Raw genomic sequence first — 72,089 nt, forward strand, 5'->3', positions numbered from 1 at the left:
TATCATCAGATAGCCGGTATATATAGTATAGTTTAAACATTCTACATCTCCGTAGATATTTGAGGAGGCACACACAGACACTCTCAGGCTCAGTATTGGATTACAACACAATCTAAAAAGCTGTAAAACGGTAATGGATCTCAAGAGTACAGCTGTACACAGTGTGGGTGTCATTGTTGTCAATCTCAGTCTTTATTTCCACAATTAGAAAATAACTCTCACTTGGTCAGTTTGGATTAGACCAGAATATAACAAGCAGTAAATGGGTAATGTATCACAAGCGTAGAGCTGTATACAGTGTTGGGGTAATTTTTAAATGTACATCTAAGTTGCAGGAGTAACCCATAGACACTCACACACTCAGGATGGATCACACCACAACATAACAAGAAGATCCACAAGAAATAATCACACATGTGGGATAATGTTACAGGTGTCAATGATACATTTAGAGTGTTGGTTGGAGGAGGACTTCCTGGCAAAAAGGGTACAGTATCACCAGATACCAGGTATATATAGCATACTTTAAACATTAACAATGTACGTCAATATATCAGGAGTAGTGTTGAGCCACCCCGCTAGTGTTTTGGTTCGTCGCACAGGAGGCAAGTTTGTCGAATGTTCGTCGAACGTTCGAAGAACACCGTGAACCCCATTGAAAACAATGGCAGGCAAACACAAACACATAGAAAACAATTACAAAACACCTTTAAAGGTGTCCCAAAGCAGATAAAATGCTCAGAATACAAAAATAACATATGGAAAAGGGCAACTACATTTAGAAAAGAGGTAAAGGAATAAAAGGAGGAGGTGGAAGAGACACAGATATAGGCTTGTCATGCCCTTATGAAGTCGAGAAAGGCTGGAATAAAAATGTAAAATACAAACCAAAAAAAAAAAAAATTCTGAAATCGAACACGATCATATACCGTCGGACTTCCCACCAATAAATTATGCTAAGTGCCGATGGGGCGGCGTTATTCCAACGAACCTCCAAATAGCGTCCATGAAGGCAAAGTGTTTGGTTTCTGGGGGCTGTATGATTGCAAAGCTGAACCTTAAAGGAATGTCCAAATTGAAAATGTGCAGAAGACCCAATTTAATAGACTGTGACACGAATATTAAAAATGGCTGCGGAGAAGAAGGGCGTGAAGAGATGGGAGGTCCTAGGAAAAGACCGCAAAGAGTCTTGGGCCTCCCCTGCCTGAATTACTATGTGACAGCAACATGGCCCACCCCCCGAGGGGTTTGTATGCTGGCTTGGTATGGAGGCACTGGAAAAAGACGCCGCCCTCGGAAGGAGGGGCAGAAGAAGCCAGTGGCGGGAAGGGGCCGAGGCGGGGAGAAGAACGCCATCTTGGAGAGAGGGAAGGAGGCCTGCAGAGCGCGGGGAAGTGGATCTCCCCAGCACCATGGCTGAAGGCTCCATCCCTGTGGCAGAGATGAGCCATCAGCAGCTGGAGGACAAAATCGCCCGGCTGACGCAATGTTTGCGGCTGAGGCAGGAGGCCTTGTGGAGGCTGAACTGGCAGTGTATCCATGAGGGGCCTACATCTGCAGTGACCGCCGCCGCTGCACCGGAGCTTCCCCAGGCAGATTCAGTGGAGCCTGCCTCAGTCGCATCGCCGGCAGCATCTGAAGCCCCTTTGCTGACGCCGCAAGAAGAATTGTATGAAGCCCCGGGAGCTGAAGCGGAGGAGAAGGAGCTCCCGCCTTGACCTGAGGTGGCTGCGCAGGTCCCACCAGAGGCCCCCACGGATACGGAGCCACCATCCACTGCCACCGGCCCACTTCCACCGGCAGCGGAGCAGAGACCCCACTGCCAGGAGACTCCAGGTACGTCTGATGCCCTGACACCTGGGAATGCCCTGGGGTGCACCACAGTCGCAGCGGCTGGCCAGGTCATACTATATTTGGTCTGGGATGGGATACCAGTCCCCTGGGGGGAACACCGGAACCCCTGGAGGTGGCGCCGCAGTACCAAACCAGCCTGGATCGGTCCCGGGAGGAACGGAAGGATGAAGAGAACTGGGCTAGGTGTCAAGCCACCATTCGGCAACTGGCAGCCTTCCTATTGAACTAGCGATCATGAACTTGGAGTGATCCAAAAACTTTTACTTGTAAATAGTTACACCTCTTTAGGTTCCCTCTCTTGGTTTTACATAAGGACACTTTTCGAAGAAAGAGTCTACCTCAACGGACACTGCAAGAGATCGCGGCTGGAAGCAGTGTCCAGCACTTACAAGAATTTTTGAAAAGTTTTACTGTGAAATATTTGATAATGTGTCTTATGATAGTCAATGGCTTTTATATTGAAGTAAGAATGTTTTGATACGTAAAGATGAGAAATTTGAATAAAGAATTAAAAATTTTAGGTGACGAACCAAGTATTTACGGTTGTCGTCCAGAGTTTAGAAGAGACAGTGAAAAGAAAGAATTATATTGATGAAGAATACTGAAGTGATAGTGAGTAACAGATGACAGCACTTTGAAATTAAGTAAAGATTTGCACTTTTGACTTAGAATTTTAGATAGGTAATTAGGAATTGTTTGCAACGTTTAAGAAACAGTGCCTCTCATATCGGGAAGTTATAGTATAGAAGATGTTGTTCAGCATTGCAAAATTTTGTGTGTTCCTGTACTGTCAACTTTGTTTATCTTGCAGCCCGCGGACGTGCTGTGTTTAACGGGGAGGTATGTGGCGCCCCTTGAGGTGCAATCGCCACAGAGGTACTGCACCTTCTCCTAAGGTGTAGTGCCCCACCATCCAGGTAAGGTGGGAACTCCTTTCCACACTCCAACGCTCACACCCCACACAACAGGGTAGTTCTGCACAACCACATTGCGACTCCTTGCTCAGAGGGAAGCAGAGCACCTTTGGTGGTTCCCTGCTTGGAACACTGGACGTGCTGGGTGGTGGGTGGAGTTAAGATACATAAAAGAGTGGGAAAGTGAAGAAGGACAGGTCAGTCTGACAGAAGGTCAGTCGGGTAGGAAGTCACTCAGACAGGAGTGAGGATCCCTGGAAGAAGGGATGGAGGAAGGAGTGTTGCAGCTGCCTCAGTGATCTGAGCCAGCTGGCACGGGAAAGGAAAAGAAGGAGAAAGACGTAGAACGGAAATCTAAGCTTCCATAAGAAAGAAAGACAAGTACGGAACGAAGGAGTAGAAAGAACAGAGAGGATGTGGGTTAGAGGAGGAACCCTGCCTATATGTTCTCAATGCAAGGCCAGGGCCCGGTCCCCGAGGTTGTATGGACACTTATGTTTCTGCAGCAGACACCGGTGGAGTAGTTGGCTGTAAATGCACTACTCCCATCGAAGACTTGGGGCACAAAAGCAATTGGATAGAGAGCTGGGACTCAGAAGAAGGGAGTCCCCGAAGCAGGCTACAGCTGTCTGCCGTACAAGTAGAGTTCTTGGGAACATCTGACAGGAGGAACTCCAGTGTAACTCAGTACTAGGAGATCTTCACACTTTAAGGCGCTATAGATGAGTCGTTCAGAAAGGTACATGTTGGTGGAGTGTTGGAGGGGAGAATGCTAACTTGCCCGGAGGTTGATTGAGTCTCTGACCCGGAGAACATGGCCCGGAGGCAGGCACCTGTGTGTGTGTACAACGGACTGTGAGTAAAACTTTCGAACTACAAGCCCCGGTGTCCTCCCTTCATTTGTGCGCTAACACATTCAGCTGTTATGAATGAGTCACCGAGGAGGAAAAAACAAAAAGCAAGCTAAGCCCAGAAAACCGGAGAGGTTGGTAACTAGCGGATTGCAGACCCCTGATCCTATCCACACAACTAGCAGTAGCCGTGGAGCGTGCCTACGGTGGTCCTAGATGCCTCGTCATGGCCGGAGAACTAAATAAGCCTAAAGAAAGAAAGGGAAAATCTAAACTGCCCCAGAGCAGACCCCAAAGCAATAGACAGCCCCCAACATGTATTGTCGGTGAAATAAGATGAAAACACAAACACAGATAGAAAGATAGGCTGAGCAAACGATGGGGCCCTCACTAACTAGAAAGGACAGGAAAGAAAAGCTGCTGTCTGCAATCACGCAAAAAACCCTGCCAAAAAATGTCCAACACATCTGATAGAAAAAAAGCCCTGAAGTCGCTAGACTTCAATTCCCTATATCAGCACTCAGGTATATTCTGAAGACAGAGCAAAAGAGATCAACTGATCAGAGACAAAATGGGGATTCAGCCCAGTCCCAGCCAGGGCTGGCTGAACACAAAAACTAAGTAAACCAGACAAAAACTCATATGAACAATAGCAGAGAAAACTTAGCTTTAAGAAGGCAAGAACCAAACTGGAAACCAGAAGCCATAGTCAGGAAAAATCACCAGCAAGAAACTAGGGAGTTGGCTGCCTTAAATCCAATCAGACACTCCTGATGTCCAATCGCAGTCCTCTTCCTCAGGTGGCCGGTCATTGCCATTTAGATCAGCTTCATTACCTCCCTTCACCAACAGAGGGAGTCCAGATAGAGAACTCACTACTCCTCTGTCCGCACAGCCAGCTCCATAACCCTCACCAGAAGCCAGAGGCAAACCCGAAAATGAGCTCACAACAGTACCCCCCCTTTAGGAGCGGTCACCGAACCCTCATCCACGCCACTGGGCCGATCAGGATGGGCGCGATGAAAAGCACGAACCAATCTATCGGCATGAATATCAGAGGCACAGACCCAAGAATTGTCCTCCTGGCCATAACCCTTCCACTTGACCAAATACTGGAGTCTCCGTCTAGCCAGACTAGAATCCAGTATTTTCTCTACCTCATATTCCACATTACATTCAACCAATACAGGGTCAGGAGGTGCCGCCATAGGAACTACTGGCTCAACATATCTCTTCAACAGCGACATATGAAACACGTTATGGATCTTAAACATAACAGGAAGAGCCAATCGAAAAGAAACCGGATTAAGAATCTCCAAAATCTTGTAAGGTCCAATAAATCTTGGCTTGAACTTTGGAGAAGCCACCTTCATAGAGATATTCTTTGATGACTACCAAAGCATATCACCCACTTTAAACTGGGGACCAATGGTCCTATGCCAGTTAGAAAACCGCTGGGCCTTTTCCTGGGAGAGAGACAACTTATCCACTACTTGGTCCCAAATCTGCTGCATTCTCTCTACCACAGTGTCAACACCTGGGTAGGCTGAAGATTCCACTTGCCCTGAAGAAAATTGAGGATGAAACCCAAAGTTACAGAAAAAGGGCGACATCAAGGTGGCAGAACTAGCTCTATTATTTAAAGCGAATTCCGCCAAGGGCAAAAATGAAACCCAATCATCCTGATCAGCAGATATAAAACATCTCAAATAGGACTCCAAAGTCTGGTTTGTTCTCTCAGTCTGCCCATTGGTTAGAGGGTGAAACGCAGAGCAGAAGGACAACTGAATTACCAGCTTGGATCAAAAGGCTTTCCAGAATCTGGAAACAAACTGAACTCCTCTGTCCGATACAATGTTCTCAGGAATCCCATGCAACCGAACAACCTGTTGTAAAAACAAGGGTACCAACTCTGAGGAAGATGGCAACTTTGGGAGTGGTACAAGATGGACCATCTTAGAGAATCTATCACAAATCACCCAGATAACAGTCATTCTCTGAGAGACAGGAAGATCAGAAATAAAGTCCATTGAAATATGGGTCCATGGCCTCTTAGGCACTGGCAAGGGCATCAACAACCCACTAGAGCGAGAACAGGGTTTAGACCGGGAACAAGTCCCACAGGACTGCACAAAATTCCTGACATCACAAGATAAGGCAGGCCACCAAAAAGACTGACTCACCAAATCTCTGGTACCTAAAATACCTGGATTACCAGCCAATGCGGAGCAATGAACTTCAGACATCACTCTCTTCCTCCACTGGTCAAGAACATACAATTTTCCCATAGGACAATGCTCAGGTTTGTCCTCCTGGAATTCTTCCAGAGCACGTCTCAAATCGGGCGAAATGGCAGAAAGAACTACCCCCTCACCTAGGATGGTAGTAGGCTTGGTCACAATAGGAGAATCAGCAAAGAAACTCCTAGAAAGGGCGTCTGCCTTAACATTCTTAATGCCTGGAAGAAAGGAGACCACAAAATCAAAACACGTAAAAAACAAGGCCCACCTAGCCTGTCTAGGATTCAAGCGTTTGGCCGACTCAAGGTAAATGAAATTCTTGTGGTCAGTGAGGACCACAACTTGATGTCTAGCTCCCTCCAACCAATATCTCTACTTCTCAAATGCCCATTTCATGGCTAACAAATTCTCGATTCCCCACATCATAGTTGCGTTCAGATGGGGAGAACTTTCGGGAAAAGAAGGCACAGGGATTCATTTTAGATGTCACTGGATCTTTTTGGGACAAAACAGCTCCTGCACCAATCACTGAAGCGTCTACCTCCACCTGAAAAGGAAGTGAGACATCAGGTTGCCGCAAAACCAGAGCAGAAGTGAACCTCCGTTTCAGCTCCTGAAAGGCCGAAACAGCCTCTGAAGACCAATTCAGCACATCAGCACCCTTCTTAGTTAAATCAGTCAGTGGTTTAGCAATACCAGAAAAATTAGCTATAAATTTACGATAAAATTAGCAAAACCCAAAAACTTCTGGAGAGCCTTCAAAGAAGTGGGCTGAACCCAATCATAAATGGCCTGTACCTTGGCCGGGTCCATTTCAATAGTTGACGGAGACAAAATAAATCCCAAAAATGAAATCCTCTGTACACCAAAAAGGCACTTCGATCCCTTAACATACAAGGAATTCTCCCTCAAAATCCGGAACACAGTCCGAACATGTTCCACATGAGAATCCCAATCCATGGAAAAGATCAAAATATCATCCAGATAGATGATGAAAAACTTATCCACAATTCCCGGAAAATATCATTCATGAAGGATTGGAAGACAGAAGGGGCATTAGTGAGCCCAAAAGGCATCACCAGTTACTCAAAATGTCCCTCCGGAGTATTAAATGCTGTCTTCCATTCATCCCCATGCTTGATGCGAATAAGATTATACGCCCCCCTGATGTCAAGCTTAGTAAACCAGCAAGCACCTTTAACTCTGGAGAATAAATCAGAAATCGGGGGTAACGGATACTGATATTTAACTGTAATTTTGTTGAGGGACCGATAGTCAATACAAGGCCTTAATGAACCATCTTTCTTGGCCACGAAAAAAAACCCAGCACCTAAGGACGAAGAGGATGGTCTAATACAACCCTTCTCCAACGACTCCTTAATATAAGATCGCATAGCCTCGTGTTCGGGTACAGATAAATTGAAAAGTCGACCCTTGGGAAATTTACACCCAGGTCTCAACTCAATTGCCCAGTTATAACTCCTATGAGGAGGCAAAGACGCAGACTTGCTCTCACTAAATACATCATAAAAATCAGCCAAATAGTCAGGAACATCATGCGACTGGGGAGAGGTGGAGAAAACAGGAGTGTCGCCAAGAACACACCGACAACCCCAACTCACCACAGACACAGATTTCCAATCCAAAACTGGATTATGGATTTGCAACCAGGGAAAACCCAGAACAATGGTATCATGTAAATTATGCAACACCAAAAATCTGCAATTTTTTTGGTGGTCTAGGGCGACCCGCATTATCACCTGTGTCCAAAACTGAGGTTTATTCTTCGCCAAAGGAGTAGCATCAATAGCCCTCAAAGGAATAGGCATCTGCAGAGGTGTCATAGGAAAATCACAACGTTTAGCAAAATCCAAGTCCATCAGATTCAAGGCCGCTCCTGAATCCACAAAAGCCTTCGCGGAAAATGTGGATAAGGAGCAGATCAGAGTAATTGCCAAAAGAAATTTAGGTTGTACACCAGCCACAGCAAATGTGTGTGCAAAACGTTTCTCTCGTTTAGGGCAGACAGAAATAACATGAGAGGCATCTCTGCAGAAAAAAACACAGCTTATTACGCCTTCTAAACTCCTGACGTTGCGCCCTAGACAAAACTCTATCACATTGCATAGGTTCAGACATTTGTTCAAAAGGTGGCAGCACCTCCCGTGTAGTCTTGCGTTCACGTAAACGCCGATCAACTTGAATGGCTAATGACATAGAATCGTCAAGACCAGAGGGAACAGGAAATCCCACCATAGTATCTTTTAAAGCTTCAGACAAACCCTTCCGAAAGAGAGCTGCCAATGCACTATCATTCCATGTAGTAAGGACCGCCCACTTTCGGAATTTCTGACAGTGTAACTCTGCAGGATCCTGACCTGGTTCAATGCCAATAGGGCTCTCTCAGCTTGATCAATAGCATTAGGTTCATCATATAACAACCCCAATGCTTGAAAAAATGCATCCACATTAGTCAAAACAGGATCTTCAGGTGTCAAAGAAAATGCTCAATCCTGGGGATCGCCGCGCAGCAAGGAGATGACAATTTTAACCTGCTGCGCAGAGCTCCCCGATGAGTTATGCTTCAAGGCAGGAAATAATTTACAATTATTCTTAAAATTCAAAAATTTAGACTGATCCCCAAAAAACATATCAGGAGCAGGGATCCTTGGTTCAACAGCATGTGAATGAGTGAGATAGGCGGAAATTCCCCGCAATTCAGCAGCGAACTGCTCCACACGATCAGACAAATGCTTAATCTCTATCAAGGAGAAAAAGAAAAAAAAATCCTCCTGCGGCCCCAGAGAAAAAGAGGAGAAAATATACATATAAAAAAAAAAAATTCTGACACTTTTTTTTTTTTACAATTCTCTCCTGCTTTTGAGTACCCTAGAATCTGCGGTATGGCTGGTGATTCTGTTATGAATGAGTCACCGAAGAGGAAAAAACAAAAAGCAAGCTATGCCCAGAAAACCGGAGAGGTTGGTAACTAGCGGATTGCAGACCCCTGATCCTATCCACACAACTAGTAGTAGCCGTGGAGCATGCCTACGGTGGTCCTAGACACCTTGTCACGGCCGGAGAGCTAAATAAGCCTAAAGAAAGAAAGGGAAAATCTAAACTGCCCCAGAGCAGACCCCAAAGCAATAGACAGCCCCCAACATGTATTGTCGGTGAAACAAGATGAAAACAAACACAGATAGAAAGATAGGCTGAGCAAACGATGGGGCCCTCACTAACTAGAAAGGACAGGAAAGAAAAGCTGCTGTCTGCAATCATGCAAAAAGCCCTGCCAAAAAATGTCCAACATGTCTGATAGAAAAAAGCCCTGAAGTCGCTAGACTTCAATTCCCTATATCAGCACTCAGGTATATTCTGAAGACAGAGCAAAAGAGATCAACTGATGAGAGACAAAATGGGGATTCAGCCCAGTCTCAGCCAGGGCTGGCTGAACACAAAACTAAGTAAACCAGACAAAAACTCATATGAACAATAGCAGAGAAAACTTAGCTTTAAGAAGGCAGGAACCAGAAGCCACATTCAGGAAAAATCACCAGCAAGAAACTAGGGAGTCGGCTGCCTTAAATCCAATCAGAAACTCCTGATGTCCAATCGCAGTCCTCTTCCTCAGGTGGCCGGTCTCTGCCATTTAGATCAGCTTCATTACCTCCCTTCACCAACAGAGGGAGTCCAGATAGAGAACTCACTACTCCTCTGTCAGCACAGCCAGCTCCATAACCCTCACCAGAAGCCAGAGGCAAACCCAAAAATAAGCCCACAACATTCAGCACCGCTATAGCTGGGTACCATTCTCCACACCACCTGCACCTCTCCTCTTCCATTGCTTCCATGCTGCCCTGGGGCTACAGCTTCACCTGTGTAGAGCTACACCATCTATGCTGCAACACACCACCAGCCCCAGAGGATCTGCATGCAGCGTCGGCCTAACATCCTACTTGCCGAACACCACAGGTGGCGTCACAAACTATTCATCTAACTACATTCCCCCATTGATTTGGGCACCCAGGGCCACAGACCGGGTCACCGCTGCTGTGACACATCCCGCTGACGACGGCCCGGTACCGAGTACCCCACAGACCTGGGAGGGCGACCCACTAGCATAGAGGTGGCCGTGCCCAGTGTCCAGGCATAGCCATAATCTCTCCAAAAATTAGCCCAAGGGGCATGATACCATGGTTGATGAAGGAAAAAGTGTCTCACTCTCATCACACGTGCCTCCGATGGGAAATATTAATTAACGTAACATTGTTTTAAGCTTATTGACCATGAGGTACATGTGTCAGAAGCAGGATGTGTAAGAAGAAGAAAAGGGGCTTGTATGGGAAGGGATGGATGTGATCACCAATTTAAAAAAAAAAGTGTTGGGTGACTTTAGGTTGGGATACTGTCATCTGGAGGGCTTAAATACTGTTGCGAAATCCAGTCCTTGTTAAATTTTATCAGAGTCAGCCTATCTGCATTCTCTGTTGTCAACCATGTGCGTGTATCTGTGATGATTGCCCCAGCGGCACTGAAAACACGATCTGACATCACACTAGCAGCAGGGCAAGCCAGCACCTCCAAGGCATAGAAGGAGAGGTCGGGCCAACTATGCAGCTTGGATACCCAGAAATTAAACATTGCTACTGTTCCGGCTAGTCCTTGGTGATGAGCCGGTTTATTGAAGATAGCCCAGTTTGTGGACATTTTACCACCACCTCTTTGGGACCTGCTTGGTGTATCTCCCCCCATTAATGCATGCTGTTGCACAGTGCTGGTATCTCTGCTAGCAGAGGTGTCTGAGGGTGCTGATGCTATCAAATGATCGACAACCGCCTTCTTGAAGGATTTCATTGTGAAGCCCCTTGGTGACTGCAACAGTAGCGAAGGAAATTTGTCCTTGTACTGTGGGTGTAGAAAGGTGGCCAACCAGTATAGGTTGCTATTGAAAATGTGGATTACGCAAGGGTCTTGGCCCAGACAGTCAGATATAAAGTGTGCCATGTGTGCCAAGCTGCAAAGAGGCAAATGTTCTGTGACCCCTGAAGGAGGAACAATACCCATCCTCTCCTAACACTGACTCTCCTCCTCCACCTCCTCCTCTTCAGCCCACCCATACTGGACAGACATGAAGCTGCGGTTGGGATTCCCCTCTGTAGCATGAGGTGTCCCCTCGGTAGCACTGAAAAAGAAGTCCTCTCCCTCCTCATTTTCATCATCATCTTCATCCCCCAATGATACCTGATGATATTGGCTGGGCAGGGTAGGATCACCCATTATGAAATCTTGCTCCATACCCAGCTGCTGGGCATGCAAAGATTCCATTTTTTGATTATGTAGCGATTTTTTCAGCAGACATAGCATAGGGATAGTTACGCTGAAAATAGCCTGATCACCGCTCACAAGCTTGGTGCAGTACTCAAAGTTATCAAGCACCTCACAAATATCAGAGATCCTCACACCTCCGACAGTTGTTATGTGTCTTGGCTGAGTCTCAGTGTGATGGGCATGTTTAAGCTGGTATTCAGAAAGTGCCCTCTGCAGCTCACTTACCCTTGCCAACATATGATATGTTGAGTTCCACCATGTTGGCATGTCGCAAATGAGTCTGTGGTTTTGCAAATTAAATTGCTTTTGAAGTGCTGCAAGACCGGCAACAGCGGTTGAGGAGTGGCAGAAATGGGCGCAAATACGGCGCACCTTCTCAAGTATGTATGGCAAGTCAGGGTATGTTTTTATAAATTTCTGCACCACTAGGTTCAGCATGTGAGCCATGCATGGCATGTGTACCAGCTTCCCGAGCTTTAAAGCTGCCACGAGGTTACACCCATTGTCGCAGACAACCAGACCAGGTTGGAGTTGCAGTGGGGAGAGCCACTGATCGGTCTGTTGTTTTATTCCTTGCCACTGCTCTGCTGCAGTGTGTGGTGTGTCACCTAAGCAGATCAGCTTCAGCAGAGCGTTTTGCCACTTTGCCGATGCGCTGCTGCACAGCTCCCAACTTGGGATTGATGTGGAGGGTAATTCAGCATAGGATGATGAGGAGGAGGAAGAGGGGAGACTGGACGTATATGATGAGGCGGTAACCCTGATTGAGGTTGGGCCCGCTTATTCGTTGTGTGGGTAGGATATGTGTTGATGGTCCAGTTTGAGACTTTGTTCCACCCTCCACCAGGTTGAGCCAGTGTGCCGTGATAGAGATGTGTCATCATTGGCCACAAGTGTTAGGGGAAGAACTTTGTTTTTGGTCGATTGGAGGGGTTTTGCTCCTGAGGAGAGATCTTGGGAACCCCGAGAGAATATTGATGCTCCTCGTATTATGAAAAGATTTCTCTCCAGCGTTAGAAAGAGGGGGAGTAAAGGGGGGGTATTGTCATGCCCCCTGCCTGCCATACTTACCAGCGCGGTCCCGCTGCTCTTCTGCGCGCCTCCCGGCACACTCCTGCTCCACGTCGAGTCCCCGCTCCAGACATCCGGGCTCTCCATCGTCGTTCCTGCACGCTGGCGCCTGTCTACCCCCTTGGCGCTCGGACCTCAGGGAGCAGTGATGCAGTGGCTCCGCCCCCAACATGGCCGCGCCCACCGGCTATTTCAGCAAGGCGTCTTGTCAGGTAAGACGCCTGATTATCTTCTGCGGTGATGCTGTTCCTGCTCTAGCGTTTCCTCCACCCTCAGGTCCCTGTATCCTCTGTGCTATCCTTCCGTCCTGTCTGCGCTGCCTCCGGTAGCTTCTCTGCTCTGTGTCCTCCTGCCTTGCCCGGTGTCTCTGCCTTGTCCTTTGTGCCTCTCTGGTCCGTTACCCTCTGCTATCTGTCCGGTCGCTCTGTGTGTTGTCCGTGCCATGCTCACCTTCCTCTCTCGCCCGCAGTCATCAGCCTCCGTCTGCCTCTAGTGCCCCCCGGTCCTGCTTTCCTCTATTTTCCTTAGTCCCTACTGTCCCTCTGTACATCTGGGCTCTGTATCTCCTTGCCACTGACTCTCTTATTCCTACCCCTGGTCGTCCCTTTGGCTCCGGCTGTTACGGTTCCATCCCTCGTGGGCCTGCTCCTAACGCTCCCTGTATAGGGGGTGGTTCCACCTGGTCAGCTCACCCCCGGGGGCTCTGGAGCCATGACCCAGAGGGTCCACTTCCAGGTTCCTCAATTTTTTTCCCACAACGTAACACTGGTTCTCGGCAGTGCCTTTGGCTGAGGTGCCTCCTTCTCGGTATCCGAGTTCCAGCAATGTCTGCTGGTCCTTGGTAGTGCTTTCTAGCACAGGTACCTCCTACTTAGTAACCAGGTTCCAGCACCGTCAGCTGGTCCATGGTTGTGCCATTGGCTCTTGTTCCTTCTGCTGCCCCTCCGGGTTCCAGCACCATCAGCTGGTTCTCGGCAGTGTCTTTGGCACGGGTACTCCCTCCTGCCCAGCCTGGTTCCAGCACGCCAGCTGTTTCCGGGAAGTGTCAATGTCACTTTGCCACCAATACGTTGTCCTGTCATGTTGCGGTCGGGTTAGCCGAGTCTATGGTGCCTGCAGTTTAGGTGCTTCCTATGTGAGCTGCGGGTTCTGGTAATAAAGGCTGGTTCCGTAGTGCCAATAGGACAAGCACCCCCTGTAAGGACTGTGGGTTTCGGTAACTGCGGCCGGCTCGCGGCCTTGCAACTTTGTTTTTCATGGGTACCTTCTGCTACCCATCTGGGTTCCAGCACCGTCAGCTGGTTCTTGGCAGTGCCTTTGGCTGAGGTGCCTCCTTCTCGGTATCCGAGTTCCAGCAACGTCTGCTGGACCTTGGTAGTGCTTCCTAGCACAGGTACCTCCTGCTTAGTAACCAGGTTCCAGCACCGTCAGCTGGTCCATGGTTGTGCCATTGGCTCTTGTTCCTTCTGCTGCCCCTCTGGGTTCCGGCACCGTCATTATTTTTAGTTGTTTTCTTCATGTAGAATTAACCTACAAGGAAAGAAAGGGGCTTTTTTAATTCTGATATTTCTGTCCCATTGACTTGAATGGGGCTTCCGGTATCGGAATAGGCGATATCCGATACTTTTTAGGTATCGGTCCGATCCAATCCGATCCGATATTTCACGATATCAGATGGTATCGCTCAACACTACTCGCTGGTGCTGATCGCTGGTGAAACTGCCTGTTTGGCAGCTCACCAGCGATCATGTAGCAATGCACCAGGTCGTATCGTTGTCGGGATCGCTGGTGCATGTGTGACGAGGCCCTTACTGCGATCTTTGGGAGGCAGAGAGAACAAATCCACAAAAGATGAAGAATTTTTGGTTTTATTTTTTACACCGTTCCTCATCCGGTATAAGTGATTAGGCGACTTTATTCTTCGGGTCAGTGCAATTACAGCGATACCAGATTTCCGTCCTTTTTTCGTGCTTAGCTTCTGTCACACACTAAAAGATGCTTTTTTTAAATAATTTTTTTGTAAGAAATTTTAGCATCGCCATATTTTGGGAGGTATAATTTTTCCATATTTCAGCCAACAGAGTTATGTGTAGGCTTGTTTTATGCAGGACGAGCTGACGTTTTTATTGGTACCATTTTCGGGCACATAACGTTTTTTGATTGCTTTCTATTCAAATTTTTGTGGAGGCAGAATGAACAAAAAACAGAAATTCAGGAATTGTTTTTTTTTTTTCTCTGTTCTCCGTGTGGTAAAATTGGTAAGGCAGCTTTGTTCTTCGGGTCACTACGATTACAGCGATACCTCATTTATATTTTTTATGTTTTGGTGGTTTTTACACGATAAAAACTTTTATAGAAAAAATAATTATTTTTGCATTACTTTATTCTGAGAGCTATAACTTTTTTATTTTTCCACTGATGGAGCTGTATGGTGGCTTGTTTTTTGCGGGACAAGATGGAGCTTTCAGTGATACTATATTTATTACCATTCCTTTTTTTATCGCGTTTTATTACACTTTTTCCAAGCGGTATGATGATACCGCTTGGAAAAAATATAATTTGCTACTTTTTTTTTTTTTTCATTTTCACTGCGTTCACTGAAGGGGTTAACTAGGGTGATACTTTTATAGATGGTATTTTTACAGATGCGGCGATACCAAACATGTATTTTTTTGTTTATTTTATTTTTTTACATAAAAATGTGGATTTTTTAGTGGATTTTTAAAATTATTTTTTAATATTTTTTTACATATTTTTTTTTTAATTTTTTTTTACCTTGTCCCTTTATAGGACTTTCAATTTTTTACTTTGATTGCAGGTATAATACATTGCAATGCTCCCCAGCATTGCAATGCATTATATCTATGGAGAAAGCTGCTGAGACCATGCTGTGAGCATGGTCTCAGAGGCTTTCCATAGCTGGATGACCAGGGGGTTGTCATGACAACCCCGGGTCATCATGGCTGAGATCGGGCCCGCGATTTAATCGCAGGGACGCCGATCTGAGGCAGAGGGGGCCACCGACCCTCTGCCTCCCCCTGAACGCTGCGATCGCACTCGATCACAGCAATCAGGGGGTTAACAGCCAAGGGCGGCATGGACAGAGTTCTGGGTGTGGGGACCGACTGCAAGGGTCCCGGCACCCCTTGCTGTGCCTCTCAGGTGTCTATGACAGCTGGCGGCACTGAACTACCACTGCGCGTCCCGTCATGATGCTGGAACTGACATCCTGCCATGACGGGCTATGCCCATCAATGGACATTAAGGGGTTAAGAAAAGTTGACCCTGATTGCTTTTATTTATCATATGCAACATAACAAATAGATCTGATACATACCCTCTCTAGGTCTAGTGCCAAGCTCAGTGATTAGCTGCAGTTGTGATTTGCACCGTTAACATGACATTACCACAACAGTCAAACCACTGAGCCCAAAACATCGAGAGTGAGCCCGAGGTGAACCTGGAGAGGATAAGTAAATGCACTGTTTGTTAAATTATGTACTTTTACTACTTTTAGGGTCTACATTACTTAATAACGTTACTGATATGGGAAAAAAAAATTGCCAAAAATTTAAAAAATGCATGTAGTACATGTTCAGTGTTACACACAGCATGATACCAAACAGCACAGTGACTACTTTTCACAAATTAACTAGAATAACTGACTGATTACAAGCTTGTATACACCTGGGATGCAAATTACAGGAAAAAAAAAAACATTAGTTTCACAAATCACAATGGCCATATTATTTTCAGCCTTTTCTAGGGGTGCCATAATTTTTGTCCAAGCCATTTTCATTAGTTTTTTTTCTGTTGAACTACAAGTCAAAAACATTGCCTTATTTTCATTAGTTGATAGTCAGTAAATTTAAATTGAAAATTACTTTGATCATTTTCAAGTTATTTGAATAACAATCGTGAATTTTTCTTTCTTTACCAAATGGGTACCACCAGTTTTGTCCATGTGTGTAAACAATAGGTCATGTTCCGATGATACCTTCTCTCTAATTGTATGAGGAACTAATATAACTGTCACTCTATAATCTTCTTGACATTTTTCAACTTAATTTGTGAAACTGTGCATGTTCAACACTGGGATTCTAAATTTGAACCGATTATAGGCATGAACCGAAGGACTGGTTTGCTATCTTCAGTGCTTACAGAATGTGAAATGATCGGAAAGGAGATGTCTCTCCTGCACTGCTGATGATGAATCCACTATGGTTTCCAATGGATAGCAGTTATTCATAAAACAGTTTTACAGGGTCAATGCCTCTTCATGAGGACAGAAACCTTACAGAATGTGGACATCCTCTGGAAAATGACCCTCAATGACTATAGTAAAAATATTAAAACTGCTGTTATTATAGTAAATGTAAGCCAATCATTACATTTACATTTTTCCTTAATTGATCTCTATAATTTTGTGTTTAATAATTTTCCTACCATTTAAAATGTGTTGACAAAGTACTGAAAAATGACAATGTATTCAGAAACAAATTTAGCTGGTCTGATATGACAATATCCAAAGAAAATTATAGGAAACCTTCTTAGAGCTGATATATTACTTTTAGCATTAAAATATTGTAGAAATATGCAAGCATCCATTTTTACCTCCTACCTCGCCGTGAAGATTGTTTAAAATCTCAAAAAAAAAAAATGAAATTGTCTATTTTCAATCTCCTATTAAACTGGGAAAAGTTGACTGCTGCACAAATAACAACAAATAATGAGTAATAAAAACATATGGAAACGAACAGCCACTATCTGACATTTTTTATGGCGCATTTGTTTTTATTCCCCTTGGTCGAAGAGCCATAACTGTTTTTGTTTTTCTGTCAATATTGCCGTGACACCATTAATCTTACTGCATGAAATGGTAAAAGAAAACCACAATTCTTCCGTTCTGTTTTAGGCTTTGTTTACAAGGTGTTTATTGTGCAGTATAAAATGATATGGCAAAAGAATTTTTCAGGTCACTACCATTATGATGATAGCAGACTTACATATGTGGTCAAAATTTTTGGTACCCCTTGTTTAATGACAGAAAAACCAACAATGGTGACAGAAATAACTTGAATCTGACAAAAGTAACAATAAATAAGAAATCTATGAAAATGAACAAATGAAAGACAGACATTGCTTTTCAACCATGGTTCCACAGAATTAAAAAAATAAATATCATATTTTTCGGACTATAAGACGCACCGGACCATAAGACGCACCCCAATTTTCAGTAGGAAAATAGGGGGAAAAAATAATGTGTCAAATGGGGGTCCGTCTTACAGTCCGAACTCAGCTTACCTGGGAAGGGATCCAGCACAGGTGGAGAAGTATTCACAGGGGTCATTCAGTGGTCCAGGCTCATGCGTTGGCGGCTCTGTGCTGGGGCAGCTGCGCTGGGGTAGGGGCAGCTGTGCTGGGGCAGGGGCAGCAGTGCTGAGACTGGGGCAGCTGTGCTGAGGCAGGGGCAGCTGTGCTGGGGCAGGGGCAGCTGTGCTGGGGCAGCTGTGCTGGGGCAGGGGCAGCAGTGCTGGAGCTGGGACAGCTGTGCTGAGGCAGGGGCAGCTGTGCTGGGGCTGGGGCAGGTGGGCTCTGCGGTGGTGGCAGCAGGCGGCACTCTGTGGTGCGGTGGTGGCAACGGGCTGTGCTCCGGTGCAGGGGCGGCGGCTCCGCCGGCATTTCTTCACAGCCCGGAGGCCCCCGCACTTCCCATGCTGGCCGCCGCCATGTTGCGGTGGCCTCCGGGAGCATGGACACCAGAAAGATGGCCGCCGGTCCGGGGATGGAGCATGCGCGGGATCAGATCTCGTCCCGAGATCTCGGGGGACGAGATTCAAATCTCGGCAATGAGATCTCGTCCCCCAAGATCTCGGGACGAGATCTGAAGCTGCGCATGCGCCGTCCCCGGACCGGCGGCCATCTTCCCAGTGTCCATGCTCCTGGAGGCCACCGCAACATGGCAGCGGCAAGCAAGGGAAGAGCGGGGGCCTCCGGGCTGCGAAGAAATGCCGGCGGACCCGCCGCCCCTGCACCGGAGCACAGCCCGCTGCCACCACCGCACCGCAGAGCGCTCCCCGCTGCCACCACCGCACCGCAGAGCCCCGCCCGCTGCCACCAGCCAGAAGGTTAGTACCGTGTATTGCGACCATAAGACGCACCCCCCACTTTCCCCCAAAATTTTTGGGGAAAAAAGTGCGTTGTATGGTCGGAAAAATACGGTAAATAAAACTCATGAAATAGGCCTGGACAGAAATGATGGTACCCCTGAAACCAATGCGACAAAAGGGACATATTAAATCAAGGTTTGTCCACTAATTAGCAGCACAGGTGTCTACAATGGAGATGAGCGACTTTGACTTTTTTCTGGTCGATTCGGGTTTCATGAAACCCAACTTTCGCAAAAGTCGGGTCGAACGAAATCGGCTGATTATCGTGAAAAGTCGAAGGCCGACTGAAACACGAAACCCAATGCAAGTCAATGGGGAAGCAAAGTCGGCAGGGAGTGAAGGACAGGAAACACACCTACAGTGTCCTTTTGAATGCCAAAAGCATCAATTCTGATTAATGAAGCTTTTCAACCTTAATTTATTTCATAATACTAGTAACGCACTGAAAAATGGGGGTTATTTGGCTAAATTTGTGGGGGGGTAGGGCTGGCTCCAGGTTTTCACATACCACAACTCATGATGCTCCGATGCCGCAGAGAAATAGCGGCATAGTACAATGAAAAATACTTCACATCTTACATCTCATGACTGATATCCATTTTTAATAGCTCCAAAAACGGACAGTATATTACTCCATACAGTATTATTGCCACCGCATAGTGAGCTACTCAGAGTAATGAGGCCCATATATTTTTCTATACAGAATCATTGGTCCCATATAATGTTTGAAACAGTATATGATGAGCTCCACATAATGCTACAGTATATGTTGGTCCCCATGGATGAAGCTCCACTGTTTTATGGGCCCAAATAATGCTCCATACATAATGGGCCCCATTTCTAATGCTCTAGTGTATAATGTGCCCTGTAAATGCTGCTCCAGTGTCTGATGTCCACCTTTGGAATGTTCCAGTGTATGGTGGGCCCCATATATCATTCTCCAGAGTATAGTGCTCCCCAAAAATTGCTGTCCCAACATTGAAAACAATTAAATAAGTCTCCTCGCTATGGAATCCCTGTCCTCGTCGTCCTCATCGTCCATCTCACTGCACTTTGCTGTTTAGGCAGAGGGTGTACAAACATGATGTCATTGTGCTCTCTGATCACACTATCACTGTCAGGAAACGCAGAAGACGTCATGGCGGTGGAGCAGGGAGAGGTGTTATGAATGAGTCACCGTAGGAGGCAAAAGCAGAAATACAAGCTAAGTCCAGAAAACCAGAGAAGTTGGCAACTATCAGATTGCAGACCCCTGAACCTATCAACACAACTAGCAGTAGCCGTGGGGGGTTCCTATGATGTCCTAGACCCCTCGATCACAGCCGGAGAATTACATAGGCCTAAAGAAAGAAAGGGGATATCTAAACTGCCCCAGAGCAGAACCCAAAGCAATAGGCAGCCCCCAACATATAATGACGGTGAAGCAAGATGAAAATACTAACACAGACAAAAAGATAGACTGAGCAAAGACGGGGCCCAAAACTACCTAGATAGGAAAGGACAGGAAGCCTGCTGTCTGCAATCTGCCAAAACCCTATCAAAGACATAAGCCAACAAGCTGATATGAAAAAGGCCCTGAAGCAGCTAGGCTTCAAAAACTAATTCAGCACTCAGGTATTTTCAGAAGACAGAGCTAAATGAATTTAGCACACCCCAGCAGGGAATGGCAGAAATCCAGAAAAACAAAGCAAAACAAAGTCAAAGCACCAAAGCAAAAGGCAGAGCAGCAAACTTAGCTTTAGAGGAGCAGGAATTCAGACTGGTCTCCAAGGATCCCACAGAGAAATCACCCGCAGGGCAGAAGGGTGTCGGCAGCCTTATATCCAGTCAGTAACTCCACTCAGCCAGTCATCATCATCAGCCTCAGGTGTTTGATAATCAGGCTCACTACCTTTCTTTACCAGAAGAGGGAGTTCCTCGGGCCTCAGTAATGAAGGGGAAAATGAACTCACAACAGAGAGGTATTTCAACTTTCAACAAGTGCTGTGATCCTGAGCAAGCAGGGGGGCCCACTCGTTGGCGACGGCAGTGGCACAGGGCCCCTCTAATAGTACGGCGGTGTGTGGCGGTGTGTCTGACGGCGGATGGGGGGGTGGGAGGTGGGCCCTCCCACCGGCAGAGACACTTTTGCGTACTATGAGGGGCCCTGCGCCAGTGCCGTCGCCCATGAGTATGCCCCCCCACCAGCTCATGGAACCTGCTCTTTCATCTGCACCTTCCTCTTTGTCACCGTATAAGGTGGTATAGTATGCGGGAAGGGTAACCCGAGTTTCCTCTGGGTCAGATTCTGGCTGTTTAGAGTGTGAGGGGAATGTAGTGGTCTGGGTCAATGTACCAGCAGAATCAAATAGCAGTGACTGGGCATCAGTGCACTTGTGGTGTCCCCAGGAGTACGGTCGCCACAGTGGCATTACCTTCCTCCTAGGGAGTGTGATGTCATGCTTGGGAGCAACGAAGGATCTCTCTAGCAGTTAAACCAACACACAACACATTTGCCACTCCACGCCAGCAGGGAGACCTCTGAACCTGACTGCTGAGGAGCTGCTCTCTGTGGTTGGGAGGAGGTAAGTTAGGCCATTCTGTGCAGGGAAGGGGAAGCGTGTGGACATGAGAAGGGGAGCTGGGGGATGAGCAGAGTTAAGGCTCACTCCTAGCTGGAGCGCATGGTCCGGATTCCGGTCTCCGAGTTTGTAGGGACACTGACGTTCCTGCAGCAGAATCCGGAGGAAGTAGCAGCTGTAAATGCTCTGTACCCAACTGAGGCTCGGAGGCCCCAGCATCGACGTGTGTGAGCCAGAAGGAAAAGGCTACGGCTGCCAGCCATACGAGAAAGTTCCAAAAGAGAGTCAACAGGGGGAACTTCATTGAACTCAGCACTGCGAGTACCTCAGATAAGCGCTAGAATGGAGGCCACACTACCTATCTGCAGAGAGAGAAATCCAAATTGGCTTCCAGGCTGACCAACTCCTCCATCTGTACTCTGGGTCCTGGACAGCACCTACCAAGTACAGGTAAAGGAACTGCACGACTGTGTCTGTCATCTTTCTTCTGCGCCTGGCGCATGGCTCAGCTACATCCTGCACTGCACACCATCTCCCAACTCTTTCATCTACCCTGCGACTATGGCCCTACCTGTGCAGGTCTTCTACATCTTAGCTGCACCACAACATCTGTCCCACAGAAGCAACACTGCAGCGCTGGTCAATCTACTCAGAAACCAGAGGTGGCGTTACGTATAATTCACCTATAAATGTAATTCACCCCTTTGCATGGACGTCCAGGGCCACGGAACGGGTCACCACCACCGTGACACATCCCTGTGAGACACCGGCCTGGTACCAATTAACCTCACTGCCCTGGCTGGCCACCCACACTCCATGTCAGATTCATCTTGGACTGGGGAATTCACAATTTGACTTGATAACCTAGGCATGGTATGATAGAAAGAGCTACATGGACTAATGTGAAGTGTGGCCTGCTGCCTCATTCAGTTTTGGTGGGGGTGCAGGACACAAGGAAAGGGGTTCTTCCTGACCAGGAGCCAGCACTTGACCACTCAGTGCTTGCATTTTTTTGAAACTTTAGAAGAGGCGGGCATATTTGATGGAGTCTGTTTCGGCAATGTAAGCCAAAACCAGTTCCTCATACTCCGCCTTTAAAAGCGGTTAACCTACTTCCAGAAAATGTATCATTCCAGGCGTTCCGGAGCCAGACCATGATGCAGGCTCAACACATCCTGCCTTAGCTGCTATTGTGCTCTTGCCACTACCAGCAGATGCACCACCACCATCATCACCAGCTGGCCCCCCCACGCCCACGTCCGTGGCCTCTTCCACCAAACTTCAAAATTTTGCACAAAATAGACACAAAATAACATCAGATATATGGCACTGTATCAGAAATGTACAGCTCTATTCAGTCAAAGGATAATTGTCAATCTCCATATATATTCCATCAGTCACACAGAGACGCTCACAAAGTGTACAGTATCATCAGATAGCAGGTATGTATAGCATAGTTTAAACATTAACAATGTACGTCTATATATCAGGAGTAGTGTTGAGCCACCACGCTAGTGTTTTGGTTCGTCACACAGGAGGCAAGTTCGTCGAATGTTCGTCGAACCCCATTGAAAACAATGGCAGGCAAACACAAACACATACAAACACATAGAAAACAATTACAAAACACCATAAAAGGTGTCCCAAAGCAGAGAAAATGCTCAGAAGACAAAAATTACATATGGAAAAGTGCAACTGCATTTAGAAAAGAGGTGGAGGAGGTGGAGGAGACACAGATATAGGCTTGTCATTCCCTTATGAAGTCAAGAAAGGCTGCAATAAAAATGTAAAATACCAACCCAAAAAAAAAATTCTGAAATCGAACACGATTATATACCGTCGAACTTCCCACCAATAAATTATGCCAAATGGCTATCGGGCGGCATTATTCCCACAAACCTCCAAACAGCGTCCATGAAGGCAAAGTGTTTGCTTTCCGGGGGCAGTATGATTGCAAAGCTGAACCTTAAAGGAATGTCCAAAAGGGCACCACCAGGAGTGGAGCCTGAGGCTTAATTGGACTCCACCCGGGAAACCACAACCATGCCACCTCAAGAAAAGATGCACATATTGAAAGCTTTGTCGATTGTGTGTGTGGTGTGGTATGTCCATTTGTAGTTGTGCTAGCAATTTGTCAGCTTTATTCCGTTAACGAACGAGACTCCGGCATGCCCCCGCGGTACGCGTCAAGCTTACTAGAGGGATACGCGAGGCTCTGGCACTATCATGGTCTATCATGGCGTTACATGTCAGGGGCTGCATGCGTGCTACACTGAAAGGACCAGCTTTTGTCGCTTACAGGTTCAGATAACCAGCAGAACACCGTTAGTGATGGGGATCTGTGATTCCAATTATTCCCCGCGAACGATGATTTCCCAGTAAGTGCAGGTCAAACGCAATTCCTGAATTAGGCCTAACCGGCATTCCTGAAAAAATGCAAAAAATTACGTGTCCAAACCACAGTTGCTGTAGCTTGCTTAACAGCTCGGCAGTCGTTCTCCGGCCCAGTATGGATTCGACAAGATTCTAGAAAGTTGATAAAGGGTACAGTTTCACCGGGTAACACGTATATATGTAGCATAGTTTACACATTAAAAACCTATGTCTATATATCAGGAGGCAGGCTCAGACGGTCTCAGGCCCAGTATGGATTAGACGTGATTGGACAAAGGTGAGAAAGGGTACCGTATCACTGGATAACAGGTATGTATAGCATAGTTTACACATTTAAAGCATAGGTCTATATAACAGGAGGCAGGCTCAGACGGTCTCAGGCCCAGTATGGATTAGACGAGATTGGACATGCCTGCGGCGTCAGTAAGCACGTCACCGGAAATGACGTTTACACAGTGGTGTCCAACCGCGCATGCGCCGCTTATATCAAGCAGAGATCTTAGTGCGGCCATCCCCTTTTTCACATTGCGCCTTATGATTGGATACCGGCATTATTTAAACTCAGCCCACCCGTCACTGTGACACGCCCCCGGAAGAAGCTTGTTGCGAAACGCGCTTAGGGGTAGTGGAGGCTGCGGCGTCCATCCATTATTTTGCACATAGTGTTCAGGTAATGTTTTACTTTAATGATATCTTTTGGCTCACTTAGTATTGGTTAGTTCTATTGATGTGGGGACTTAGACTTCAGTGTCATGTTACCGCCACATGCAGCGATACACATCTATTTATAATCTTATGCTATTAGTCCGTTGGATTTCTTTGTAGCTGTTGATTCACTTTCATTCATTTGGGGACTTAGGCCTTTGTGTCATGTTGCCGCTATATGCAGCTATTTATATGTGATATCATGTTTTTAGTCTTTCAATTACATGTGGCCTTATGATATATATATGTATTTAATTGTACTTTACCTGCACTTTTGTATGGTCATTAGGACATCTGTGTGCCTCCTACTGGGCAATTTTGGTTTTTTGTTTTCTTGTTTTTTACATGTTATTAATAAACATGGTATTTTTATAATTTTTCTGGATCTCTTCATACTTTTTCAGCCATGTCTTTACATTGGTCTAGAAAAAGGTTTTGATTATATGTGTCTTGGAAGTGCCAGATCATTGATTATTATTGGACAAATTTAGTTTATTCATCATTTTTTCTGTTTCTAACAGATTAGTCCTTCCATTATGGATTTAAAAGCCAAGGAAACGTCTTGGCGATCTAAAGCATCTGATATTTTTAAGCTGAATGCCCAGAGTGTTTCGCCAGATACCAGTAGGGACCATAAAGAATTAATGTATCGATATAGAAAGATTCTGTACCGCAAAACCAAAATATGGTGGAACAGAAGTTCTTTGGAAAACTATCTGTCCACCAAAATTATTCCTAGAGGGTTAAGAATTAATTTGTACCCTACATATGAATTAGAAAGGGAAGATTTTGTTAAAAGATGGATGACAGCGGCTGCCACCTGCTCTTTGCAGTTCATTCAAATTTTGGTAGATAAGAACACTGTCTCCTTACAAGAGATCGATGAGGAATTAGAAACTATCCAGAAAAACTTGCAGAAAGACATCTCTAAGGAGAATTTTGAAAAATGGTCTAAAGAACTGGAGGAGGATTCGCTCAAGTGGGATGAGGACGTGAACCTCAATAAATTAAAAAAATTTCAACATGACTCTACGGATTTTGAAACTGATAAAATTTATAAATGGCAACAGAAAAAATGTATGCCTCAGACACATAGATCACGGGAGCCTTCTGAAACTTCTGCTTCCGGTACCGAGAATTATGTTTCACTAAGTGATGGAGAATATAGAAGAGATTTTTCACTCAGGAGTACTAACCAGAGGAGGAGATTCCCAGATTTATTCAATAAACCCCAACGTGGTTGTAAAGGGAAAGATCATTTCAAGATATTCAATCTATCCCACCATATTTTGTCTCCAATTCAATTGAATGTATTAGAAAAAGGCTTAACGTTCTCACCATCTTCAAATATTGATTCATTTACAGCAGTAAAGGATACACATTTATTTTCAAGAAAGTTAATATTGAAGAAACTACATTTCAAAAGTCAAAGTAATGATGTTTTTGCCACCAAGGAAGAAATTGAAGCTTTGGATATTCTTAAATCTCTTGAAGACGAAAATGTCACCAAACAAGTAAGTATGATACCTAGTCACTTATTTGATAAGTCTAAAAAATTTCCAGCATTGGGTGTATGTCCGGCAATTGATATATTTACACAATTAGTGACTAATGATTTTGAAATGCTGGACAAATCTAAATATGGCAAATCTAATTTGACCAGGAAAGAGAGAATAGCCCTAGAAGAAGTTCAAATGTGGGATGACATCATGATTAAAGCGGCAGATAAAGGTGGCAATTTAGTCATTTGGCCCATTAACTTATATGAGAAACAAGCTAATCTACTTTTAAATGATACTAGGTGTTATCGAAAATTAACCTATAATCCGATGTCTTCCTTTCAGGCCAAATTGGTCAATATTCTTGAGGATGCATTCGCTCAGGGCATTATTTCTAAGAAGTTATTGGATAACATAAGAAATTTTCATCCCAGACTTGCCACTTTTTATCTCATTCCTAAGTTGCACAAAGATCCTTTGGATCCACCTGGACGTCCCATTGTGGCAGGTAATTCTAGCCTGTGTGAAATCATTTCAGATATTGTTGTTTTTTTTCTGAAACCATTGGCGGCTGAATTGCCTTCGTTTGATAGGGACACCACATCTGCCTTGCAAAGGATTGATCAGATTCAGTTGGATAATAATATGATTTTGGTTACGGTTATCTCCAAAAATAATGGAAGCAACAGAGAATATCCTCATAAAGCAAATAGATGAAGCTGCGACTCAAGGAGAAGTCATTATTATGGGGGACTTCAACTACCCTGAAATACATTGGGGAACAGAAACCTGCAGTTCCAGTAAAGGTAATAGGTTTTTGACTACTATGAGAGACAATTACCTTTCACAACTGGTTCAGGACCCAACAAGAGGGGGGGCACTGCTAGACCTAATATTAACCAACAGGCCAGACCGCATATCAAATGTAAGGGTTGGGGGTCACTTGGGTAACAGTGATCACAAATTAATAAGTTTTCATGTATCCTTTAATAAGATGTGTAGTAGAGGGGTTACAAGGACACTAAACTTCAGGAAGGCAAATTTCCAACGGATGAGAGATGATCTTGGTGGAATTAACTGGGACGATATCCTGAGATATAAAAATGCACAAAGAAAATGGGAGACGTTTATTAGCATCCTGAATAGGACCTGTGCACAATATATACCGTATGGGAATAAACATGCGAGAAATAGGAAGAAACCACTATGGCTAAATAGAGCTGTAAGGGGCGCAATAAGGGACAAAAATAAAGCATTTAGCGAATTAAAGCAAATAGGTAGTGATGAGGCATTAACTAAATACAGAAGATTAAATAAATTCTGTAAAAAGCAAATCAAGACAGCAAAGATTGAGACAGAGAGACTCATTGCCAGAGAAAGTAAAAATTATCCCAAAATATTCTTTAACTACATAAATAGTAAGAAACTAAAAAATGATAGTGTTGGCCCCCTTAAAAATAGTCTGGGTGAAATGGTGGATGAGGATGAGGAAAAAGCCAATATGCTAAATGACTTTTTTTCAACAGTGTTTACACAAGAAAATCCCATGACGGATAACATGATCAGGGATAAAAAATTCTCTGTTAACCCCTTAGCGACAGAGCCAGTTTGCAGCTTAATGACCAGGCCAATTTTTACAATTCTGACCACTGTCCCTTTATGAGGTTATAACTCTGGAACGCTTTAATGGATCCTGCTGATTCTGAGATTGTTTTTTCGTGACATATTGTACTTCATGTTAGTGGTAAAATTTCTTCGATAAGTCTTGTGTTTATTTATGAAAAAAACAGAAATATGGCACAAAATTTTAAAATTTTGCAATTTTAAAACTTTAAATTTTTATGTCCTTAAATCAGAGAGATGTGTCACATAAATTTCTTAATAAATAACATTTCCCACATGTCTACTTTACATCAGCACAATTTTGGATGCAAAATTTTTTTTTGTTAGGAAGTTATAAGGGTTAAAAGTTGACCAGCGATTTCTCATTTTTACAACAAAATTTACAAAGCCATTTTTTTTAGGGACCACATCATATTTAAAGTCATTTTGAGGGGTGTACATGACAGAAAATACCCAAAAGTGGCACCATTCTAAAAACTAGACCCCTCAAGGTGCTCAAAACCACATTCAAGAAGTTTATTAACCCTTTAAGTGCTTCACAGGAACGAAAGCAATGTGGATGGAAAAAATTAACATTTAACTTTTTTTTGGAAAAAAAATTAATTCAGAACCAATTTTTTTTATTTTCACAAGTGTTAAAAGAGAAAATCAACCACAAAATTTGTTGTACAATTTCTCCTGAATACGCCGATACCCCATATGTGGGGGTAAACCCCTTTTTCAGCACACGGCAGAGCTCGCAAGGGATGGAGCACCGTTTGACTTTTTCAACGCAGAATTGGCTGGAATTAAGATCGGATGCCATGTTGCGTTCGGAGAGCCCTTAATGTGCCTAAACAGTGGAAAACTCCAACAAGTGACCCCATTTTGGAAACTAGACCCATTAAGGAACTTATCTAGATGTGTGGTGAGCACTTTGAACCTTCAAGTGCTTCACAGAAGTTTATAACGTAGAGCCGTGAAAATAAGAAATCCATTTTTTTTTCCACAAAAATGATCTTTTCACCCCCAAATTTTTATTTTTACAAGGGTAACAGGAGAAATCATACCCCCACAGATATTATGCGATTTGTCCTGAGTACGCTGATACCCCATATGTGGGGAGGAACCACTGTTTGGGTGCATGGGAGAGCTTGGAAGGGAAGGAGTGCCATTTTGGAATGCAGACTTTGATGGAATGGTCTGCGGGCATCATGTTGCGTTTGCAGAGCCCCTGATGGACCTAAACAGTGGAAACTCCCAACAAGTAACTCCATTTTGGAAACTAGACCCATGAAGGAACTTATCTAGATGTGTGGTGAGCACTTTGAACCTTCAAGTGCTTCACAGAAGTTTATAACGTAGAGCCGTGAAAATAAGAAATCCATTTTTTTTCCACAAAAATGATCTTTTCGCGCCCAAATTTTTATTTTTACAAGGGTAACAGGAGAAATCATACCCCCACAGTTATTATGCGATTTGTCCTGAGTACACTGATACCCCATATGTGGGGGGGAACCACTGTTTGGGCGCATGGGAGAGCTCGGAAGGGAAGGAGTGCCATTTTGGAATGCAGACTTTGATGGAATGGTCTGCGGGCATCATGTTGCGTTTGCAGAGCCCCTGATGGGCCTAAACAGTGGAAACCCCCCACAAGTGACCCCATTTTGGAAATTAGACCCCCTAAGGAACTTATCTAGATGCGTGGTGAGCACTTTGAACCCCCAAGCGCGTCACAGAAGTTTATAAACGCAGAGCCGTGAAAATAAAAAGTCTTTTTTATTTCCACAAAAGTGATTTTTTTTAGACCCCAATTTTTAGACCCCCAAAGTTGGTAAATAGTGGAAACCCCTCAATTCTTGCTCCAACCCTAACCCCAACACACCCCTAACCCTAATCCCAACCCTAATCCCTAATCCTAACCCTAATCCTAGTTCGCCCTAACCCTAGCCCAACCCTAGCCCTAACCCTAGCCCAACCCTAACCCTTAACCCTAGCCCAACCCTAACCCTTAACCCTAGCCCAACCCTAACCCTTAACCCTAGCCCAACCCTAACCCTAGCCCTAACCCTAGCCCTAGCCTAACCCTAGCCTAACCCTAACCCTAGCCTAACCCTAACCCTAGCCTAACCCTAACCCTAGCCTAACCCTAACCCTAGCCTAACCCTAACCCTAGCCTAACCCTAGCCTAACCCTAACCCTAGCCTAACCCTAACCCAACCCTAGCCTAACCCTAACCCTAGCCTAACCCTAACCCTAGCCTAACCCTAACCCTAGCCTAACCCTAACCCTAGCCTAGCCCTAGCCTAACCCTAGCCTAACCCTAGCCTAACCCTAACCCTAACCCTAGCCTAACCCTAACCCTAGCCTAACCCTAACCCTAACCCTAGCCTAACCCTAACCCTAACCCTAGCCTAACCCTAACCCTAGCCTAACCCTAACCCTAACCCTAGCCTAACCCTAACCCTAGCCTAACCCTAACCCTAACCCTTATGGAAAACTGAAAAAAAAAATATTTTTTTTATTTCATTATGTGTGCCTATATAAGGGGGTGATAAACAGGGGGGTTATGTACTATTTTTATTATTTTGATCACTATGATCGTTTATCATAGTGATCAAAATAATGAATGGAATCTGCCAGCCGGAGCCAGCAGATTCCCGGCGGGCGCACTGCGCATGCGCCCGCCATTTTCAAGATGGCGGCACCCATCGGATGACGCCGGCGGGCGCGGGACCACCGGGAGGGGACGGAGAACAAGGGAGAGGTACCGGGAGGGGACCGGGGGGATCGGGGACCCTATTTCTCTATCCTCTGATGTGCGATCACATCAGAGGAAAGAGAAATTAAATGTAAAATCGCGGCTTTTTTTTTTTTTGCAGTCGCCGTTATAGGGTTAATAACGGCGATCGCAAAAGCGGGGGTCGGTAAAAACCGACCGATTCATGTTCTCTGGGGTGTCGGCTACCCCTGGCAGCCGAGACCCCGGAGAAAATCCGACACTGGGGGGCGCTATTCACTTAAATCACAGCGCCGTGAATTAACGGCGCTGTGGTATAAGTACCCTTAATTACCGCCGTTAAAAGGCGTATCGGCGGTCGTTAAGGGGTTAAATGTCACCTGCTTAACCCAGCAGGAAGTACGGCGGCGTCTAAAAATCACTAAAATTGACAAATCCCCGGGCCCGGATGGGATACACCCCCGAGTACTGCAGGAATTAAGCACAGTCATAGATAGACCATTATTTTTAATCTTTAAAGATTCCATAATAACAGGGTCTGTACCACAGGACTGGCGTAGAGCAAATGTGGTGCCAATATTCAAAAAGGGGACAAAAACTGAACTTGGAAATTATAGGCCAGTAAGTTTAACCTCAACTGTGGGTAAAATCCTGGAGGGTTTTCTAAAAGATACTATACTGGAGTATCTGGAGAAGAATAACCTCATGACCCAATATCAACATGGGTTTACAAGGGACCGTTCCTGTCAGACTAATCTGATAAGCTTTTATGAAGAGGTAAGTTCCGGACTGGACCAAGGGAATGCAGTGGATGTGGTGTACATGGACTTTTCAAAAGCTTTTGATACAGTGCCACACAAAAGGTTGATACATAAAATGAGAACAATGGGGATAGGGGAAAATATGTGTAGGTGGGTTAAGAGCTGGCTCAGGGATAGGAAACAAAGGGTGGTTATTAATGGAGCACACTCAGACTGGGTCACGGTTAGCAGTGGGGTACCACAGGGGTCAGTTTTGGGCCCGCTTCTTTTTAACATATTTATTAATGACCTTGTAGGGGGCATAGAGAGTAGAATTTCAATATTTGCAGATGACACTAAACTCTGCAGGGTAATCAATACAGAGGAGGACAATTTTATATTACAGGAGGATTTATGTAAACTAGAAGCTTGGGCTGATAAATGGCAAATGAGCTTTAATTGGGATAAATGTAAGGTCATGCACTTGGGTAGAACGAACAAGATGTATAATTATGTGCTTAATTGTAAAACACTGGGCAAAACAGTCACTGAAAAAGACCTGGGTGTATGGGTGGACGACAAACACATTTAGCGGCCAGTGTCAGGCAGCTGCTGCAAAGGCAAATAAAATAATGGGATGCATTAAAAGAGGCATAGATGCTCATGAGGAGAACATAATTTTACCTCTATATAAGTCACTAGTGCGACCACACTTAGAATACTGTGTACAGTTCTGGTCTCCAGCTGAACTGGAGCGGGTGCAGAGAAGAGCGACCAAGGTTATTAGGGAACTAGGGGGTCTGCAATACCAAGACAGGTTATTACATTTGGGGTTATTTAGTTTGGAGAATCGAAGGCTTAGGGGTGATCTTATTACAATGTATAAATATATGCGGGGACAATACCAAGAGCTTTCTAATGATCTTTACTCTTAGACCTGTGACGGGGACAAGGGGGCATCCTCTACGTCTGGAGGAAAAAAGGTTTAAGCATACTCACAGACGCGGATTCTTTACTGTAAGAGCAGTGAGACTATGGAACTCTCTGCCATATGATGTTGTAATGAGTGATTCCCTACTAAAATTTAAGAATGGACTGGATGCCTTTCTTGAAAAGTATAATATTACAGGGTATATACACTAGTTTCCTTAATATTGCGTTGATCCAGGGAGCAAGTCTGATTGCCGTATGTGGAGTCAGGAAGGAATTTTTTTCCCCAATGTGAAGCTTACTTGTTGCCACATGGGTTTTTTTTGCCTTCCTCTGGATCAACATGTTAGGGCAGGTTAGGATAGGATATGGGTTGAACTAGATGGACTTAAAGTCTCCCTTCAACCTTAATAACTATGTTACTATGTTACTATGTTACTATGTATTTCGCAAACCAACAGCGACTAATTCTTTTCTGTTGGCACAGTCGTCACATCCTAGATCCACGATTAAAGGAATACCCATAGGCCAGTACCTTCGAATCAGAAGGATCTGTTCCAACAATCAAACTTTTGAGAAACAAGCAGATGACCTCTCCAAGAGATTCATTGAAAGGGGTTATAGTAAAACATCTATTAAACGAGGATATCATAGAGCTTCCAAGGCGAATAGAGATCAATTATTATATGGACCTTCTAAAAAGCAGGAGGAATCTTCAAACTCCAATACTGTACGTTTTATATCTACATTTAACAACCAATGGAATAATTTGACGGATATTATTCGTAAACATTGGCATACGCTCCTTGTTGATCCTATTTTAAAACAGTTGCTTCCATCAGCCCCTACTTTTGTTGCCTAAAGATCTAGAAATCTGAAAGACATTCTAGTGCATAGTCACTATATATCAAGTGATCATAAGAAGAGAATGACTACAAACTCAGGTAAACCAGGTTTCTTTCCATGCAGCATTTGTAAGGGGTGTTTGAATTTAACTAAAAGTTATTCATTCTCTAGTCAAGATGGATCCAGGACATTCCAGATTAGGAAACATATCAATTGTTCCTCACATGGGGTTATTTATTATGCCCAATGTCCGTGTGGTAAGATATACATAGGTCTTACCACACGTGAGCTTAAAATCAGGGTGCGGGAACATGTGAGGGACATTGAGAAGGCTAAAAATATTACAGATGATTTTAGTTTAAAAACTCTACCGAGACATTTCAAACTTTACCACCAATGCAATGCCAGTGGCTTGATGGTTAGAGGGATTGATTTGATTTCGCTTGATATTAGAGGTGGGGATCTTGGTAGGATCTTGGCCCAGAAAGAGAGCCAATGGATTTACCGGTTAGGTACTATGAGTCCCCATGGCCTTTGATTTGCCTCCTTTTTGTAGTTTCCTTGATATTGCTGGGTTAATATATTATTCATGCAGGTTCTTGGTGGTATCTTTTATTATTTTTTATGGGTGGGTTGGTGTTTTTATGTTTTATTTACAGCTGTGTTTTTGTATTTAGATTTTGTCTATTTTCGATGTCCAGTTTTGAAGTACGTCATCTATGGTCGACTGCTTGGAGATATTCATCTGAAACATCTACTTGTCTGTATGCTTATGGGATACATTCTTCAAATCAAGGCATCTTTATCATAAGAAGCTCCAGCTACAATTTTTGATTCGAGTTTCAAGAATTTTTTGTATAGACTTGCGTATTTTTTGTATCATTTCACATGTTCCCCTTATTTTCATTATTTGGAATGTGAGGGTGAGGTTTCTTATTCTACTCTTATAGGATCTCATTCATGTCATATGGTTTTTGTATGATTAGTGATGCCTCTTTTTCCTTTTTTTTTCTGGTATTAAGATAGATGTGGGACTAATGCATGCCTAGATAATAGTGATTTAATATTTGTGATGATGTGTTTGTACTTTGGTAAAAAGTTTACAGATATATCATGATTGATGACAGTATGCTTGTCCATAAGATGAATCTTTTCATTTGAGGTTTTATTTATACATAAGCGCTTTCTTTGTGATATATGGCCTTATTATTTTTCATTTGCTTCATTGGCACATAGCACTTTACATTGTATACATTGATTATATGTATACTTTTAATTATTTTCAATTATTTTTATAGGCATTTTTTTAAATGCTTTCCTCATTAATAATTCACAATTGTTCACAATGTAAAAGGATGTGTATCCATGTTTTTGTGGATTTTTTGAAATTTATACACTAATTCCCTTACATATCACATCTATATGCCCTGTTTTTATTTATTTATATATAAATTATTCACTTTTGTATATAAGTACAATAATTTTGTTCACTATGTATTCAATATATCAGCGCACTAATTTTTCTTAAATAAATATCACCTTCCATTCCCTAGCACTATTGTTATATTATTGGTATTTATATTTTTTATCAATTCCTTTATTGTTATGATCCCTGAATTGATTGTGCGCCTGCGTAGTTGAGTCACGGCTGTTTGTTTCCGGGAGCGCTCAATACTGTTCACTTCAGGCTTGATGCCTGCGGCGTCAGTGAGCGCGTCACCGGAAATGACGTTTACACAGCGGTGTCCAACCGCGCATGCGCAGCTTATATCAAGCAAAGATCTTATTGCGGCCATTCCCTTTTTCACATTGCGCCTTATGATTGGATATCGGCATTATTTAAACTCAGCCCGCCCGTCACTGTGACACGCCCCCAGAAGAAGCTTGTTGCGAAACGCGCTTAGGTGTAGTGGAGGCTGCGGCGTACATCCATTATTTTGCACATAGTGTTCAGGTAATGTTTAACTTTTATGATATCTTTTGGCTCGCTTAGTATTGGTTAGTTCTATTGATGTGGGGACTTAGACTTTAGTGTCATGTTAACGCCACATGCAGCGATACACATCTATTTATAATCTTATGCTATTAGTCCGTTGGATTTCTTTGTAGCTGTTGATTCACTTTCATTCATTTGGGGACTTAGACCTTTGTGTCATGTTGCCGCTATATGCAGCTATTTATATGTGATATCATGTTTTTAGTCTTTCAATTACATGTGGCCTTATGATATATATGTATTTAATTGTACTTTACCTGCACTTTTGTATGGTCGTTAGGACATCTGTGTGCCTCCTACTGGGCAATTTTGGTTTTTTTGTTTTCTTGTTTTTTATGTGTTATTAATAAACATGGTATTTTTATAATTTTTCTGGATCTCTTCATACTTTTTCAGCCATGTCTTTACATTGGTCTAGAAAAAGGTTTTGATTATATGTGATTGGACAAAGGTGAGAAAGGGTAACGTATCCCCGGATTACAGGTATGTGTAGCATAGTTTACACATTAAAAACCTATGTCTATAGATCAGGAGGCAGGCTCAGACGGTCTCAGACCCAGTATGGATTTGACCAGCTTGTACAAAGTTGAGAAAGGGTACATTATCACTGAATAGCAGGCATATATAGCATAGTTTAAATATTTAAAATCTCCATGTTCTCAGTATGGATTAGACAACAGTCTAAAAAGTAGAAAAAAGGAAATGTATTTGAAGCGTACACCAGTATACACTTTTGGTGGTATTTTTAAATCTTCATATATATTTCTGTCTCAGTAAGACAGTCCAGACTCTCCGCAATAGGAAATGAGATGCATACAATTACTGACATAAATTCTAGTGATTGCAGAAATCTAGGAATTCCTATTCATGGGATAAACTTCCGTCACAATTCTCAGAGGCGATGCAGACCCTCAATTAATTAGTGTGTGGAGACAGCGAAAACCTTTCTTTGTGAAGAAAGTGTTGCTGTATCGCAGTACCGTTGATCCCATCGTCATTACTCATATCCATATAATTTTGATCACAGGGAGAGATGTAAACATGGTGCTCACTGCCTATCATGCTCTGTCACATAACTTTGGAGTGCAAAAGACAGAAGCCACAGGCCGTAGGCGATTCATTTGGATTTAAAAATGTGCGCTGGAATGTCACACGTCTGTGGGTAGGAAAACTGTGAAAGCTGATGAGAAACCACCACTGGATCTCATTGTGAGTCGACGTCCATAAGAACTGGAAGCCATTAATCATCTGAAGCTAGATCCTGGCCAGCGGGACAGGGCATAGCTATGTCTTAACCATGATCTTCTATCAGTTCACCAAATTTGTAGTGGCAGTCCCAGTGAAGGATTTGACAGCCCAGACTACACAGCAGAGGAGCAGGGAGAGGTAAACTTTGCAAATTCTGGGGCCCTGCCCAAGCAAGGGGGGCCCACTCGTGGACGTCGGTACTGTCACTGGGTCCCTCATAGTACAGCGGTGTGTCTGACAGCGGGTGTGCACCCCCACCGTGAAACACTTGACTACACTATTAGGGACCCTGTGCCAGTGCCCGCGCCCAAGAGTCGGCCCACCCAACGTCACTCGCATGGTTGTGTGCGCTAGGTGGTGACCCCGGCCATGGGGGGAGGAGGCAGTCCAGTTAGGGAGGTTTACAAAATGATATATGTTGATGTGGGACATTCACATGCTGCTAAAGGTGAAATTGGTCAAGTCCCAGGAAGAGGCGGACCAAAGAAAGCCATTTTTCTGTCAACCTATGTGTCATCAGGGTAAGGTGTGACAAAATCCTTGGAAACCCATGCATGGTTCATTTTAATGAAGGTTAGATCATCCATATTTTGGGTCGACAGACGGGTCCTTTTTTCAGTCAGGATTGATCCAGCAGCACTGAAGACTCTTTCCGATAGCACACTTGCAGCTGGGCAAGCGAGCTCCTGTAAGGCATATTGTGCCAATTCAGGCCAGGTGTCCAGTTTAGCTGCCCAATAGTCAAATGGGAATGACCTGTGAGGGAGAACATCGATATGGGAGGAAAAGTAGTTTGTAACCATAGTTGACAAGTGCTGTCTCCTGTCACTTTCAATTGATGGAGTATTACCAGTCGTGTGAGTGGGACTTGAAAAATCAGTCAACAACATGGTCATGAAACTCCTGTCTCCAACGCCACCTCTGATGTGTGCACCACCAACACCTCTTCCAAGTTGCCCCTGGCCCCTACGGCTCGTGTGAGAAGCATCAACTCTGCTGTGTGCTGGGAATGCCTCAACCAACCGGCTTACCACAGTTGCTTGCTTGTTAGCCAATATTAGGTCAAGGTTCTCCTGTGGCATGATGTTTTGGAATTTGCCTTTATAGCGTGGATCCAGGATGCTGGCCAACCAGTAGTCATCATTGTTCATCATTTTGGCAATGCGGGGGTCCCTTTTTAGGATCTGCAAGGCATAATCTGACATGTGGGCCAATGTTCCCGGTGTCAATGATGCACTGCGAGTGCTAGGTGAAGGAGCACTTTCAGGCAAATCCACATCCCTCCAGTCAAATCCACATCCCTCCAGTCACGCACAAACCCAGTACCAGACCTTGCCACGCCAACATTTTCTCTTGCCCCACGAGAAGCATCCTCCTCCCCTAAATAATCATCTCCATCATCATCCTCCTCCTCTTCTTACTCCACCTCGTCCACGACAGTTCCCTAAAGAGACAATGGCTGATTGTCATCAAGGCTTCCCTCCTCCTCTTCCTCATCATCCTCGGCTGCAGACGCCTGCTCCTTGATGTGCATCAAAGTTTGCATGAGCAGACGCATAAGTGGGATGCTCATGCTTATGATGGCGTCGTCTGCGCTTACCAGCCGTGTGCATTCCTCAAAACATTGAAGGACTCTACAGAGGTCTTTCAGCTTTGACCACTGCACACTTGTCAACTCCATGTCTGCCCTCAAAGTGCCTGCCATTGTATCCTCCCACAAATGCATTATGGCCTGCCTCTGTTTGCACAGCTGCTCAACCATGTGTAGGGTGGAGTTCCACCTTGTTGCAACGTCGATAATTAGGCGGTGCTTGGGAAGGTGGAGCAATCGCTGCAGCTTCTGCATACGACTGGAGTGTACCGGCGACCAGCGGATATGCGAGCACAGTCTTCAAACCTTATGGAGCAGGCCTGTTAACTCTGGATAATTAGTGAGGAAGAACTGCACCACCAGGTTCAAGGTGTGAGCCAAGCAAGGTATGTGTCTGAGTTATGAAAGGGCTATGGCTGCCACAAAATTCCGGCCGTTATCACTAACTACCTTGCCTGCCTCAAGATGTACACTGCCCAGCCATGACTCAGTTTGTCGCTGAAAGTAGTCGGCAAGTACCTCCGCCGTGTGTTTGTCGCCCAAACACATCATCTGCAACACAGCCTGCTGACGCTCTCCACTAGCTGATCGATAGTGGGACACATCATGTGCACCACTGTCAGCTGCGGATGCAGTGCTCGTGCGACTGCGCTATGTGGACGAGCTTTCGCATCTGATGAGGAGGAGGGTCGAACGCCTACAGCCAACTGTTTCCAATACCGTGGGCTAGGCAGCACTGTGCCATCACAGCTGTCCCCTGTGGACCCTGCATCCACCACATTAACCCAGTGCGCAGTGATGGACACGTAATGGCCCTGGCCATGCCTACTGGACCATGCATCAGTTGTTAGGTGCACCTTTCCACTCACTGATTGCTTGAGTGCATGGACAATGCGGTCTTTCACATGAAGGTGGAGGGCTGGGATGGCTTTGCGAGAAGAGAAGTGGCAACTGGGTAGGTCATAGCGTGGTACTGCATAGGCCATGAGTTCACAGAAAGCTGCGCTTTCAACCAACTTATAGGGCATCATCTCTAACGAGATTAGTTTGGCAATGTGGGCGTTCAAACCCAGTGTTCGCGGATGAGAGGATGAGTCCTTTCTTGTCCTACTCATAGTCTCTGGTAGGGTGAGCTGGACTTGAGAGCTGCATATGGTGGAACTAGCGGTGGACATGGCAGACTGAGAGAGGGTTGATGATGGTGATGGAGTTGGTGTTCTTTCTGATGGCCTAGATTCATTCTTTCGTTGCAATAACAGTGTGATTCCCTGACTGATTTGCCCTTGCGACGACAACTCAACATTTGCTGCTGGTGGTGTGCTAACCGGTGGACTTACAGTGGGGGAAACAATGTATCGTTGTTCACTGCCTTCTTTGGGAGCAGTAGCACATGTGGTAAGTGAGTTTTGGTAGTCCGTCCACGCTTGCAAGTGCATGGTGATTAAATGTCTTAGCATGCAACTGGTATTCAAATTTCTCAGATTTTTCCCTCGGCTAAAGGTCTTTGCGCACTTCTTAGAGATAACCTTTGCCTGATCATTAGGATTTTGTTCAAAAAAGTGCCACACTGCACTCTTCCTACTATGGAAGACATTTTGAGGCCTTGCACGCTGTGCTATTTTGACCATCTGGCCAAGCTGTCCTGCAACTCTTGGTTTTTGTAACCCGTTTTTGGACTGCTCCGGGCCTGCCAGATAACAGCTGTTGCGATGTCGATGCCCGCTGCGGATGCTCCTCCTCCTCTTCTGAGCTATTGGCAGCGGCACCCTCTTCCCCCAATGGATGCCAATCTGGGTCAACAACTGGGTCATCCATCACCTCCTCTTCAATGTCATGTGCACCTTCCTCTGTGTCACTGTGTATGGTTGTATAGTATGCGGGAAGGGGCACCTGAGTTTCATCTGGGTCAGATTCTGGCTCAGTACACTGCGAGGACAATGTAGTGCTCTGAGTGAATGTACCAGCAGAATCATCTATCCGTGGCTGTGCATCAGTGCACTCCATGTCAGATTCATCTTGGCCTGGGTAATTCACGATTTGACTTGATAACCCAGGCATCGTATGTGAAAACAGCTCCATGGAGTAATCTGTAGTGTGGCCTGCCGCATCCTTCAATTTTGGTTGGGGTGAAGGACACAAGGAAAGGTGTGGTTCATGACCATGAGCCTCCAATGACGACTCAGTGCTTTTATTTTTTAAAACTTCAGAAGAGGAGGCGATAGAGCTGGAGGCTGATTCAGCAATGTAAGCCAAAACTTGTTCTTGAAGCTCCAGCTTTAAAAGTGGTTTACCTACTCCCAGAAAAGGGAGCCTTCGAGGCCTTGTGGGGCCAGACGATGACGCAGGCTCAACACCTCCTGCATTAGGTGCTATTTTGCTTATGCCACTACCAGCAGATCCACCACCAACACCAACACCATCATTACCAGCTGCCAACCCCCGCCCACTTCCACGGACTCTTCCACCACACTTCCTCATTTTTGGGGAAAATGTACCCAAAAACCACCAACTATATGGTACTGTAAAACAAGGTACAAGGTGTATATAGTAGTGGGGAGAATTGGAATCTCTGTAGACTTCAGGACACAGTTGGATTCTGTGAAGCCCTGTTTATTTTACACCACAATGTGACAGGCAGATTCTGGATGTTGTAAGAAAGGTGGATAGAGGACTGTGAAAAATTGGAATCTCTCTACACTTCAGGACACAGTTGGATTCTGTCAGGCCCTGTGTCTATAACACCGCAATGTGACCGGCAGAAATTGCCTAGTGTGTGACAAACTACAAGGAGTATATAGAATTGGGCAGAATTGGAATCTCCCTAGAGTGTAGGTCTGTAAGAACGGACAAACTCCTCGACTCTTCCTTACAGAGTCACACACGTAGATAACTTCAATTTGGCCGTGATAACAGCCGTTACACGATACTGAGAGAGGAGCGAACACGTACACTGCTGTGCGGTGTATGTAAAATTGTCGAGCTCCGTGTTTTTGTATAAAGACTGACACAAGCTGTCTCTCTCTAGTTTTGAATGTAATCAAACAGCAAACATACTAAACTGTTTGAAAAACAGACAAAACTATAAGGTGTAGGTCAGTAAGAATGGACAAACTCCTCGACTTTTCCTTACAGAGTCACACACGTAGATAGCTTCAATTTGGCCATGATAACAGCCGTTACACGGTACTGAGAGAGGAGCGTGCACGTACATCGCTGTATGGTGTATGTAAAATTGTCAAGCTCCGTGTTTTTGTATACGGACTGACACACGCTGTCTCTCTCTAGTTTTGAATGTAATCGAACAGCAAATATACTAAACTGTTTGAAAAACAGACAAAACTATAAGGTGTAGGTCTGTAAGAACGGACAAACTCCTCGACTTTTCCTTACAGAGTTACACATGTAGGTAGCTTCAATTTGGCCGTGATAACAGCCGTTACACGGTACTGTGTGAGGAGCGTACACCGCTGTACGGTGTGTGAAAAATGAATGCTCACTACCTCACCAGGACAAAACAATACAATTTGGATTGCTTTTAAAAAAGCAGTTTGAACACCAGTGTGCACACAGCAATGCAGCTAGCCTTAAAAGGCAGGCTAATCACCACCAGCGCTGCTGCACAAAAGCAAAAATCTTCACCTTTCACTGCACAGTAACTACAGTGAAAAGCGCTAGCAGTAGAAGCATTTTTTTTTCATTTTGCCTTCCTAACGCTCTCCCTACAGAATCAGCAGCTGCAGCAGCTCTCCCTATTCTGAGATTAGCATGAGTAACATGGCGGTCGGCGTCCCCGCCCTTTTATACCCCCTGTGACGCCACACAAAGCAAGCCAATCACTTGTATGCACTTCTCCAAAATGGTGGTGACCGCTGCCTATGTCATCACGTTGCCCACAGTGTCCGTTCTTCCTGATTGGCTGAAAAAGGGCGCTAAAGCATCTTTTGAAACGTGACTTTGGTGCTAAAGTCGCCGACCTCGTGGCCAACCTCACGCTAAGGTCGGGTTTCGTTTCATGAAACCCGACTTTGGCGAAAGTCGGCGACTTTTGAATTTTTTCAACCCGTTTCACTCAACTCTTGTCTATAATCTTGGAATCAGTGAGTGGGCCTGTATAGAGGGCTACAGAAACTCACTGTGCTGTTTGGTGACATGGTGTGGATCACACTCAACATGGACGAGTTGGAGCATGGCCTTCCCCAAAAGCAAGTGCATGGAGCGAGGTTGCACCCACTAGATGAACCCTGGTCTGAAGTATGTATAAGGCATTCATACCCTCAAGCTCAGACACCGGCAAATCCCCACAGAGCACAGTGTATGGGGATTCATAATTCTGCAACCACACAGAGTGGCTGCAGATTTGGACTGCACATGCCCATTAACAACACACTGCAGTAACAGACTTTTAGGTTATTTACATTTTACAATGGTCCAAAAATTATCCTTTTTAATGAGATGCCTGTTTTGCTGGTGGTTAGATACAGGACATGGGTTCACTGCATCCCAGTGCATTTGTCTGGAGGCCTGGACGGGTTAACCGTTCTGCTTTTTTGCTGTTTTCTTGGATTATTGGAGGATTTTTAAGTCCTCTTTTTGCGCTATTTCAGTGTTAGGATTTAGTGTTAGGGAGCCGTAAACGTGGGGACCTTTGGCGCAGGTTACGGGCTCACGTATTTTGGCCAAAATATTAGCTAATACCTCACATTTTTTATGTGGTTTTTTTGCACTTTTTATTCAAGGTGCAGTTGGGCCCATTTGGTCTTGTAACCTGCGGTGTCTGTTCACATGGCATGGATTTTGATAGCGCTGGGCTGGATGCTGTGCATGGCCATAGTGTGAACAGTGCCGCATACAAGTTTTTTATTGTGCATTAACATACCAGGCAACCGCCCCCTCCATGTATTGGTAGGTTGTGAACGGTTGTTTCATCGATATTCTTGCACCTGTGTTGCCATCTTAATTATTTGGGTTCACTGCATCCTGATAGTGCATTTGTCTGGAGGCCTGGATGGGTAAATCTCTTTGCTTTTTTGCTGTTTTCTGGTTAGATACAGGACGTGAAAATAGAAGAAAGTTTAGGTTTTTTCACATGGCGTGGTACAAACTCAGTACTTTTTAATCTTTGCTAAATAAAGCAGTAGTTTTTATACAAGCTATACAAAAGTTATACCTTTTCATAGGTAGCAGGAATAGTTTAGCTATGTAAAAGAGCAGACATTTTGAAATTAAAATTTCCTGGATTGGGCAAATTTTCCACTTTTGCATTGAACAAATTATCCATGCATTGCCTAACTGAAATGCCACTAATTGTCTAAAAAATGAGGAAAGATAAACCAAATTGCAATAAAATGAAGATTAAAATTTAGGCTGTATGTCTCACTTCAATAAATTCACAAGCACACTGTATGAGGAACAACATTTCAATATATCACTGTCTTTGAAATACTTTTCATAGACTCGGGTTACCATTCCCATTTTCAATAATAAATCACAATAGGATTAGGCCCTTTTCCAATCCTATTGTCATGCTGCTGCAATGCAGACAGATGCGAGCTCTATTAGATGGCAATAGAGTGGAGGGAGAACTGCACACAGCAGTAACAGACCTGCAGCGCAGCAGTGAGGCTACCAGCAGGTGGCAGCAGAATTGTCAAACAAGCCGGGTCGATATTAGTCTGTAGCATAGTACCAAACGAATAAACATACAGAGTCAGAAACAAACCAAATGAGTAAGTACCGGTCAGGAGCAGATATGACAAAGGCAAGAGACAGTTAGCAGGTTAGAGTCCAAGCCAAGTCATATACCAGAGAGTCCAAAACATGAGAGGGGGAACACAGAGTTGGGACGGGAAGAGGGGAACAAACAGACATGGGCAAAGTCAGCAACAGCAGAAGGACAAGTCAGAGTATACACCAAGTCAGCTCATCTCTAGTAGCTATTTGGATGTAATGGCTTCTCAACTAGGAGTAAAAAATAAATCTTTTTTTGTGATCTGCAACAGGTTTACGAATCTCACAATGATTACAAAGGCTAGCAAAGGGAAACCATTCTCTCATTAAGACTGCGTTAAGCCCTTTGAGCTTGAAAAAATATGTCTCATTCTTTGCGACGCCTCCTCCAATTAAGCTTCTAATAGTTTTTATGAAGGTGAAATATCCTGAGGCAACAAGACTTTAAAGTTCCATTTTTAATCATAAACATCGTTATTCATTTATCGTCTGAATCCATAAATGAAACACTTTATGAGAGTAGGACGCCAGGGAATAATTAAAGCTTTTAAAAGCTACTGAATAAATTATGCAACATCTGATCGGAAATTCATATCTATACTATCCCACCAAGCACAGAGACTTTCAGAACAATTAATGGCAAGTACCGGTATGGGGAACAGATTATGAAGACTTGAAACTATTTGTATAACCTGGAAGTATTTAAAACCGCAGTGTAGGAAACCTTAGGGCTAAAAACATTGTATTTTATTTCAAAACATTAAATTAAGATTTTAAATTATTCGTACGAGAATCTTGCTAAGACTATTATCATTTTTTAAAGGGGTTTTCTTCTTTAAAAAATAAAGTTAGTTAGGTGTGGAGTACTCGGCACCGGGCTGGTGTCAGGGGAATGTGTCACAGTGGTGGTGACCCGGTCCGTGGCCCTGGGCGCCCAAGTAACCAAGGGGAGTTTATAATGTAATGGAATAGTTCGTGACGCCAACTGTGGTGTTCGGCAAGTGAGATGTTAGGCCGACGCTGCAGGCGGATCCTCTGGGGCTGGTGATGTGTTGCAGCATAGATGGTGTAGCTCCCCACAGGTGAAGCTGTAGCCCCAGGGCCGTGTAGTTGCAATCGATGAGGAGAGGCGCAGGCAGTGTAAGGGATGGTACCCAGATGTAGCAGTGCTAAGCGGGTTGGCGCAAGAATAAATGGAGAACACCGGGGCTTGTAGTTCCAAAGCTTTACTCACAGTCTGCGGTACACAATGGTGCATGCCTCAGAGACTCAGCCAACCTCCAGGCAAGATGGAAAGCTCCTCTCCAACACCCCGCCAACATGTACCTTTCCTGAACGACTCCTCTATTGCGCCCTAAAGTGTGAAGATCTCCAGAACCGTGGTACACTGGAGTTCCTCTTTACAGATGTTCCCAAGAACTCTACTTGTATGGCAGACAGCTGTAGCCTGCTTCGGGGACTCCCTTCTCCTGAGTCCCAGCTCTCTATACGATTGCTGTTGTGCCCCAAGTCTTAGATGGGAGTAATGCATTTACAGCCATCTACTCCACCGGTGTCAGCTGCAGAACCATAAGTGTCCATACAACCTCGGGGACAGGGCCCCGGCCTTGTGCTGAGAACCTATAGGCAGGGTTCCTCTTCTAACCCACGACCTCTCTGTTCTCTCTACTCCTTCGTTCCGCACTTGTCTTTCTCTCTCTTATGGAAGCTTACTTTTCAGTTCTATGTCTTTCTCCTTCTTTTCCTTTCCCGTGCCAGCTTGCTCAGATCACTGAGGCAGCTGCAGCTCTCCTTCCTCCATCCCTTCTTCCAGGGATCCCCACTCCTCCCGAGTAGCTTCCTTCCTTACTGACCTCTTGTCAGACTGACCCCGTCATCCTACACTTTCCCACTCTTTTATGTATCTAAACTCCACCCACCTCCCAGCACATCCAGTGTTCCAAGCAGGGAACCACCAAAGGTGCTCTGCTACTCTCTAAGCACTGAGCCGCAATGTGGTTGTGCAGAACTACCCTGTTGTGTGGGGTGTGAGTGTTGGAGTGTGGAAAGGAGTTCCCACCTTACCTGGATGGTGGGGCACTACACCTTAGGAGAAGGTGCAGTACCTCTGTGGTGGCCGAGCCTCAGGGGCGCCACATAGTGATTTTGCAATTTTTACAGAGGCAACTGGGATTATTCTAAACTAATAGGTTCTGAATGATCAAAGCTTTCATGCAAGAATTCTAGGATAAAAAGTTTTGAAAAGTCGCAAACATTTTTGGTGTTTTAACGCCAATTTTAAATAGATGCAACAAAGTGGATGGAGCTGGAGCTGGATAAGGGCATAAGAAAATTATGACCATTTACGTCCACAGAAAAACAAAACAAGGTGAGCATATTGACACAGCGAACTAATTTAATTTGCTTATATGCTTTATTATAACACTTTTTGTTTGTTTGTTTATTTTACATACTGGTCTGATTTTAGACATAGTAGGGCCCTGGCTAAAAGTTTACAATGGATCCCTAAATGCTCACATATTGCATCATTACACTCAAACATTTAAGTTGCATTTACAGAACATGTGCTGAGTTTAGACCATTAATTGAGCTTGCTCGACAAAATTTAAGTTTCTCGGTACTTGTTTTCCAGCCTCTTTACACAGATTAACAAAAAATGATGGACACAGAACAATCAAAGACACAGAAAAAACACACAATATTACAAACGTGCATAAATACTCTGTTGTAAAATATACGTAACAGTAAGCTGCAAGTGCTAGTAAAAGATGTTAACAAAACCAGGGTATTTTGTTGATACTTTTTTTGCAGAGAAATGTACGCTAAGCCACTCCACCACGTCACGTTATACCCTTCTCGAAGCAGTCCTATCTAATATATTTAAAACCTGAACATGTGAACAATACCTTCATGAGCAGGGTTCAGAAAGGTGCTACCCGGTATAGGCTCGCTGGGCAAAATGGCTTTTTATGTGCATGTCCCAAAGGAGAGAGGCGGGGATCTCTCTCCTTTGGGAAATCCCCGCCTCTCTCCTTTGTGACATCCACATAAAAAGTCATTTTGCCCAGCGAGCCTATACCGGGCAGCACCTTTCTGAACCCTGCTCATGAAGGTATTGTTCACATGTTCTGGTTTTAAATATATTAGATAGGACTGCTCCGAGAAGGGTATATCGTGACGTGGTGGAGTTGCTTAGCGTACATTTTTTTGCAAAAAAAGTATCAACAAAATACCCCGGTTTTGTTAACATCTTTTACTAGCACTTGCTGCTTACTGTTACATATATTTTACAACAGAGTATTTATGCACGTTTGTCATACTGTGTGTTTTTTCTGTGTCTTAGATCTTGGGTGGTGTGAACAGGGTCTTACTGACCTGTTCATTTTCTGTGCATGTGTTATGTGTTCTGAATACACAGAACAATCAGTAGTAGATCGATTTATCCTCACACAGTATCATGTTATCAGCAGCACTTGGCACTGCAATCCTGAGAACAATGATTTTTTTTCCACCATAGCCAATTCAACCACCCGATGAATGAGCAGCATTTTCCTCATTCCTTGGGCAATTACCAACATGTTTACACCTATGAACTCTTGTCTGTGCAGCTGGAATTAATAAATGGCTGCTGCATACACACAAAGCACGTTACAAAAACACCTTATGTTATACACATTTAGCACATACAATGAGCAGATACACATATATATGTATACACAGAGCACATACATGTATACATAGAGCGCATACATACAGACATTTGCATACACAGAGCACATACAAACAAATAAACATATGTTTATAGACAAAGCACCTTCATACAGACACATCCATAGAAGCCCATACATTCTGACATCATCACTAATATACCGTATATCTAACAGGAGCCCATACATTCTAATGTCTTCACTAATATATACCTCCAGTAGTCCATACATTCTGATGGATTCACTAATTTCTACCACCAAGAGCCCAAACATTCTGGTGATTTCACTAATATTTATCAGCAGGAGCCTATACACTGCAGGTCAGGGTCCAAGCCAAGGTCAAATACCAGAGAGTCCAAAACATGAGAGGGGGAACAAAATGTCGGGATGGGAAGAGGGGAACAAACAGACATGAGCTAAGTCAGCAACAGCAGAAGGACAAGTCAAGGTATACACGGTGTCAGCTCATCTCTAGTAGCTGTTTTGATGTAATGGCTTCTCAACTAGGAGTAAAAAAATTACTCTTTTTTGTGATCTGCAACAGGTTTACGAATCTCAAAATGATTACAAAGGCTTACAAAGGGAAACCATTCTCTCATTAAGACTGTGTTAGGTCCTTTGAGCTTGGAAAAATGTCTCATTCTTTGTGACTCCTCCTCCAATTAAGCTTCTAATAGTCTTTATGAAGGTGAAATATCCTTAGGCAACAAGGCTTTAAAGTTCCATTTGTAATGATAAACATTGTTATACACTGCCTACCTCCTCTGACTCTGTCACTTGACCGCAGGTCCTGTCTGCCTTCTCCTACGAGCAGCTAGCTGCCTCAGCACCGCTAGTACCACTTGCGTTCGCTGCTCCCTGGTGCCACAGGCTTACCCCCGGCACCAGACATCCCGGTTAGCCTCCTGCGCTGCCGCCGGTGGGTTCCCGTCGGGCAGCAGTTCCTGACAACAGGACCTGTGGTGACATTACGGTTACATGACCAGTTCCTAAGGTCCTGAAGTAGTCTCTACTTCGGAGGCTATACTAATACTGCTATTATCAGTGTATCTACTGCTGGAGATGCTGGGAGCCCCAAAGAAAGTGGAGATCTTGTACAATGGCCCAGTTTTCCTCCACCATAACACCAGCCCTGCTACAACAGTATGAACAGTATATGTGTTTGACTTTAGTTCATAGTATGCAGTGTGTTTGTGACGAAGATATTTTATAGTTTTTTTTTCAGTTTCCAAGAAAAATGGACGCTGAAGTAAAAGTCAAAAAATTAAATTTGTAGGATTTAGATCAAGTGAAGTTCTTTTATTCTGTATGTTTTTATTTCTGTGAAAGGTAGCTTTAAAAAGGTTTCCTTAAGACAGCAACTTTCTCAAGAGGAAACCATGCTAGATCTCAGGTGATCACCAACAGAAGAAATGTAGTATCACATGAAGTCCTTTAAAATTATTACAATGTCCAAATGTGTTTAAAATGAATATGGACAAAACCCTTGAATTTCTATTACCACTAAATATATGTCAGATCAAAAGACCTGTATGTTAATTTTATGCTAGTAGGTTCATAGTTGACATATGGGACTAGGTGAACAATATGTCGCTATTAATTCTCTTAGGGCTAAACTATTCATATTCCTTACTGGGCCCCTTCAATTAATAATGTCCCCCATCCTGAGCCGCTTTCTTTAATAATGTCCTCCAACGTAGGTCCAGTCCTGCTGTTATGTCCCCCATTCTGGGCTCCTTCCAGTAATAATGCCCTCACGACAATTTCCTCGACGTGAGGCATCACCTTCCCCAGCTGGTGCACAGGCCAACAGCCGACTTTTCCTTGTCAGCCACAGGTGGCTCTTGGCGTTACTGTCATTCACCACCCGAAATTGGCACATCCCTACCGGCCTCTGATTGACTGGAGGCATGTATTGCAGTGTGGAGAGCTGGTGGGTCTCTGTGCCACAGTAAATTTCAGCAGAGTGTACATCATCAGACATACATTCAGCTGAGATAGGTGCTGTCATCGGCAAGCCCTCCTTCTACATGAGTTTGGTCACTGTTGCACCCTCTTCGACTGCGATCGTTATGCCCCTAGTTTAATTTCATTATCATTAGACTGGGTCAAATTCTGGTAAATACACATCTTAGCACCTATAGTGAGAAAGATCCATTGAAAGCTACATATAAGCCGAAAAACTATCATGCTAGCCCATCTAGCTAATTTGCAGCTAAAATTTTGTCTTTATAAGTTTTTTGTTTGTTCTTTTTTTCTAGTCCAGGTTATCTTTACTAACTATATATATATAAATATATATATATATATATATATATATATATATATATATACAGTATATAATTTTTTTTTAATTTAACATGACATTACTTTGACTTTGTAATTGCAAAGTAAAGTAGATTCACAATTAAATTAATAAGATAGAGGTAAAATAATAAAAGTGCAGAAAGAGATGACAGCTGTACCTAAGTCACGGAGACCATTTATTCTATTCAAACACTGTTGAAAAAAGTCCCAAGAGAAGATTTAATGTCTCCCATGGAAGCTCTGAGCAAATTTCAGCAGCTGTGGTTTATAAGACATTTCATTTAATGCAAATTCCAAGTTCATTAAGACGACTTAATGGCTTTCTTACACTTAACATCTGTCCTTTCTATACCCTACATGACATGTCACTGGTAATGGTGCCGACCATATTGTAATAACATGAAATGGAGAAGACATTTTGTCTCCTTTCCTCGTAAAAAAGTCATTTTATTAGGAAGCTACAATGAGGATATTTTTAACTGCATGATTATTACCACTCACAACCTCCAGTTGTCGATATGTACAGTCATTGCTATATGAGTGTGTCATCGGCTCAGTAAATAGAGTAGAAAATGCATTGCATAAAAAACGTAAAGACTTTGGATGTAGCTAGTAAGGATAAGTAGGTCATGTACCCTGAGCAGTGTAACTTTACAATGTAACACCTTATTACAATACAGATGTGACAAACAATAACTTGACACTTCACAAATTAGAATGTTATGGTGCAGCAAATCTTAAAGAGAATATGTCAGTAAAATACATATATCAATCGCATATACAGGCATGCAGGTCTTTGAAAGCTAAATCCATCAACATCCTGTTAATCTCTCATTTGCTGCATTCCCAGAAAAAAACAAAAACATTTTAACTCATTAGGTAATAAGTTCTCTGGGCATGACAGAGCACTTTAAAAGGTTGGCCACTACTTCTTTATTGATGGACTCTCCTTAGGATGCCTGTAGGAGTAAGGAGTACTGTCCTTTAAGCCACTGTGTGTACTCTGCACCCCTCCACCTGTGAGAGTAGTGTTCTTTAAGCCACTGTGTGTATTCCTTTAACCCACAGCTGTGGGAGTTCTGTCTCTTAAGACACTGTGTGTACTTTGCACTCCGGTCTGTGGGAGTACTATTCTTTAATTTACTGTGTATATTCTGCACCCCCCATCTGTGGGAATTCTGTCCTTTAAACTATTGTGTGTATTATGTACCAACCGCCTGTGGCAATACTGTCCTGTAAGCCACTGTGTGTACTCTGCACCCCTACACTTGTGGGAGTAATATTCCTTTAAGCTGCTGTGCTTTTTTTCTAGTAGTTTGAGAAATAAATAATTGGCAACAACCATCTCATTGCCATTAGTTGTCAAAAGAAAGAATTTTTCAAGACTGCTGCGTATTTTAAAGTAGTTTTGAAAATAATTATATCACATCAGTCGTCTCGTTGACATTTCTAGGCCCAAAAAATATTTTTTCTGGAATGGTGTGTGTTTTATATTAGCCTGTGAAATAAATATAATGCATGAACATTCTAGTTGCCATTTCTAAGCACAAAAAACAATTGTTCTAGACTGATGTGTGTTTTTTAGCAGCCTGGGAAATAAACATATCACATCAGCTATGTAGTTGCCATTTCTTGGCTTTAAAAATATTTTTTTCTGGACCAGTGTGTGTTTTTTCAATAGCCTGGGAAATCAATAAATGGCATCACTGGTCTAGTTTCCATTTCTATGCCCCCAAAAATATTTTTTCCGGTATGTGTTTTTAGTAGTTTGGGAAATAAGTATATTGCATCAGCTGTCTAGTTGCCATTTCTAAGCTAAATAAATAATTTTTCAGGACTGCTTTGTCTTTTCTAGTACTGTTGTAAATACATAAATCTACTCTTCCTCCATCTCTTTGTGAGGAGTGTTTAGAAAAAAACCCTTCCAAAAATGGGGAGATCATCAAATAAACAAGCAGTCTGGCTGATCCACCTGCCCTGCTCCAGAAGTGGAAAAGAATGAGTGCACTGATGCCCAACCGCTTGTTAGGCTGGAGGATGAGTATATGGGAAGGCTAGGGAACATGCTCAGTGGACCACCGGAGCACATATCAGATGATGATGAAACTCAGATGCTAACTGCAGTGTACAGGCTGGCAAGGAGGGCAGAGTTGATGAGTCAGTATAAGATGGTGAGAGGAATGATGAGGTCCTAGACCCCACATGGAGCAGAGGCCCATACTAATGACATAAGCAGTTCAGAGGAAGAGAAGGTGGCCACGCTGCCACAGCAGCAAAGAAAAATATGAAGGAGGGTACAATGGCACAGCGGTTGGCCCCTAGACAGTACGTCAGCTGCTACTGTACATCGTGCCACTGAAATAAGCACACCAAAGACAGCTCAAAAGAGCTCCATGGTGTGGCATTTCTTCAGGTAATATGCTTCCGACAAGCGAGAGATGGTTTGCACTTTGTGATGTCAGACCCTGGACTGAGGCATAAAATGTTCTAAACCTGAGCACCACCTGTATGACAAGGCATCTGAATTCCAACACGAGGTGCAGTGGAGAACATACCTTAAAAAGCATGAAAGATAAGAGCCTCCTCCTGCTCCCTCTTCTGCTGCTGTTTCAACCTTTTCTTCCAGCTCATAATCAATGGGGCCACCTGCCTCCCAGCAAAGATAAAATGTTACAAGATCACCATCATCACCACCACCACCTGTGTCATCGAGCATCTCCACACCATCCCAAAGAAGTGGTGAGCAATAATGTGAGAAATTTTGTAGCAGCTACGGGTCTAAATGGTTTAACGCACATTCCGTGCCTCGTGCAAGTGCTAAAATAGGTGGTGCAGAGCTTACTGAAAAATTACCCACACATGAGTGTGCGCACTTTCGTCATTCTCACATTGTTGCTACTCACTTGTCTGCTCTGCACATTGCTTTTGCCTTCCCTCTCACTGGCTGATATGTGATGTTGTGACATCGGCGGTTATGCCCGCCGATGCCCCTGCTGCTGCGGCGCGCACCGCAGCGTTTCCTCACCTGCGTGCTCCCGTCCGGTCACGCGCCTGCCGTCCACTCGTCCTCACGGCGGCTCCTGGCTCCCGCCCCCTGGTTCGCGCACGCCACCTCCCGCGCTCTCTCTCCAGCGGTGGGCGGCGCTGAGGGGCGGGCCTGGGGGACGCACTTCCGGGGGTTGCTGTATTTCAGGCGTCCTCGCTGTTAGGAGGACGCCTGATGATTGTGTAGTTTTTCTGCACCCTCTGGCCTCTACAGTTTTCCTGTAGTTTAATCTCTCTCTGCCTGATTCGCCCTGTCGTCCTCAGTCTCGTGTCTCCCTTCCTTCCCAGTCTGCCTGGGCGCTGCCTTCCTTCATCCCCTGTGCCGTCCTCTGTCTCCAGTCCGCCTTGGTCTTCCACTTGCCCTTCTCCCGTATTGTTTCTTTTCCTGTGCCACTGGTCCTTGCTCGTTTTTCGCACCGTTGCCTCCCCAGTCCTTTTGTCCGTGGAGCCGTCCCTCTTGGTTCCGGCTGTCGCGCCTCCGTCCTCTGTGGTCCTGCCCCAAACGATCCCTGTATAGGGGTCGGTCTTCACCTGGCGTGCTCGGCCCAGGGGCTCCGGATCCGCGACCCAGAGGGTCCACTCTCTAACGTAGTTTTCTCCTAAATATTACAGTATCATCAGGCCATGGACCCCGCCGATGCCGCGGCTGCCACTCAAAAGGAACTGCTTTTCCTTAGAGAGAATCAGACCCGTATCATGTCGTTCATGAAGTCCATGGACTCCCGGCTCTCCGCGCTTCAAACCGCAGACCCAGCGCACGCACCCCTCTTAGTCAGTCTCCAGCAGGAGCTCGCACAACAGCGCGATGCTCAGTCTCACATTTTGGGGTATATGGCGTCCGTGGATGATCGGCTGCTTTCTTTGCAGTCCTCTGCGGCCGCTTCCACCCAAGCCCGGGACGCCGTCTCTTTTCCTCCCCCCCGTCTCGGTAAACCGCCCAGGTACTGTGGGGACCCAAAATTGTGTAGGGGATTTTTAAATCAGTGCAGATTGCACTTTGATCTGTTGCCCCAACAGTACCCCACGGACCGTGCTAAGGTGGCCTTTATAATCTCCCATCTAGAGGGGGAGGCGTTGGCTTGGGTGAATCCCTTATGGGAGAGGGATGACCCGGTGGTGACTAACATCCAGTGTTTTTTGGAGACATTCCGTAAGGTTTTTGATGAACCTGGACGCCTTGCTTCCTCTACAGAGGCCCTTTTTAACCTCAGCCAGGGGTCCCTTACGGTAGGGCAATACGCCATCCGTTTCCGGACCTTGTCCTCGGAGCTGGGGTGGAATAATGAAGCCCTGGTTGGTGCGTTTTGGAGAGGCCTTTCTAGTAAAATCAAAGACGAGTTGGCCGGGCGTGACCTTCCCACCACCCTGGAAGATCTCATCTCCCTGGCTACCCGTATTGACCTGCGTTTTCAGGAACGCGCTAGAGAGTCAGCCAGGGAGAAGAGGCCCTTTAGATTATACCAAGCTCCCATTCCGCGCACCGTTGCTCTCCCTAGTAACACTACCCCTGAGCCTATGCAAGTAGATCGCATCAAGCTGTCTGAACAACGGCGGAAGGAGAAGATGACCAAGGGACTCTGTCTCTATTGTGGAGGGGCCAATCACTTCATACGCACTTGCCCTGAGAGAACGGGAAACGCATCCGCCTAGGCCAGGTAGGAGAGGGCCCCCTAGGTGATCCGACCCCCTCTCTTCCACTTACTGTTTCAGCTCTACTTATTTCAGGTCGGGGGCGTAGCTCTGTGGAGGCGTATGTGGACTCGGGCGCGGCAGGCAACTTCATCCACCAGGAGGAGGTTGACAGACTCCAGATTCCCGTGGTCGTCCTAAGTAACCCTCGAGCAATCACCTCCGTTGATGGCAAACCTCTTCCTGGCCTCATCACCACGGTAACCACTGAAGTAAACCTGCAAATTGGCGCACTTCATTCTGAGAAGATTGCCTTTTATGTCCTGCCTCAATTATCCCACGCCATTCTCTTGGGACTACCTTGGCTTAGGCGGCATGAGCCAGTTGTCGACTGGCGCTCCGGAGAGATCCTGCGCTGGGGGCACGCCTGCCATGTAAGCTGTTTACGTACCCTGGTTCGTTCCCATCCTCAGCTTAAGCCTACAGACCTCCCTGGTCTTCCTGTGCCATACCACGCTTATGCTGGTCCTGGGAGCCTCGGGAAAATATCAACGCCCCTCGCATTCTGAAAAAGTTTTTGGCCAATCTCAGTAAGGGAGGACGTAAGGGGAGGGGTACTGTGACATAGGCGGTTATGCCCGCCGATGCCCCTGCTGCTGCGGCGCGCACCGCAGCGTTTCCTCACCTGTGAATGGTGACGGATGTATGATTCTGGTGACTGACTCATTTGAAACCCCTTCCCTCTGATATTACGCATGTGGTTAGGGAATTAGTTCAGTAGTCAGCGCCAGTCAGTGGCAAGCTGTACACCACAGTGCATACCGTACCGCTACACTAGCGTCCGATAGTGTGATGCCTCACGGCACTGTCGTACAGCGGCAGTAGTTACCGCCGGGCTGCTGGTAGCAGCACTTACTGGCGTCCGCGGTAGCAATGCCACACGCGCGGTAGGTCAAGTCGGATACCGACCTCTGCCTTGGGCCGTGTCCTGTGACCGTATACCGTGTGTGCACGCCAGCTGAGACCTGTGAGGCTAACAGGCTCGGCGTTTGTGCTTTATTTGTTCTAAAGCGCCTCTGTGAGTTTAACAGAGTCCACTCTGCGCACCTCGGGTGACGTTTAACCCGAGCGCAGTGTACCACCATATAGCGAGTCTGCCATTACTCAGCAGCGGTTGTTACATCTACTGCACGGTGGACCCCGGGCGACGAACGCACTTCCTATTATTTATATTTAGTGCGTTCTGCCATCCCTAACAGTATAAGACTTGTGTGCAAAAGTGAACAGTAAGCTTGTATTCCACATGGTACAATCAAGCAACAAGCAGCACTCTGTAGCACTATAGCAAAATGGAATTGCATTACTGCACTAGAAATATGAACAGTTGAGAATGCTTAGAGCATAAATTGGCCAATTCATATGTACCCATCAGCCACGATAAGGCGATTCTCGTTGCCAGGACCTAATACCAATCCTCTCTTAGACTGAAGTCTAAATCTCTATGGGAACCTAATGTGAATCCTCTCTTAGACTGAAGTCTATTTCTCTATGGAGGGGTAGGATCCTGCTGCAATTAAAAATGCCTGAGGCTAAGATGGTGGAGTAATCAGTCAGCGCATCCATAGGCTATAATGGCCATTTTTAGCGCAAAACGTGCGCATATGTGCGCATGCGCTTTTTTGCAGGGCCAAAAAATGCAACATGCTGCGTCTGGAAAATACAAACGCACACCCCAAAAAAACGCAGCGCATGAAAATCTCATACATGCGCTTACCAGCGCGCAGGTATGCGCACCCATGTTAAATATAGGGGAAAAAACGCATGCGCACGTATGCGTTTTTTTCAGCGCAAAAAAACGCAAATGTGAAACCAGCCTTAGCTTGTTTTGTTTTTTTCTCCTTGGTGACCCATTCATAACAGGACTGTATGGTAGGTGACCCAGGAAGACTCCACTTCTTACCCCGAGACATAAAAAAGCCAGGTTGGAGTTTGGCAAAACTTACCTGAAAAAGCCTAAAACGTTTTGGAAGAATGTTCTCTGGTCACATGAGACAAAAGTAGAGCTTTTTGGGCAAAGGCATCAACATAGAGTTTACAGGAGAAAAAAAGAGGCATTCAAAGAAAAAAAACATGGTCCCTACAGTCAAACATGGTGGAGGTTCCCTGATGTTTGGGGTTGCTTTGCTGACTCTGGTACTGGACTGCTTGACCGTGTGCATGGCATTATGAAGTCTGAAGACTACCAACAAATTTTGCAGCATAATGTAGGGTCCAGTGTGAGAAAGCTGGGTCTCCCTCAGAGGTCATGGGTCTTCCAGCAGGACAATGATGCAAAACACACTTCAAAAAGCACTAGAAAATGGTTTGAGAGAAAGCACTGGAGACTTCTAAGGTGGCCAGCAATGAGTCCAGACCTGAATCCCATAGAACACCTGTGGAGAGATCTAAAAAGGGCAGTTTGGAGATGGCACCCTTCAAATATCAGGGACCAGGAGCAGTTTGCCAAAGAAGAATGGTCTAAATTTCCAGCAGAGCATTGTAAGAAACTCATTGATAGTTACTGGAAGCTGTTGGTCGCAGTTATTTTGGCTAAAGGTTGTGCAACCAAGTATTAGGCTGAGGGTGCCAATACTTTTGTCTGGCCCATTTTTGGAGTTTTGTGTGAAATGATCAATGTTTTGCTTTTTGCTTCATTCTCTTTTGTGTTTTTTCATTTAAGACAAATTAAATGAAGATAATAATACCAAAGAATTTGTGATTGCAATCATTTTCAGGAAGAAACTGAGTATTATCTGACAGGATTGCAGGGGTGTCAATACTTTTGGCCACAACTGTAGAAGGCGTTAACCCACACACGCTCTCTCACTATGGATGATGTAGTGAAGATGGACTGACAGACAAACCAGCCTGTAGTGAGAAGCAGAGGTGTAGCGCAGTGTAGGTGTGAATCCGCTAAGATAAAGAGATAGGGTGCAGTGTTTTAGCTTGCCCATTGGAGGGCAGTGTAGAGTGTAGGAGTGGGACTGAATAACTGCCATTGGTCAGAGAAACTGTTTGGTGATGGTGGGTGGAGTTACCAGAACTGGAAGTATAAAAGGCTGAGGGAAGGTTCTGAAGAGTCAGTCAGCGAAGGGAGCACAGTAAAGAGGAAGTTCTGCTGAGGAAGTAGAGACAGTGGAAAGGCTCCAGAGAGGACTGACAGTTGAGGAGTTCACGGGGGGGAGGCCCAGAGGACGGTAGCCGCAAACGAAGACAGCCTGGGGCTAGCCTACTGACGGTGTGCTCAGACTGGTGCAGCGCTGTGGTGGTTGGGCCTAGGCCAGCCACAGAGGAAGAGACACAGAGGACGCCACGATTATAGTTACAAAGGAAATGAAGGTACCGGGGCCTGTGTAGAGAGAAATGTGAAACGGCTGTGGTGAATTGCTGTTGTCAACAGAAGGATGGGCACTGAAAACGGTCCTGTTCAATACAAACTCTGTCTCAGTCTCGTGTTTGTCTGCGGCAAGAAGAGGGTCCCCCCCACAGTTGGTTATCCTACAGATGATACCTTAATACAAATTTTTGAAACAAGGTACTGTATCAGCACATACCAGGTGTGTCCAGTTTAGGGTTAAATTTCCATCTATACTTCCGGAGTCAGACACAGACAATCACAGGCTCACTATGTATTACACCAGAATTAAAAAAGTAGAAAAAGGTATTCATAGCGTACACCAGTATACAATGTTGTGGTACTTTTAAATCTTCGTATATATTTCAATCTCAGTAAGCCAGTCCAGAATCTCCGCTACTGGAAACTACATGGATACAAGTACTGTATAGATGCAAAGTCGAGTGGCTTGTACATGGGATGGCTTGTACATTATTTTGATCAAAATTATGTTTACTAAATACCCTTATTATTATTATTACCTTTGTGCATTATTTGCAGTATATTTTTACTTTTTAGTTCAGGATATTTGTGTTTTTTGCTTTTTGTTTTCTCTGGTTAATGGTCATGTGTTAATATGCACTTACATTGTGCATACACATTAACTTACTTTCTCAGTTCAGATTTGTTTTTATTCATTTCATTGTGCATTCAGTGCATATATGGGTGTGACCGCCCTTTTTCTGAGCTGGGAAAACCATCCTGTCTGGCCTAAGCTGTTACTAGTGGTTCAGCCGCTCGATCCTTATTCACGTCACTTGGCAAGTGAAAAGGTTTTAAATACTAGAGTAGGGACTGTCCCACAAGGGTTGCCGTGACGTGGCGGGATGGCTTGTACATTATTTTGATCAAAATTATGTTTACTAAATACCCTTATTATTATTATTACCTTTATGCATTATTTGCAGTATATTTTTTACTTTTTAGTTCAGCATATTTGTGTTTTTTGCTTTTTGTTTTCTAAAGTCGAGTGTTAGCAGAAATTTTGAAATTACTCATCGTAGATGTTGCAGAGGCGATGCAGACCCTCAATTACTGTGTCTGTGGAGAAAGCGAAAAAGGTTCTCTGTGAAGAAAGGGTTGCTTTATCGCAGTAGCGTGGATCACATCACTGTTACTCATCTCCATCAAATTGTGATCACAGGAAGCAGTGGCGTAGCAACTGTTTGTGGCGCCCGGGGCGGTCAAAAAATTAGCTGCCCCTTTGGTCGTTGATAATCCGAAGAGCCCACACTACATTCAAAGATCTAATTTTTTGTCTGCTACTAACTCTACTGTTATTATTTCTACATTTCTAGACTAGTCTCTATGGCCTGTGTGGCAGAACTGGATGCCGGCACATGCACACCGTGACTGCGCCACTGAGTATGAAGCTCTGTGCTGGCTCTGATAGCCCACAACCACGCTCAGGGTCAGCGCATGCACACCAGGGCGTGGACCACTGTGGATGTGCCAGCACTTAGCGCTTCCTCAATCAGTAGACCAGTGGCAGCCTGACAGGACACTCAGAAAGGGCACACCCCAGAGACACCTCACCGCCTCTGGGGTCACTGCTGCTGATGGGACATTTATAGGGACCCAGTCATTTACAAACCGTAGATTTATCCACTATCACCAGTGATAATCATTATCTGGGAGATAAAGGTCCTCCTGACCTCTATCCTGCACCATCATGTGAGAGGTGCAGATATCAGGAGGAGGGAAGCACTGCATGGCACAGCAGGTAAATGTGAGTGGAGGAAAGGCCATCTCTAGGGTCAGTGGTATAGCGTGGTCATGTGACCCACCCGCGGTGCCATAGGGCACAGGAGTGCAGGGATACGCACCTGTCAGGTAGAAGCTTCTCTCGCTCGTCGCTTATTTTGTCTTCTTCTGGGAGACTTTGGACTATTTTTTTATTTACGGCCATGCCCACTCAGCTGTTCTGTCCGTGATTGGACTCTGTGTCCCGTCACTCCCTGAGAAGCCCCGCCCCAGCAGTAGGTGCCACCCCCCCACCCCGGGACACACCCAGGTTATCTGTACTGCAGTGTGAGAGAGCAGCATTAACCTCTCCCTTCCCGTGTTTGGAGAGGTAGTCGTCACCCAGCAGCGTGTTTCTGGCTCACAGGGCCGGGCTGTCGGGTGATGACACAGCAGTAACTGCCGCTTATGCTCACGTTGTACCTACCTGACCTGTCATGGATGCCATTACAGCTGCTGCACTGTGCCTCCGTGGCGCGCTTCTCCCACAGAGGAGAGGAATTGCTGCTGCTGCCGCCCCCACACACGTGCCCCCTGGGGCGGACTGCCCCCCCACGCTACGCCACTAACAGGAAGAGATGTACCCATGGTCCTCACTACCTATCATGATGTGTCTGCTCATTATGGAGTGCAAAAGGCAGAAGCCACAGGCTGTAGGTGATTCTATTGGATTGGCATGAGAGGAGACACTGAAAAATGGTGGCAGGAATGTCACACGTCTGTGACTATCAAAACTGTGAAAGGTGATCATAAACCACCACTGCATTCTCTTGTAAGTTGACATCCATTTCAAATGGTAGCCATTGATCATCTGAAGGTAGAGGCCAGCAGGACAGGCCATAGCTACATCTTAACCATCATTGATCAATACACCATATTTCTAGTGGCCGTCCCTGTGAAGGATTTTACTGCCCAGACTACACAGCGGTGGAGCAGGGAGAGGTAAGTATTGCAACTTGCAAGTGCAGTGGCCATGACCTAGCAGGGGGGGCACAATCGTGGTCGACGGTACTGGCACAGGGCCCCTCAAAGTACGCTGGTGTGTCTGACGGCGAGTGGGCCCTCCCACCATCTGAGACACTGTATTGTACTATGAGGGGCCCTGTGCCATTGCCGTCGGCAATCAGAGGGCCCATCCACCTGTTCAGAGCAACGGCACTTGACCCCAGCCTTTGGGGGAGGGGTAGGCAGCCCAGTTATGGAGGTTTAAAAATTGGCATATGTTGATGTGTTGGCTGAACATTCAGCTGCTGCAAAGGGGCAAAGGGCGGAATTGGGCAAGTCCGAGGAAGAGGAGGACAAAAGCAAGCAATTTTTCTGTCACCCTATGTGTCTTCAGGGGAAGGTGGGAAAAAATCCTTTGAAACCCATGCATGGTTCATTTTAATGAAGGTTAGATCATCAACATTTTCGGTCGACAGACGGGTCCTTTTTTCTGTCATGATTGATCTAGCAGCACTGAAGACTCTTTCAGATAACTCACTAGGAGCAGGGCAAGCGAGCTCCTGTAAGGCATATTGTGCCAATTCAGGCCAGGCATCCAGTTTAGAGGCCCAATAGTCAAAGGGGAATGACCTGTGAGGGAGAATATCGATATGGGAGGAAAAGTAGTTTGTAACCATAGTTGACAACTGCTGCCTCCTGTCACTTTTAATCGATGCAGTATTAGCAGTCATGTGAGCGGTACTTGAGAAATCATTCCACAACATGGTCATTAAACCCCTGTCTCCAACGCCACTTCTGCTGTGTGCACCACGAATACCTCTTCCATTGTGCCCACTACGGCTCGTGGGAGAACCAGCACCGCTGCTATGTGCTGGGAAAGCTTCAAACAAACGGTTTACCAGAGTTGCTTGTTTGTTTGCCAATATTATCTCTAGGTTCTCCTGTGGCATGATGTTGTGTAATTTGCCTTTGTAGCGTGGATGGAGGATGCTGGCCAGCGAGTAGTCGTCATCCCTCATCATTTTGGCAATGCGGGGGTCCCTTTTTAGGATCCACAAGGCATAATCGCACATGTGGGCCAATGTTCCAGGTGTAAATGATGCACTGCCCATGGTGGGTGGAGGAGCAGTTTCTGGCAAATCCACATCTCTACAGTCACGCACAAACACTGTACCTGACATTGGAATGCCAACATTTTCTCTTGCCCCCTGAGAAACATCCTCCTGCCCAAAATAATCCCCCTCATCCTCATCCTCCTCCTCTTCTTCCTCCACCTCGTCCAGGACAGTTCCCTGACCAGACAATGGCTGACTGTCATCAAGGCTTCCCTCCTCCTCCTCTGCAGATGCCTGATCCTTAATGTGTGTCAAACTTTGCATGAGCAGATGCATAAGTAGGATGCTCATGCTTATGATGGCGTCGTCTACGCTTACCAGCCGTGTGCATTCCTTAAAACACTGAAGGACTTTACAGAGGTCTTTCAGCTTTGACCACTGCACACCCTACAATTCTATGTCTTCCTTCAAACTGCCTGCCCGTGTATCCTCCCACAAATGCATTACAGCCTGCCTCTGTTCGCACAGCCTCTCAACCATGTGCAGGGTGGAGTTCCACCTTGTTGCAACATCTATGATTAGGCGGTGCTTGGGGAGGTGGAGCAATCGCTGCAGCTTCTGCATACGAATGAAGTGTATGGCCGAGCGACGGATGTGCGAGCATAGTCTTCGCACCTTATGAAGCAGGGATGTTAACTCAGGATAATTATTAAGGAAGCACTGCACCATGAGGTTCAAAGGGTGAGCCAGGCAAGGTATGTGTGCGAGTTTTGCACGGGCTATGGCTGCCACAAAATTACGGCCGTTATCACTGACTACCTTGCCTGCCTCAAGAAGTAGACTGCCCAGCCATAACTCTGTTTGTCACTGCAAGTAGTCGGCCAGGAACTCCGCGGTGTGTCTGTTGCCGCCCAAACACATCATCTTTAACACAGCCTGCTGACGCTTACCACCACCTGTTCGATAGTGGGACACCTCGTGTGCAACACTGCCAGCTGCGGATGTAGTGCTCCTGAGACTGCACTCTGTAGACGAGCTTTCGCTGATAGACGAGGAGGAGGAGCTTAAGCCTACAGCCAACTGTTTCCTATACCGTGGGCTAGGCAGCACTGTTCCACCGCCGCTGTCCCCAGTGGAGCTTGCATCCACCACATTAACCCAGTGCGCAGTGACGGACACGTAATGGCCCTGGCTATGCCTACTGGTCCATGCATCTGTTGTGAGGTGCACCTTTCCACTCACTGACTGTTTTAGTGCATGGACAATGCGGTCTTTCACATGCCGGTGGAGGGCAGGGATGGCTTTTCGAGAAAAGTGCCGACTGGGTAGGTCATAGCGTGGGACAGCGTAGTCCATGAGGTCACAGAAAGCTTCGCTTTCAACCAAACGGTAGTGCATCATCTCTAATGAGATTAGTTTGGCAATGTAGGTGCTCAAACACAGTGTACGCGGAAGAGTATTTTCTTGTCCTACTCAGAGTGTCTTGCAGGGTGAGCTGGACTGGAGAGCTGCATATGGGGGAAGTAGCGGTGGACTGGCTGGAGTGAGAGGGGGTTGGTGATGGCATTGGTGGTGATGGCCTAGATTCAGTGTTGAGTTGCAAAACCATTGTGATTCCCTGAGTGCTTTGGCCTTGCGACGACACCTCCACATTTAGTGCTGGTGGTGTGCTTAATGCTGGCGGTGGTCTTACAGTGGGGGTAGCGATGGAGTGTTGTTGGCTACCTTCAGTCGGAGCAGGTGCACATGTGTGCTACCTGAGGTTTTGTAGTCCATCCACGCTTGCAAGTGCATGTTGATTAAATGTCTAAGCATGCAACTGGTATTCAAATTTCTGAGTTGTTTACCTCGGCTAAAGGTCCTTCCACACTTCTTACAGGTAACCTTTGCCTCATCAGTAGGATTTTGGACAAAAAAGTGCCATACTGCACTCTTCCTACTATGATATACATTTTCTGGCCTTGCACGCTGTGCTAAGTTGACCGTCTGGCCAAGCTGTCCTGCAACCCTTTTAGTTTTTGTTCCACGTTTTTGGACAGCTACGTGCCTGCTAGATAACCGCAGCTGCTATGTCAATGCCTGCTGCTGATCCTTCTTATCTGAACTATTACCAGCGCCACCCTCCTCCCCCAATGGATGCCAATCCGGGTCCAGAACTGGGTCATCCATCACCTCCTCTTCAAAGTCATCTGCACCTTCCTCTTTACCTTCCTCTGTGTCACCGTGTAAGGTGGTATAGCATGCGGGAAGGGGCACCTGGGTTTCATCAGGGTCAGATTCTGTCTCAATAGACTGCGAGGGCAATGTAGTGCTGTGGGTCAATGTACCAGCAGAATCATCTAGCAGTGGCTGTGCATCAGTGCACTCCATGTAAGATTCATCTTGGACTGTGGAATTCAGGATTTGACTGGATAACCCAGGCATGATATGTGAAAAGAACTCCATAGAGTAATCTGAAGTGTGGGCTGCTGCATCCTTAACTTTTGGTGGGGGTGAAGGACACAAGTAAAGATTTTTTTTATGACCAGAACCCTGCACTGACGACTCCGTGCTTGCAGGTTTCGACCGTTCAGAAGAGGAGGCTATAGAGCTGGTGGCTGTTTCGGCAATGTACGCCAAAACCTGTTCCTGATGCTCCGGCTTTAAAAGTTGTTTTCCTACTCCAAGAAAAGGGAACCTTACAGGCCTTCTTGGGCCAGAGGATGACGCAGGCTCAACACCTCCTGCCTTAGCTGCTATTGTGCTTTTGCCAGAACCAGCCGATGCACCACCACCATCAGTACCAGCTGCGCCCCCCTGCCTACGTCCGCGGCCTCTTCCACCATACTTCCTCATGTTTGGGAAAATGTACCAAAAATACCAGCAGGGAGATTGTACTGTATGAGGAGCGTCCAACTGTGTAAGGTGTATTAAACAAGTTAAATCAACGTATCTATTATGTTAGTCACAGACGCTCTCACAGTATGTATTGGACCGTAATCCAACAAGCAGATATACGGAACTGTATCAGAAGTGTACAGTTGTATACGATTTTTGTGCAACTAACAATCTCCGTATAGGTATTTATGGAGTGTCACACACACACGCTGACTAGGTATAAAAGTGACTGCAATGCGAACGGCAGATGTTATGATTGAGTCACCGTAGGAGGCAAAAAACAGAAATGCTAGCTAAGTCCAGAAAACCAGAGAAGTTGGCAACTATCAGATTGCAGACCCCTGAACCCATCAACACAACTAGCAGTAGCCGTGGGGGGTTCCTACGATGACCTAGACCCCTCGATCACAGTCGGAGAGATACATAGGCCTAAAGAAGGAAAGGGGAAATCTAACTGCCCCAGAGCAGACCCCAAAGCAATAGGCAGCCCCCCACATATAATGACGGTGAAGCAAGATGAAAACACTTACACAGACAGAAAGACAGGCTGAGCAAAGACGGGGCCCAAAAACTACCTAGATAGGAACGGATAGGAAGGCTGCTGTCTGCAATCTGCCAAAACCCTATCAGAGACAAAAGCCAACAAGCTGATATAAAAATGGTCCTGAAGCAACTAAGCTTCAAAAACTAAATCAGCACTCAGGTACATTCAGAAGACAGAGCTAACGGAACACTGCACACTCCAGCAGGGAGTGGCAGAATCCAAAAAGCAAGAAAAACAAAAACAATCTTAAATGCAAAAAGGCAAAACAGAAAACTTAGCTTTAGGAGAGCAGGAATCAGACTGGTGTCCAAGAGTCCACAGAGAAATCACCCGCAGGGCAGAAAGGGCGTAGGCTGCCTTAAATCCAGTCAGTGACTCCACTCAGCCAATCGTCTTCATTAGTCCCAGGTGCCTGATAATCAGGCTCACTACCTTCCTTCACTAGAATAGGGAGTTCACCAGGCCTCAGTGACAGAGTGGAAAATGAACTCACAACAGTACCCCCCCTTGAGGAGGGGTCACTGAACCCTCAACAACGCTACCAGGGCGATCAGGGTGAGCCCGATGAAAGGCACGCATCAATCTTTTGGCATGAATATCAGAGGCAGAGACCCAGGAATTATCCTCCTGACCATAACCCTTCCACTTAACCAAATACTGGAGTCTCCGTCTAGCCAGACGGGAATCCAGAATTTTCTCTACCTCATATTCCAAGTTACCTTCAACCAATACAGGGTCCGGAGGTGCCACCTCAGGCACAACTGGCTCAACAAACCTCTTCAACAAGGACTTATGGAACACATTATGGATCTTAAATGTGACAGGAAGAGCCAAACGAAAAGAGACCGGATTAATAATCTCCAAAATCTTGCAAGGTCCAATAAATCTAGGCTTAAACTTAGGAGAAGCCACCTTCATAGCAATATTTTTTGATGATAACCACACCATATCACCAATCTTAAACTGGGGACCAATGGTCCTATGTCAATTGGAAAACCGCTGGGCCTTTTCCTGGGAGAGAGATAACTTATCCACCACTTGGTCCCAGATCTGGTGCATTCTCTCCACCACAGTGTCAACACCTGGGCAGGCAGAGGGCTCCACCTGCCCTGAAGAAAATCGAGGATGAAACCCAAAGTTACAAAAAAAAGGTGACATCAAAGTGGCAGAACTAGCTCTATTATTTAAAGCAAATTCGGCCAAGGGCAAAAATGAAACCCAATCATCCTGATCAGCGGAAATAAAACATCTCAAATACGACTCCAAGGTCTGGTTTGTTCTCTCTGTTTGCCCATTGGTCTGAGGGTGAAAAGCAGAGGAGAATGACAACTGAATTCCCAACTTGGAACAGAACGTCCTCCAAAATTTAGACACAAATTGAACTCCTCTGTCAGATACAATGTTCTCAGGAATCCCGTGCAAGCGAACCACCTGTTGCAAAAACAGGGGCACCAACTCAGAGGAAGATGGCAACTTAGGGAGTGGTACAAGTTGAACCATCTTAGAGAACCTATCACAAATCACCCAAATAACAGTCATTCTTTGAGAGACCGGCATATCAGAGATGAAATCCATTGAAATATGGGTCCATGGCCTCCTTGGGACCGGCAAAGGCATCAACAACCCACTAGAGCGAGAACAAGATTTAGACTGGGAGCAAGTCCCACAGGACTGCACAAAATTCCTGACATCATGAGACAAGGTGGGCCACCAAAAAGAGCGACTCACCAGATCTCTAGTACCAAAAATACCCGGATGACCAGCCAATTCAGAGCAATGAACTTCAGACATCACTCTCTTCTTCCACTGGTCAGGAACATACAACTTTCCACTGGGGCAACGCTCTGGTTTGTCCTCCTGGAACTCTTGCAGAGCAAGTCTCAAATCGGGCGAGATGGCAGAAAGAACTACCCCTTCGCCTAAGATGGTAGCAGGCTTGGTCACCACAGGAGAATCAGCAAAGAAACTCCTAGAGAGGGCGTCTGCCTTGACATTCTTAGTTCCAGGAAGGAAAGAGACCACAAAATCAAAACGCGTAAAAAACAAGGCCCACCTAGCCTGTCTAGTAGTGTTGAGCATTCCGATACCGCAAGTATCGGGTATCGGCCGATACTTGCTGTATCGGAATTCCGATACCGACTTCCGATATTTTTTCAATATCGGAATTCGGCATCGGAATCGGAAGTTCAGTTGATTGACGGCCTGACGTCATCATGATGCGCGGTGTGTGCGCATCATGATGCGCCGTCATTTCGGGCCTTCCGGGGGTCTCTGCCGGCCTGCCGGGGGGCTGTGCCGGCCTGCCGGGGGGCTGTGTGGACTGCCCGGGGTCTGTGCCGGCCTGCCGGTGGTCTGTGCACCCTGTGGGGGGCTGTGCCGGCCTGCCGGTGGTCTGTGCACCCTGTGGGGGTCTGTACCGGCCTGCCGGGGGGCTGTGCCGGCCTGCCGGTGGTCTGTGCACCCTGTGGGGGTATGTACCGGCCTGCCGGGGGGCTGTGCCGGCCTGCCGGGGGGCTGTGCTGATGTCCGGGGGTCTGTGCAAGCATCGTCCGATGGGACTACAAGTCCCATCGGGCGATGCCTGCTACCATGACAGTGATTGACACATTAGCCAATGATGGGACAGTAGTAGTCCCATCATCCGGCTAATGTGTTAAATGTTAAAAAAAAAAAAAAAAAAAAAAAATACTACATACATACTACATGCATGCTACATACATACTACATGCTACATACATACTACATGCATGCTACATACATACTACATATATACTACATACATACTACATACATGCTACATACATACTACATACATACTACATACATGCTACATGCATGCTACATACATACTACATATATACTACATGCATGCTACATACATACTACATGCTACATACATACTACATATATACTACATACATACTACATACATGCTACATACATACTGCATGCTACATACATACTACATACATACTACATACATACTACATGCATGCTACATACATACTACATGCATGCTACATACATACTACATGCATGCTACATGCATGCTACATACATACTACATGCTACATACATACCACATACATACTACATACATACTACATACTACATATATACTACATGCATGCTACATACATACTACATGCTACATACATACCACATACATACTACATACATACTACATACATACTACATGCTACATACATACTACATATATACTACATGCATGCTACATACATACCACATACATACTACATACATACTACATGCTACATACATACTACATATATACAACATGCATGCTACATACATACTACATGCTACATACATACTACATGCTACATACATACTACATACATACTACATGCATGCTACATACATACTACATGCATGCTACATACATACTACATGCATGCTACATGCATGCTACATACATACTACATGCTACATACATACCACATACATACTACATACATACTACATACTACATATATACTACATGCATGCTACATACATACTACATACTACATACATACCACATACATACTACATACATACTACATACATACTGCATGCTACATACATACTACATATATACTACATGCATGCTACATACATACTACATGCTACATACATACCACATACATACTACATACATACTACATACATACTACATGCTACATACATACTACATATATACTACATGCATGCTACATACATACTACATGCTACATACATACCACATACATACTACATACATGCTACATATATACTACATGCATGCTACATACATACTACATATATACTACATACATACTACATGCTACATGCATGCTACATACATACTACATACATACTACATGCTACATACATACCACATATATACTACATACATACAATACATTCATACAATACATACATAGACATACAGTACATATAACATAGAGTAACATACTTACCAATACTTGTCACATTGTTCCCCGAAGCCATTGTCTTTTCCGGAATAAATATTAACATAACAAACCACAAAAATACTCACCCACGATCCGAAGCAGTCCACGAGTGTGTCCCACGACGATCTTGGGTAGAGAACTGCAGCATCAGATGATGCTGCCGTTCTCTATGGGCTGCAGGAATCCAATGACGGAAGGTAGGTATCCTTCCGCACTGTATTCCTCCGCCACTTAAAAAAAAAAAAGTCCCTAGTCTCACTTTATGCCATTGCTGCGTGGGAATTTCCCACACAGCAATGGCATAAAGTGAGACTAGGGACTTTTTTTTTTTTAAGTGGCGGAGGAATACAGTGCGGAAGGATACCTACCTTCCGTCATTGGATTCCTGCAGCCCGTAGAGAACGGCAGCAACAGCTGATGCTGCAGTTCTCTACCCAAGATCGTCGGGGGACACACTCGTGGACTGCTTCGGATCGTGGGTGAGTATTTTTGTGGTTTGTTATGTTAATATTTATTCCGGAAAAGACAATGGCTTCGGGGAACAATGTGACAAGTATTGGTAAGTATGTTACTCTATGTTATATGTACTGTATGTCTATGTATGTATTGTATGAATGTATTGTATGTATGTAGTATATATGTGGTATGTATGTAGCATGTAGTATGTATGTAATATGTATGTAGCATGCATGTAGCATGTAGTATGTATGTAGCATGCATGTAGTATATATGTAGTATGTATGTAGCATGCATGTAGTATATATGTAGCATGTATGTAGTATGTATGTGGTATGTATGTAGCATGTAGTATGTATGTAGCATGTATGTAGTATATATGTAGTATGTATGTAGCATGTAGTATGTAGCATGCATGTAGTATATATGTAGCATGTATGTAGTATATATGTAGTATGTATGTAGCATGTAGTATGTAGCATGCATGTAGTATATATGTAGTATGTATGTAGCATGTAGTATGTATGTAGCATGCATGTAGTATATATGTAGTATGTATGTAGCATGTAGTATGTATGTAGCATGCATGTAGTATGTATGTAGCATGCATGTAGTATGTATATGGTATGTATGTAGCATGTAGTATGTATGTAGCATGCATGTAGTATATATGTGTTATGTATGTGGTATGTATGTAGCATGCATGTAGCATGCATGTAGTATGTATGTAGTATGTATGTAGTATATATGTAGTATGTATGTAGCATGTAGTATGTATGTAGTATGTATGTAGCATGCATGTAGCATGCAGTATGTATGTAGCATGCATGTAGTATACATGTAGTATGTATGTAGCATGTAGTATGTAGCATGCATGTAGTATATATGTAGTATGTAGCATGTAGTATGTATGTAGCATGCATGTAGTATATATGTGTTATGTATGTAGCATGTAGCATGCATGTAGCATGCATGTAGTATGTATGTAGTATATATGTGGTATGTATGTAGCATGCAGTATGTATGTAGCATGCATGTAGTATATATGTAGTATGTATGTTGCATGTAGTATTTATGTAGTATGAATGTAGCATGTATGTAGTATGTAGTATGAATGTAGCATGTATGTAGTATGCATGTTGTATGTATGTAGCATGTAATTTTTTTTTTTTTTTTTTTTTTTACATTTAACACATTAGCCGGATGATGGGACTACTACTGTCCCATCATTGGCTAATGTGTCAATCACTGTCATGGTAGCAGGCATCGCCCGATGGGACTTGTAGTCCCATCGGACGATGCCTGCACAGACCCCCGGAGCCTGCACAGACCACCGGCAGGCCGGCACAGCCCCCCGGCAGGCCGGCACAGCCCCCCGGAGCCTGCACAGCCCCCCGGCAGGCCGGCACAGCCCCCCGGCAGGCCGGCACAGCCCCCCGGAGCCTGCACAGCCCCCCGGCAGGCCGGCACAGACCACCGGAGCCTGCACAGACGCCCTGGCAGGCCGGCACAGCCCCCCGGAAGGCCCGTACAGACCCCAGAGAGGCTGTACAAGGGCAGGAAAGGGTTTTTCTTATTCCGATACCGGAAGTCCCATAGACTTGAATGGGACTTCCGGTATCGGAATCGGCGATACCGATACTTTTTTTAAAGATCGGGCGATACCATCCGATACGATACTTTGAAGTATCGGACGGTATCGCTCAACTCTACTGTCTAGGGTTCAAGCGTTTAGCCGACTCTAGGTAAATCAAATTTTTGTGGTCAGTGAGGACCACAACTTGATGTTTGGCTCCCTCCAACCAATGTCTCCACTCCTCAAATGCCCATTTCATGGCCAACAGTTCCCGATTCCCCACATCATAGTTACGTTCAGATGAAGAGAACTTTCGGGAAAAGAAAGCACTGGGATTCATTTTAGATGTTACCGGATCCTTTTGGGACAACACTGCTCCTGCACCAATCTCAGAAGCATCCACCTCTACCTGAAACGGGAGTGAGACATCAGGTTGCCGCAGAACCGGGGCGGAGGTAAATCTTCGCTTCAGCCCCTGAAAGGAAGCAACCGCCTCCGGAGACCAATTCAACACATCCGCACCCTTCCTGGTCAGGTCAGTCAATGGTTTGGCAATACTAGAAAATGTTGCTATTAATTTCCGATAAAAATTAGCAAAACCCAAAAACTTCTGGAGGGCCTTCAAAGAAGTGGGCTGAACCCAATCATAAATGGCCTGTACCTTGGCCGGGTCCATTTCAATAGTTGATGGAGACAAAATAAATCCCAAAAAAGAAATCCTCTGTACTCCAAAAAGGCATTTTGATCCTTTGACATACAGAGCATTCTCTCTCAAGATCCGGAACACAGTCCGAATATGTTCCACATGAGCATCCCAATCCTTGGAGAAGATCAAAATATCGTCCAGATAGATAATCAAAAATTTATCGACTAAGTCTCGGAAAATATCGTTCATGAAGCACTGGAAGACAGAAGGGGCATTAGTGAGCCCAAAAGGCATCACCAGGTACTCAAAATGTCCCTCCGGAGTATTAAACGCCGTCTTCCATTCATCCCCCTGCTTAATGCGGATAAGATTATACGCCCCCTGAGGTCAAGCTTGGTAAACCAGCAAGCACCTCTGACTCTAGAGAATAGATCCGAAATCAGGGGTAACGGATACTGATATTTAATAGTAATTTTATTGAGGGCACGATAATCAATACAAGGCCTTAAAGAACCATCCTTCTTGGCCACAAAAAAAAAACCGGCACCTAAGGGTGAAGAGGATGGTCTAATATGACCCTTCTCCAACGCCTCCTTAATATAGGACCGCATAGCCTCGTGCTCGGGTACAGATAAATTGAAGAGTCGACCCTTAGGAAATTTACACCCCGGGCTTAGTTCAATTGCACAGTCATAACTCCTATGAGGAGGCAAGGACGCAGACTCATTCTCACTAAATACATCATAGAAGTCCGCCAAATAGTCAGGAACCTCATGCGACTGAGGAGAGGTGGAAAAAACCGGAGCCTCACTAAAGGTACACCGGCAACCCCAACTCACCACAGACACAGACTTCCAATCCAAAACTGGATTATGAATCTGCAACTATGGAAACCCCAGAACAGTGGCATCATGCAGACCATGCAAAACCAAAAATCTGCAATTTTCTTGGTGGTCTGGGGCGACCCGCATGACCAACTGGGTCCAAAACTGAGGTTTATTTTTAGCCAGAGGGGTAGCATCAATCCCCCTCAAAGGGATAGGCGTCTGCAGAGGTGTCAACGGAAATCCATAACGTTTAGCAAAATCCAAGTCCATTAGGTTTAGCGCTGCTCCCGAATCCACAAAAGCCTTGGCGGAAAATGTGGACAGGGAACAGATCAG

The sequence above is a fragment of the Dendrobates tinctorius genome, unplaced genomic scaffold, assembly GCF_039654945.1.
Source record: "Dendrobates tinctorius isolate UK_male_01 unplaced genomic scaffold, ASM3965494v1 ptg000019l, whole genome shotgun sequence".
In the NCBI taxonomy this organism is placed as follows: Eukaryota; Metazoa; Chordata; class Amphibia; order Anura; family Dendrobatidae; genus Dendrobates; species Dendrobates tinctorius.